Below are 59,756 nucleotides of genomic sequence, written 5' to 3' on the forward strand. Positions count from 1 at the left end.
CGGGCTGGGCTGGACAGGGCAGGACCGGGCGGTCCCCGCTCCGTGTCAGCGCGGCGGGGCTGCCCTGGGGCGACGGCGAGGGGCTCCGAGCCCCCGCGGCGGCGGCGAGGGGCTGTGGCGGTGCCTGAGGCAGCCCCGGCGCCGCTGCGCCTTTCGGTCACAGCGGGCAGCGATGTCGGGGGCTCCCCCCCAGCACCTGTTGTCGTGGGGCTGGTCACGGCCCGTCGCCGGCCGCTGGGTGTTAGCCCTGGAAGTAGACTGGRGCCGTGTCGTTTTAATACCCGGCGTGGCTGTAGTCCGGTTTTATGGAGCTGAATGCACTTAGCAAAAATCATTAAGACTTTCCAGTTGACTTGTGTGCTGTAGAGTAAGCTTTCCATAAAGCAGTAACACCAAAATTGTGTCGTTGCAATGGAAAAGATGTGAACTTTAAAACAATCCAAGGATATTCATGGTGAGAACAGCCGTAGCTAATGAAGAAAGGTATGGACAGCTCTAGCGTTTCATTCGCTTGTGTAAATAGATACCTCAGCGTACCCTGACAGCTGCTGTATTCTGCAGGCACAGGTAACCTCCAGAAACAGAATAGCGTTTTGAGAGAGGCTGAATAAAGCTGTTTACTCCAAGATTAAGCCATTCCAGATTTCTGCCTCCTGAYTTTTGTAGGATTAAATCAGGGGCCACAAACACTGCAGTAAAATAGTAGCTAGTGAAAGGGGAATCCACAGCAGTTAGAGATGAAGTTTTCAAGATGTTGCATGGTTTATTTGTTTAGTGTCAGGTTTGTGAGCAGATTTGGTTGTTAGCAGCAAGTGGAAGTGTGCTGTTCCAACACATTCAAGGCTATCAAGCAGACAACTCTTCAGGAACTGCATAAGACCCAGAATTTATAAAATTCCTGACCTGCTTTTATAGAAAACACATTTTCTCTTAGAGCTGAGCACCTTTTCAGAGGATTATGTTCCTGTTATGTCTTGAGATGTTGCAGCTTTGTATTTCAAACACTTTGAAAGGTGTGTAACTGCAAAATAAGATCAGTATCTTCTTCCAGAAGAAAGTGTAGCCTGGAGTTAGCTGAGCCAAAGAGGGATGTGTTGGGTAGAAAATGAAGTTATTTCACAGTAAGTCAGGAAGCCTGCAGTTAAGACTGATTGCTCTACAACCTGTCTTGTCCAGGTAGAGAGTGTGTGATGGTGGGGGGAGGGGGGCTTCTTTTTTTCTACCAGGATTATCATTCTATCTTTTCCATTGGGAGGAAGGGGAAAGAAGAGTTTTTAAACATCCTTATGGAAGGCTTAAATGACAGGGGATTCTAATTTAAGAGGGCAAATAAATCATATTGGATCTGAAGAAGGAAAAGGAAATAGTAAAAACTAGAATCTGTTTGAAAAAAATGAATTCATTCTGATTATTTTTGTCCCCAAGAAGCGAGGCTTTCATATCTGGACTTTTAAGCTTTCTATTTTGAGCACTTGCTTTAAGGAATTTGGGCACTTGAAGCTTTGGAGGAACTTATGCTGACCCAAACTACATTTCACTTGGTGCTTTGGAAGGGGCTCACAGTGAAGCAGGACTGTCATTGTGTTGTGTACCTGAAACTGGCTAAAGGAGTATCTGCGATAGTCATTAGAAGTTAATAGATGGAAATTTTTTTGGTTTACTTAACAGTGTATGGCAGGTGAACTTTCTTCTTGAAGGTCACTCTTCAAACAAATTTGTTTTAAAAAAAAAATTGTATGCCTTCATTTGGCAAAATGTTCAAATGCATCTCTGCATGACATAAGCTCATAATAGACTTAGAAATGTGTTACAACTTGCTAGATGGTAAAATAACACATTTTTGGCCTTTTATCTATATTGGTTGATCAAAATTTTAGGTGGGTTGTGAGTTATTTGACATTTGTTGTTTGCAAGCAGCAATGTCCAGAAACGTTTTTGGAGAAAAAAATTAAAGAAAGTGATAATATCCTGTCTTTGCAGTCAACTGGAAGTTGCTAATAATATAACAGACTAATCTTTTTCCCCAGCAGCAGGTAGCTATTGTGTGTGCAGGAGCTGACCAAAAGTATCCTAAAGAGATCTTACAAAAATAGTATACTAAATCTATTCAGCAGCTGTGTCTTGAAGCAAAAAACTTGGTTAAAACTTAAGTGTTCCTCTCCAAAGAAAGCTTTAGTAAAAGACAAAAGATTTATATGATCTGAAGACAAATTACTGTATGCTGTATCTCAGGCACTAACTGGCTTTTGTTATCTAACTGCATGGTTAAATCAGCATTGAAGACATGTTCAGTTTTCTTCCACAGCTGTTACTGTCACATAATCCAATTCAGACAGGCATTATACCATGTGTGATCACTGATCATAAGAATGTGGTAGGTAACCTTTTTCACTGCTGGGGTTTCTACTTCTGTTTATTTTGGTTGTTACTGGTAAAATGGCTATTAACCAGGATTACAGTCCAGCACAGTTATTGTATTTGGAGTTTTGACTGCTAATACTTATGTTTTTAATAGCTTAGATTTGGCATATGTCATAAACTAGCTTTGAGAAACTGATGCAACAAAACTCTCTATTGTATAGAATGAAAGCAATAAAAATACATTGAGGGGGGACAGACTATGGATAAGTGGGTAATAATATTCAGGTACACATTATTCCTCCCTGTCCCCTTCACCAGTTACTGTAGTGGTAATGTTTTCCTTTGTGGTTGTTCCTCTGTATTTATTCTGTTGGAGATCTCTCTCCTACCATATCAATCATCTTAGCTCAGCTGAAAGATGTATCTAGCCACTTGCTCAATGGAGTATGTGAACTTTCTGAACACGTTTTATTGCAAATACATAGATTTTCTTTTTTTTTTAATACCAAATTCAGTGAATCACTTTAAGAAGTCAATGTAGTAGTTTGAGTTTTTGTCCCCTGGTACTGCTCAGGTCTCTGTTTATATAGTGTTAGATATTTATCTGATCCTGGCCAGTATCTGAATGCTTTGTTCTGAATTTATCTGACTTCTTTTGAGATAGAATTTAAGTTTTTCATATTATTCCGGACAGGAATAACTTTTCTCAGCAACAGCTTTAGCATACAGAACAATCTCATTCAGGCCTATGTTTCTGTCATTACAGGCAACATCAGAGCTTCCTCATTTTGTGAAAGAGACCACCTACCTTAAAATTAGCTAGGAGTTGTTCTGCTGGTTCTTGAATACTTTTTGAGACTGCCATCCCCGTCATGGCTTATATTCTTGTTCTTATGTCCACCTCAAAGTATTGATGGCCAGTTCATATCCATTTGTTCTTGTGCTATTGTCCTTTCTCTTAAAGAGCTGTTCTTTCTCTCTCTGGTTTTGAGCTGCCTGACATTTAATCAGAAGCCATCAGATTCCCTTTCAGCTTTTGGCTTGTTCAGCTGAAGCAAAATTCTTCACATGCTCTCTAAAATAGGCTTTCCATTCTTCATATCTCATAGTTTTTATCACCATATATATCATATATAATTCATATTTCTTCAACATGKATGTCAAGAGCTGTACACAACACAACCTGATATAGCAGCACTAAAACTCTCCTATCACTACTGGAATGTTGACTGAAATATCTGAGGGTCCCACTTTTTTTGTATTGCCATGCTAGTGGCTCATAATCATCTTGTGATAGCTAATACAGGCAGGTCTTTCTTTGTCACCTCAACTAATGAGGCTCTGGCTTATTGTAGTTGTTCTTATTGTTCATCTCTAATGTACTTTGTACTGTTAAGCACCATCCTACTGATATCAGCAATGTCACAGCCACATAAAATTGGTTACTTCTCAGCTGCTTTGGCACTCTGTATGGCTCAGTCTGTGACCTGTTGTTACCTTCTGCTCCAGKGCCAGAAGTTTTTGACCCTCAATCAGAGGACAGAGTGGTCCACTAGAAATGTGGAGACCGATGCTGCCACTGACCTAGGCAGTGATTCTGGGCAAGTCTGTCCTCTCTTGTCTTTTGTCTTCAGTCACATGTTTGACTGCAAGTTCTTCAAGGTAAGGCATTTTTCTGATGTTGAATGGACAGTGATGAGCACAGCAATCTTATTTAGGACTCTAGGTACTCTCTGTAAAATAGTACACAAATAATACCATGTAGGAAAGGTTCAGAGTCATACATCTCCAGTCTGCATTGCTTCTCCCCCTAATGTGCAGGAAGCTCTATGTGACATTCTCCCTGAAAGGATCTGCCTGCCTGAAAGGATCTCCTCTTTCTATTCCCTTCTTTTGTATAAAATGCTGAACTCCTGACAGCAGTAGCTGAGCTGATGGCTGGTTCTTCATYATGATATTAAAAATGTCATCTTCATGGGAGGGAGCTGAACCTGGCTGAACTGGTTTTGCTCACAGACTTTGTGAGCCAGGAGGGCTCACAATGATCCAGCTCATCTTTTCTTGTGCTTAAAGCTCAGCTTTAACACAGTGCTTGTTGCAGAATTCAGAACAAATAAAAGACCTTGTCCGGGGCAGCTTCTATGTAAAGTTCAGCAATGTTCATTTTATTTGCTGTATTATGGAGCATTTTTCAGTTTGAAATGAAGTTTGTACTGAAATCCTGTGAGGCATTGTAAACCTTGTAAAGACATTTTCATGTACTTCATTTTGAAGTGAATTATTAAATAAAAAGTTACTGAGCAAACTTGTCTTCTGGTAGAAATGAACACCTTGTAAAAACTAATGAGATTCTGTTTCTTCTAAGCTTTAGGCATGCTAACTTTCCAGGATGTCAGTAGGACTATTCAGGTGAATTCAAGGGGGCTTTCTGGGACGTAAGCAGAACACACAGTTTTTAACTGGCATACTTTGCAAGTGATGCAAACAGGCATTTGTGCTGGTGCTATTCTGAACTGAAACAGGGATGAACAGAATGAAAAAGGGCTTTTGTTGTCTATGAATCCAGAGGCAGTCAGGGTGCTGATTTGTAACCCATGCAGGAGTCATGACTGTTTTGATGCATGTTTTCTTCTATCTGAAGATGGGCTGTATACAGTCCTGCAAACTGCATCACTGGGCATATGCCAAAGGCTGGGTGACCTTTGAACTACTTAATCCAATATCAAAGTCGTTCTACATGCCAGATGTCAAGAAACCATCCCTTCATTCAGGGTGTCTCTGCTACATGAGCTTTTGCATTCCCTCTGAACTCCTTTCTCTTGCCAATAGTTCTGCTTGTAAAGGCAACTCTAAGGTAACATCTTGTATCTTTGGAAGTGTGTGTATTTAAATAAAGTTGTTTATGCTAGTGATGCTTGTAGTAATTGAATAAGAGTGCAACTCTTACAGCTAAGCACAGAAGGAGATAGGCTGAGGCACTGCTGTCAAGCAATAAAGCAGTGTCATTAGTGTTTATCAGACTAAAAACATGTAAAAATTCTTGGCCTGTTGATTTTTCAGTATCAGACATGTTTGTTCCTATATATTGCCCTGTAAATACCCCAAATCATTTGCTAAGCTCTCATAGATAAGATACCATTTTCTGGGACAGAAAACTTTGGACTCTGTGAAGGGAGTGCATTTTAAATTGTGGTGTGGAGAAAGCAATAGGGACAAAGGATTTAAGGTAGAGAAGAGAATTTCATAAAGGAGATGAGCATGTAATATAGACAGGTAAAGTAACAGCAGAGGGAGAAGGAGCCCAGACTCACAGGACCCCCTGTGGCATAGAGTAGCCTCTAGAAGACTTCCACGGTTGTGGATTTCCATTGGGTTTATAACTTTAGCAACAAGCATTACAGGCCTGCAAACATTTGCAGCTGTTGATCTGCTCTGTAATTTTGAATTACTCAGACTTATGGGCAGATTGAATTAACGTTTGTATGGTCAGGGAGTCCTGTGCTACTGGAATACACAGGACTGCACTTGCATTTGCTATGTAATCAGTTTGCACATATGCAGTGGCTGTGAACCTTTATGTCACTGTAGCTTTTACTGGGCTGACAGATGGCCAGAAAGCTGCTTTTCGATGAAAACAGTATTTCGCTATCCAGAGCAATAGAGCTGGTAGGTATGGCATCATATAGCCAATCCTGATTCTTCATCTGATACGAACTGAAGTAGCCCCACTGAGGTCACTGATATTAAAACTGACTCATTCTAGCAGGGGATCTGGCTCTATTTTTCGCCATGTTTCTCATTAGAAGGATTTATGTCGATCAGTTAATTCATTGCAGGCTAAAGGTTCCTGTCTCCCCTATTTCTCCACCCAAATGCAACTTTGCATTCCCATTAAGGAACACTGAAYGCTCCAAGGATTGGTGAAATGAAAAAGCCTGACAGTGGATAAAATATGAGGGATATGTACAAAGGAGTATATGGAGCAGTGGATGAAAGTGTGTTTGCCTGCTGGAGCTAGTGTTTATCCTTCCTTATGCAGCTCAAGAGCTCGTGGGCAGCTGGTGGCTGTGAGCCAGCCTGGGGTGTGTCGCTATGGTTCTAGGTTGGATTGCTGTTTTGGCTGGAGAAAGAACAACAAGGGCCACTGTGAAGGTAACATTAACACTTTATGCTTGTCTCCTCTCCATGGCTGTGTACTCAGTACTAATAAAGTGATTTCATATGAGGCTGCCAAAAGTTATGGAAAGAAACCTCGTGAGGGAGTGAAATCTCTAACTCTGTGAGAGTGAAGAAAACATGTTTTAGAGACCATCTCCTTAAAAACAGTTTTGGATAAATAATGCCAAACAATAAAATACAGATTCATAAATTCTTAGATCCAGAAGGGAACATCTGTTCTAACTTCCTGCAGATCCCTGACCAAGAGATTAGAAATGGTCAGTGCCTATACTGTTACAGCTCTCAAACAAGTAAGTACTAACAGTGCAGTGTCTTCTAATGCTATATACAAAGCCCTGAAGTTTTTTTTATTAATTGGTATTCTTTATCTTCAGAAGTACACAGCCTCTGAGAACTAGTAGGTTTCAAACTCCTAAAAATATAAATTAAAAAAGTGATAACTTTACCTGACTTGAACTTGGATAGCCAGCCAGTGTTCTGGTCTGTGGATTGTTGGTTTAACGAAGAATCAACGATTCTTAAAAAATTTCTAATTCATTAAAGGTCTGTAGACTCCAAGGAGAGGTAATGTGGAATAGCTCTCTAACTGTATTTAGGCAAAGCACAAAAGTCATAATATATGGGCTTTAAGACTCTTTCTCAGCTGTTGCACCTGCTGTCCCAGTGAGTTTGGCACTGCATATCTAGTGAGTTTGAATACGGACTTGGTGTTACTAATGGCTGAAAATCAGCAGGCTGATGTCTAAAAGGGAAGGATGCCAAAAAGCCTCTGTTCTCTGTGTGGGTATATATAGCATGTCAGTTTAAAAAAAAGTGATGAATATGTTTATTAATAATCTTACATTGTTTAATGTTGCCCTGKTTTTTTTGTGCCAATGAATACATGGAGGTACAAGTGGCAAATACAACTTAGATGAGCCAGTGGAGTAAGCTGTCCTATTTTAAAGCAATAGGCTGCTTTCTTACTAGACTCCAGTTTGATAACTTTAAAATTCTTCTTTGGCAGATTTCTTTAAATAAACTATAATGTAATTTTGCATTGTAAATCCAGATGCAGTGGTGTTCTTTGCTTTAGAGTTAATACTCCATTGATATCACATTATGCCACTTTGCATTCAGAGACAAGGGTGGTATTTAACTATGCCCTAATTTACAGAGCTAGTGGATTAATACTTCTGAATGAATCTTTAAATGTAGGAAAGATGCTTGAATACAGCTGTATGAATTCTAACATACTATATAGTAAGTAACACTGTGCTTCTCCTATTTCCTGTACTTCAGACAATTTAGTTCTATGAGGTAGCTGGAGACACATCACACTACATGCTCTTTCACTTTTTTTTTTTTTTTGGAGCTAGTACTGGTTTAAATGCATGTTTACTTTACTTTAGCTGGAAAACCCTCATGTTGATAAATTGACTTCAAGAGATTGTTCATCTGAGTTATTAAAAATAAAGTCTTAAGCCTTGATAAAGGCAGCATTTAATTTCTGATTAATGATCCAGAGGGTTGAGAGCTAGAAAACTTTTACTCTTCAATGCATCCAAGCTACACACAGCTCCTTCAAGTCATGGTAAACCTGATGCAGATATACACATTGGGACATGTGGTAACAACAGTCGTCTGATCATTTGATGGATGTGCTCTGGATATTCCACCATGGGATGGACATGTTCCTCAGCTGTAAGTGGGAAGAGACAACAGTGGAAAACTGCTGATCTAATATGCTGTCCATGGCTGCAGGAGGAGGGTGCTATTGCCTCCTCCCAGTTCGAGGTGCCAAATATAGCAGGTCAAGCTGTTGACTAGCAGCTCCTCACATATGGCTTGCCCGAAATAGAAAAAAGACAACAGTGCCAGTGCTGTAAATGTGTTTTGGTAGCACTACAGAAAGGACTGTGAGGGGGAGAGCTAAAAAGGGCTCCTTTTCCAGGTCTCCACACACCTGGAAAAGCACACACTCATGTAATCTGCACTAGTGACACTTTTCTCCAGGAAGAAATAAACCACTGATTAGTAGCTACTGTGCCCAAGCTAGAGAGAGGGGTATGGAGGTTGTTGAACTTATGCAACAAGCTTTTAGTCAACAAAGTAGGGCAAAAGTTCTCCTCARATAGAGTATTTCTAACTTTTTTTCCTTTCTTTCTCCTTTCTCTGCCTGGTTCCTTCAGCTGTCTGTAGACATGGCTGCAAGTATGGCGAGTGCATGGGACCAAACAAGTGCCAATGCTTTCCTGGATTTACAGGGAAAACCTGTAATCAAGGTTGGTGCACAGGGTGAGACCACTCCAGAAGACAGATTGTTGATGTTCTGTCCCCTTATCTTGTGTGAAGGATTGTATTCTCTTTAAAAAAAAAAAAAAAAAAAAAAAGTGAAGCAAGAATTTCTTGTTTATGTAGAAGAGCTTAGCGTTTAAGGCACTTACCTAGGATGCTGAAGATGCAAGCTCTAGGCTTCCTTCAGTGCTCAGAAGTTTGAACCTACATCGTGTATCTCCTGCAGACTGGTGACAAGGGTAAACAACCTGTCTCATTTGTAGGCAGAAGATAAAGGTACAGAGAGATTATATAGAAAATTCTTTGAAGAGCTGTAATTTGAATCCAGAACCCATTTTATTTCCATAAATACCCTCTTTCYTCTCATAAAGGATTTCTAGACACAATTTCTCCGGTTGCCTGGGCCAATGCCATCTGTTTGCATACGCTGAATGACATTTTTGAGAATACAGACCTGGGAGTCTTCGGAATTGCATATTCAGAAACATTGAGTGTACCACTTTACCTACATAAACTTAGTTAGCCGTTGAAATTTTTCAGCTAAGACATATCAGTGACAGCTCAGCTTTTTTCTGATTCAATATATAAAACTTCTGTGTTGGATCAGATGAAAGGTGCAGGTTACTGTGCACAGAGAGAGGCCAAAGTACTTCAGTGCAGATGAGTGAACTGCAGGCACCATGGAGGAAGAATAAAATAACGTCCACATGAATGTGCAAGTCTTTTGTTGCTACCTTCCTTCACAGCTGCAGTCTTTGCTTGAAAATGTTAAATTGAGGTACTAAAAACACATTTTTTCAGAATTTGCTTAAAACCATCCCATTTATTATKTAACACCCTTGAAGCAACATGCTATGATGTTATCCTGTTAAATATTTTAGAAAACTCCTCCCATTTTTCTTTTACACTTTTGATGTTGCTTACAGGGAAATTCCTCAATACCCCTAGAGAGGAAGGTGAAACATCAGCCTTGGTTATGCCTGATAGATACATAGGTACCACTTCTAGCTTCAGCCTCTAAACCCACGAGTTTAACCTCAAAAATAACTTGGCAGCCTAAGAGTTACCTGAAGGTAACAAATAAGGACCCRACTTGTAGGACTTTCTTGTGCAGTTACTCCAGCTGTGTGGGATATGTCCTCTGTGCAAAGCAGATCAATTCTCTGCATGTGCAGATTCAAAGTCTGAGGCTTTATGGAACCACTGGGTAGACCTGCATTTGTGACCATGGCACAACTCATGGTCARTAGCTATAAAACTTTCCAAAATTATCAGATAAGCTGCTGTGGTGCTGACCAGCTTCAGAAGCATCAGCATCACTGTGCATGTAGTGTGTAGCGCAAGTATGCAGATCACTGGCTGAAACTCTCTTTGGACAGAGATAAAGCTGCTTTTTCTGAGATCCTTAAGTCTACCTCTATACCAGTAAGTGAAGCATGCCTGAGAACACTTCTGGGCACTAACTGCCTTGTATGAAGCAGCCAGCATCTATGCTATTAGCTAGTAAACTCTCTTAGCCTCCAAACCAGAGCACTAAATGCAAAGTGCCTGTTAGCTCCCTGGCTTGTTCTAACTTCTGAAGCATGGCCAGGAATTGTTTAGGAAACTGGTGGCTGGCATGGGCCAGAAATGTTCCGGAGCCATTCCAGCAGCATAGCCATATAGGTGCTCCTGTGCCAGCATCAAGGAATGCTCAGAGCCACTGTTTAATTTACCGGCAAGTGTAGCCTTGGTCTGTACTTAYAGCAAAATGTTCTGCTGTGCAAGCTCAACCTGAGCTAGCTAAAGTAACAGAGATAAGGGAACTGTATTAGTCTGCTACTCAGTCTGAGCTAATTAGTCTTGTCTCCATACATTCTTTTAGAGCTGTGTGTGCTATCTCTGCACTACTGTGCATTGTGCAATGTAGGTGTAGCTAGGCACTTTTGAAAATCTATGGCTAAAGTAGAATAACTTTTTTCCCTCTAGTTTCTTTCAGATATGAGGATCCTGGTTATTAAGTGGAGCCACAGTAGCACAAGAAGTCCAATGTGACTGCAAACTGATAGGGTCTGTTTGAAAAAGAACAACCTCTCTATAAATGACAGAATGCAACCCTCTTTTTTTATTTTTATTTTTTTCTTCCCCCTACCCTGGACTGAGCTGTAACAAATACTTCTACACACATACAACCACAAAGCTTATGCGCTGAATGGCCTGTTTTTAATCTGGCCATCAGGCTGCGTAGACATGAGAAGAGATGCTTCTCATTAGAACTGGAACTGTGTAAGCTCAGGGCTTGGAGAGTTGCATCTCTATTGAAATTATATTACTGGTCATGTGTGCCATTGGACACGTGGAATGGGCTGTGTACACTAGTGTATTTCTGTTAATAAGTTTTGTCTRTTTACTAATAAGGTTTCAGATATGAGAGGCAGAGGTGTCAGTTCACAGAAGTCACAAGCACAGACATTGTTCCCTTATGAAAGGATCAATACCGTTGTCAGCAGTGGTGCCTACACCACACAAATTGATTTTAGGATTCTGTTTTTCTCCCTGTGCAACATAACTATTGGGAATTTGAAATTAATATAGCTTCTTCYAAAGCCATTTAATTCCTGGATTTTGAGAAGGAGTTAAGATGCTTGGTAAAGTCCTTTTATTCCTGATATCACATGATTCTTATACACTGTTTTTTATCTCTGCTAGACATCCTTTCCCTTGTAACATTGGTGCCATTGTRTATCACAGAAAAAGTCTCTTTGGTTCACTTTACCTCAAGCTGGTTCATTGTTCTTACTCTCATATGCTTTAGCAGTTCTAGTACAGAGGTCGGCTGGACGACCAAAGTCTCCAACTAGAAACAGAGAAATCCAGAAAAATAGCTCCCAGAAAATATCGTAACCGCAATCCTCTCCCCACTACTCCTCCTCTTCCCAACAAACTAGCAGAGGTGGCCAGAGTTTGCATTAGTTTTTCAGGTGCAGCAGTTTGTGTATTTTAGTTTTTCTAGCACTCTCTCAGCCAGATGGTCTGCTAAATTCTCATCTTGCTGGCTGGCTGACTCATTTTCCATTCAAGCGATATTACTCTGGGGAATTTAAGGCATTAGGCAGGCAATATTATCAACCCATATGTATAAATATATATATATATACATGTATATATATGTGTGTGTATGTATGTATAAACCCAGTACTTATTTCATTTCAATGACTTCTGCAGATCTGAATGAATGTGGACTGAAACCACGTCCCTGTGAACACAGATGTATGAATACCCACGGCAGCTACAAGTGCTATTGTCTTAACGGGTACATGCTTATGCCAGATGGCAAATGTGCAAGTAAGTAACAAAGCTGATAGGACAGGCACACCAAAATCATCTAATTGCATTTGATCACAGCAGAGTTTCTTCTCTAGCTTATTTAAGGTATGCCTCAGCTCTCTGGTACTGTCAGTACCTGAGAGGGACTTTTCATTTGGCAGTATATACGGATAAAGTAAACTAGGTCATAGTTGTATTTTCAGTGTTCAGAGAGATTTTTGTCCTATGGAAATAAACTTTGGTGTTGGTTCAAATGAAGGGCAACTTGGTGCACGGTCCTGCCAGTACATCTGTTTAAGTAAGGGTGAATGAATCTTTACAAGCAAAGCACCAATATAGCCTACATTTTACTGTGCTGAAATTCATCCCATTACTCCTTGCTATATCCTTCTGTGCTTCCTGATTAGTTTAGTTTCTCTGAGTGCTGATATTCTTCCCACAGTTGCCATCAGCTTCTTGCACGCAATTGTCCACTCTACTGAGGCTTATCTAAACTGTATTTCTACCAATTTTCCTTGTCTTAAGCCAGCATGTGATGGAAAACATTGTTTTCGTAGCCAACCCAATTTTTCAGACCTGAGGAAGCTTCTTATCTTTCAATGACCATTTTGTTGGGGAAAAAATATYTTTTTTTCACTTACGCTATTTTACACAGACATTTTGGCTTTGAATTTTCTCAAAACCCTAGGCAATGCCGTGACTGTCCTTTCTGGAGCCTGCTGGACTGGAGCAGGTACATCAGTTGGTCAAGAGAGCTAGCTGGTCGCAGTAGTGGAACAGTCTGCTTGAGAGCTCTATACTAAACCTATAAACCCTGGTGCATCTGGTGCAGGGCAATCTTTCTCATGGATTTGACAGAGAATGATAAAACTCCAAAAGGGTTCACGCTCCAACCCTGAAAACATCCATTCACTAGACAGTGTCCATCTGGTGATTTTGCTTTCAGTCAAGGGATGCTCGGAAAAATACCCTGCCTTAGCAAAAGCTCACAGACCACAGGGTCTGCAGGTCTGGGGGAGGCAGAAAAGCCAGAGCTGCTGGTCTCTCTCTTACAGCTGAAGGCTGTAACGGTGGTGAATGGTGCCTGGGGCTTCAGGTCTCATAGGTTTCCCCTTCCCTGCAGCAGAGCTCAGGGGCTGTGGCTCTGTGTTATTCTGCATGGCAGGACTTTCCAGCAGGCAGCAGCTGTGGGGCCTCTGAGATCTCTGAGAAATAGGTATGTATGCCTTCCATTCCTTCCCAGATAACTTCTGTATCTGCTGACATCATGCACTGAGATGTTTTCAGTCATGCTGCTGTTTTACGGACAGTCAAACTTGGCAGAAGCCAGAATTATTGTCAAAAGAAACTATCCTATCTCACTTCCCTTTGATCCCAGCAATCTGTTCCTACTTTGTCCCATTCCTCCCTCACCACCCTGCTCTGAGCACAACTGCTTTCTGCAGCCATGCAGTAAAACCAAGCCAGAAAACTAGATCCAGACTGTAATTAACCATTTTTGCTTGCTTAGTTTTAAGCTAGTTTGAGTTCAGGATTGGTTTCCTAATTCAAGAAATGGCACAGTCAAGCCAAATGGTTGTTCCTGCACTMTGTCTTACTTGTGCCAGCTCAAAAAGCAAAGGATTGCATGAATTTTTCAGCAGCAGCAGTAGTGGCCAGTTTTGAGCATATAAGAAAAAATAGTCTAAGCAGCTGTGAGTGCTGAAGCCTGAGTTTTACTTTAGCATATTGAAACAATGTTGCCCAATTTAAATGCTGGTGGAACCCTGAGAAAAAAAAATTCAGGAAAAACAAGGTTTCCTGTAAAATGGAGGCTCTCATTCTTCACAGCTCTAGTTAAGGAGGCAAAACCTTTATGTTTGTACAGCTTGTGCTTCATTAACTTTACCCATCTATCACCTTCTGGTTCTGAAGAACTTTAATTTTCCTAAGCAGAAACTATGATTATGAAATGAAATAGTAAATTATTTACTCAAGTAGAAATTATTCTGGGTTAAGTCTCCTAAATTATCATCAAACAAGATGGGAGTCTAAGTCTGCACTCAGATAAAATACTGGTTTACTTAACTAACTGAAATTGTCATTGTTTTATTCAAACAAACATGTTGAGGAAAATGTTGCTCCTTTTGCCTCAAATCTTCTGATGTAAGTCTCCTTAACAAGATGGAGTCCACCTAGTTTAAGCAGTCAGTTGTTTAGTTTAAGCAGTTAATATGACTGTAACTATATATGCACCTGCACACACCATCTTGTCTATAACCCACATTATTACATATAATTCTGCAAATGGAGGTACTTCTGCCAATAGGCATGCATTTTAAAATAAAATTCATATCTTCTTTTAAGCAGCAAGCCAGTATTCAAGGTCTTGCAGTTTTTTTCTGTATCAAATTGGCAATTGTTTCAGGTTTTTCACTTGCAAAGAACCTATGTAAAGTTCTGTTTCCCTGAACGCAACCAGAGTGAAGTAGCAGGAAATAATTTCTTTGCCCGCACTTCCATCTCTTCAGGTAAACACTTCCAAACTCTTCTCCCTGGCATCATACTACTAATGCTTTCTGGTTATCTTTAGAGTTTTAGAAATGTGACTCTACATACTTATGACACTTCTGCTTTTCTAGCTTCACAGTTCTTTCAGACAAGGTCTAGACCCCCACATTTCTATTTGGAGGCTAGTCAAAGTCCTCTCCAATAATTCACACTCATAACCAATATATGGCAAACAAAACTTGTGTTCAGTCTGGTGGCTTTTTACTTATAAGTATCTGTTTCATAAAGGAGCTTCATCGCTTATTTCAGAGTAAAGGGCGATTTGTAAGTCAATCAGGCTAAATAATTTTCAAAATCAAATTCTATACTAGAACCATGTTAAATRTTAAACAATAAAAATATTTCTCTGCTGAATAAGTTTTCTGTCTGGCAAAACTGTAGCCTGTAAAAAAGGAAAATATAACAAGCCTGTCTCATCTACTTTGAGCACTTCTGTCTCTGGATCTGAAAGATAGTAGTAAGAAAACACAGAACTGGGAGCAGAAAAAAAAAAGGAAGAATAAAGGCAGATAAGGAAAGAACAAAGTGAAAGGGTGGGGAGGGAAGTTTGAGATCTATCTCATGGACTGCTGAATTGTTTTAATACATGTGTTAATGTATAAACAGCTTGATTAATGGATGTTGAGAATGATGAATGGAATTCTTTTTCTCTGATTAATTTTCTGCATTCATCCAGATCTAATTTAATAATAAAACTTGTACAATCGCAGTCTAGACTTTTCCTTTTTTCTTTTTTAATACTGTTTTCAGGCTCCAGGACATGTGCAATAGTAAATTGCCAATATGGATGTGAAGAAGTCAAAGGGGAGGTACAGTGTCTTTGTCCATCAGATGGTCTTCAGTTGGGACCAAACGGAAGAACATGCATTGGTATGATTAGAGAGTTCACTCTCCGCTGCTTTTCTGTAGGATGCCAAAAAACTTTTGAGTATGTGAAGAGGGTGATAAGTAATTAGCCATCATGCCATTAGCCTTACTGGCATGAATAATGCTTCTTGTTACTTGCAATGTGATGTTTGCATGCTATTTTTATAACCTGTTCTTATAACATTGGCCATTTAACTCTTTGGGCCAGTCCCATCCCCAACAAATAAGTGTTTTGACATGATTTGGAGTCATTAACAGATTCAGCTTCTCTGAGGCTGTTAGGTAAAATGCTTTGCCTGCAGGAGGCTGTCCTACTGAAATAATGTTGTTGTGGGACTTTGGGGTTGTGTGTTTGATTGGGAAGTGTTTTTCTTGTATTGTGATGAACCAAAACACTGACTTCCGGATTTCAATATAGAAGCCTCGATATTGCTTTGCCTAGAGATTTCCTGTGAGAAAGGAAGCATTACTTTGTAGCACTTGATGCTGTTCTGTGATATCGGTTTTACATTATCACATGACAGTACTGCAGCATTGTAATGCAGTGCTAAAATAGTACCTGTTTTAATATTGAAATTAACTTCTTTCAAAACCGAGTAGATGTGAAACAAACCCTCCAAAGTAGGGACCATTTGAAGAATTAGAGAACACGTGGTGATGCAGTGTGTGTCAGGGAGCAGCGAGAGCAGGGCTACTCCTCAAGGGGGGATGAGCCGGAGTGACCCCAGCGCAGGCTGGACTGTGCCCTCACTGATGGTGTGCTATCCCACAGCATCTGAACACAGCCACTGGATCAGGGCACGGGTAGCAGGGACTGGTGAGAGTCCCAGAGAAGGCGAGATGAAAAATCAGGTCCAGGGTCTATTCATGGAGACAAGGCTATGATGTACATGCAAGGGGTCTGTCCAGGAGATGGGATTGGAGACAAGCTACCCACAACATAGGTCTGAGGTCTATCTATAGGACAAGGACAGGAGACCGACACTCCTATGGCACAGGTCAGGCACAGACTGACAGCCCAGGGCTGAGCGGAAATGGGGGCCCATGGGTGGGGGGCCCCAAGGAGACGGGTCAGGGCAATTAAGGCACTCAGGGGGCCCTGACACTATGTAACAGAAACCCTTCCAAAGATGGAATATTTTGTTGCTACTCACCACAGACAAATCTGAAAGGCTCTGGAAGTGTTTCAGACCAGATACTCTTTGCTAAACTGTTTTGAATTCCACTCAGGCAAGCATAGAAGACTAAAAATTGCAGATGGAAAATGTTTTATTTCRCAGAGTTACCTAAAATACAGTGCAAAGAACTTTTTGCATCAGGTGTTACTTACTAAATGTCTTTAACAGCATACCTAATGATGTTGATGGTTTCATATACTTCTGCATTCTGTCACTGGTGCAAGTTCTCCAGATCAGAAAAGGCAACTTGGAGGTGATACCCTAGAGGCATAGAGGAGTATCAGTAGCTGCTCCATTTAAGATGCTGCTTACCAATACTTGTTGGTTGAATGAATTATACAGCTTAACAAATGTTCTACATGTTGAAAGGTTTAAACATGTCTCACAGAAAATGAATTTTAGCTGTAATAGCCAAAATGATATTATGCCTAACACTTCAGACAACAAATTAAATAAATACATCAACCAAGAGACACTGCTATCTAAAAGGACAGTTACATATGAGTTGTTCTCCATAATGCACAGCTGCAATAGCAAGTCATATATCAATTTCATATGGCCTGAGAGTGTTTTATCACTTTTAGGATCTATAGAGTAAACCCATATGRATACTTGGCTCAGCATCCAAACTATAAAGACTCTAACAAAAGAACATTCTTTCTTTCTTTCAAATGAAAAGAGTTCATAATGGGAAATGTCCTGCTCTAAGTAATCAGTAAGGCTTTCAGACTACTGCCAATCATAGGTAACACTTGTTTGAATTATTTAAGAGCTATTTGAAGGTGAACATTATGGAAGTATGTACTTAAATACAATAGATGAGTGCTTCTCTTAAATCTCTCCCTGAATTATTCAGGCAACTATTTTTATTCTCTTGTATTATGTTTATTTGTATTTACCTTGCCTGCTCAAATGGATTTGGAAGAATACTGATATAAATGATATAAGGTAAAACAGAAAAAAGGATTGTCCGGTGGTTGGAAATGTCAGACCCCTTCTTCCTGCATGACTTTTGGTAGGTCACTTTTTTTCTGTCACCAGTTCTCCACCTCTAAAATGGGAGGGATAGCAACTTTCTGCCATGATGATAGATGTTTAAAAGACTAAAATACTCTGAAGTATCAGTCACAGAAGCTATAAACATATAAACATTTGAAGTTCCCTGGCTATTAATCTTAGCTTAGTCCTCTGAAGAGGCTGTATTATTCCTGGGCCTGAAGAGCAGAGCAGCACACTGATGTGTGCACTTTCCCTGTTTTACATGTACATAGGCAAAAGAAAAAAATAAATCTAACAATTATGGATACAAATTTTTAATTAAACCTAAAGTTGTACTCTCTGAGAACACTGAGTCCTCAGCGTTCACTGCAGACATAAATATTATAAATTACCGACCTACATACCAGACCAGTGCACACAGTTCAGAGTGTTCACCACACATCTGTTAATACATGCCTTCACAATTAACTATGGCACACAATCTTCAGCTTATCCCTACAGAATACATTTTGAATCTCTGGTGATAACTAACACAATTGTTCAGCAACATTTATTGAAGAAATTTTTGGAGATACTGCTGGAAGGAGCTTGCAGATAAGATAGTAGCTTCATATACTCAGATTCCTACTCTCTCTGCAGCTCAGTGTTCAGTATGTTGTTTGTACTGGTGGGGTTTCTGCTCATTGTGCCTCTTGCACTGGCTATGAAGCTTGTACAACAAGCTTCTACAGGGTGATCTGATGCAGCAGACCTGTCCTCTAGCTTGTGACAAACCCTGATCCTGGCTAAGGCACTGGAAAATGAGAAATTGGAGAGGCCTGAGAATGAATTGTAGGTTAGGGAATAGAGACCCTTATCAAAAGCGTATAGGTTGAGCAGGAAGAAGGATTATGACTGAAGGCTTGTTTAAATATTCTTCTTTTATTGTCCACTTCCCTTCAATCGCCTAACCTCTGTAAAAGAATAGTAGAAAGGGTAAAAAGACTGACTGTGGTGTCCAATACTGCTTCACAATGATACTAAGTTATAAAGGGCAGCAGTTTCTCATAATGAATTATGTGCAAAGTCACTGCCATGTGGTAAAGGGGGGAAGGGCAGATGCCAAATGTCAAATTTAAAATAGTGACAGTGATATTGCAACAAAACAAAATTAATAATATTTAACTACTTAGCGTGGTTGTAGAAGAGTGTTCTTAGGCTCCTCCAATACCAAGCCTCCCTCCTATCTATCCAGAACATCTTTTCCTTTCATCTATCTCCCTGGGCAGAGCACTCACAGCTTAGAAACTTTCTTCTTGCTGTCTCTTGACTTAGCCTAGCACAGGAAAATGCAGAGATACAGTGGAAAGAGCTGTGGCTGTTCCCTGCTGCCCTTTGTTTCTGGTTTCTGGGACTTTTGCTTAAACTACACTCATGTTTCCTCTTTCAGGAAAATCATGGAATTTGAGTGGAATTTGCGTAGTTCCTCTGCTGTTCTGTGACCTTAGGACAAATCATTGTTCCCAGGGGAGAGGGCTCCCGCTGTCAGTTGCCCTAACTTTTACCATGCCAGGTCTCAAAATCTTCCATAAAGTTAGTTCACGTTCTGCTGCTTCATTCACATTACTGCATGCAAAGGCATCCCAAATTGTGACAATTATGGGGCTTTTTTTATTAAACAAGTGCTTTGTGATAGCAAAGACTAAAGCGTCCCTGTGCAAATTCCAGCTAGTTCTTCCTTTCCCAGTTTACCTTCTCATGGATCTGACCAGCATCTGTTCTCCTGCTCTAGATATTGATGAATGTTCCACTGGCAAAGCTCTCTGCTCTTACAACCGCAGATGCATCAACACGTTTGGAAGCTATTATTGCAAGTGTCAGCTTGGTTACGAACTGAAATATGTCAATGGCCATTACAACTGTGTAGGTAAGATTTAGCCCATGAATTTTTCTTCTTTAATTTATTTCTTTTTTCATTCTCACACCATACATCTTTCCTGTCATTGCCTTAAGCATTTTGGCCTAGTCTGGGGATACTAGCTCAGGAAATGGATAAAAGTTGTCACTAAGAATATTCTTTATGACTCTTTGAAATTTTCTCTGGATAGTCTCTGTGGCCTGATGAAAGACCTAATCATCAGCACTTGCAAATTAAACTGCTTTATTGTACCAAGTCATCTCTAGGCACTTTTTTCAAAAGCTGTACAATGGCTAACACCATGGAAAAAAGATGTACCCCTTACCAACAGTTGAAGGAAGTGCGAGTTTTGGTATGAGTTTACTTGAAGAGCAATTTTTTGTCCTCTTGATGTTCAACCTGTGATGGACAAGCAGTCCCACAGTCTTTTTTTTCCTTTTTGTATGTAGTTAATCAGCCATGTGAATCAAGTTGCTACATTACTGTAAAAACAGTTGTTTGGATGGACAGTACAGAGGCTCAAGAAAATAAAAAAACCTGTATGAAAATTACTTGTTCAGATTACTTAATTACTTTTCAGGTTTCTCTTGCACATCTAAGGTTCTCCCAAGCAAAAATAAATATAGGCGAAAAGTTATCTTAACGTGTCCAGATGGTAAAACAAATGTCAAAACATGCTTACTCCTGTTCCAACTCGTTAGCTAAATGGTGGAAGAGGAGCAAAGTATAAGTTAATCCAGCAGCCACTGAAAAGTATTGTTCAAGCAATCCACTACCTGAGGACCTGAAAGGGTTGGATCTACAAGTGTATACAAAAGAGAATTAATATTTTTTGCTTTATTTGTTTGGGGTGAGGAGTCAAGGTGAGAGGGAGCTTTTAAGGCAGGTTTTGGAGGCTGAAGTTTGACTTTCCTGTTGTATGTAAACCTGGGAATTTAAAAAAGAAAAAAATATATATGCTCTTTCATACCAAATGTGTGCATTGGGGGGAAAATGGAAATGTCTGAATAGTCAAGATTTTATCTGCAAACCTGAATCTCACTCTCAAACATGCCATTTCTTTGAGGAAGTCCTCCTTCTACTTGTCTCCTAGCTGACCTACATTATGCAGAAGACTTGTTTCTAAAAATGAAGCAATTTGGATAAAACACAAATGGTGCAAAAATTTGTGCAACAACTTAGCTCCCTCATGTGGGAGAAATCAGAAAAATCTTTGTGATGTAGCAAAATCAAATGCAAAAGGAGAATAAGATCAGTTACTTAATGTCTATTAATTTTGGTGCCAATATTTTCTAATGAGTTTTTCCTAATTATACTTTTTTCATACAGCATCATATGTATGTCTGGAATGTTAGAGGTAGAAGATCTCAAGATCTCGGCCTGCCCAGTATTACTTTCAATTACATTTTGTCTAGTGTGAGTGAAAGCGAGGGGCAGATATGATGACTAAGTAATTTTTTCATTGATATCACTCTTACTCTCTTGGTGCCTTTTGTATTTTGTTAATAGAACAGTTTTGTGCAACCTATAACCTGAATCTTGTTTTCATTCACAAGGTCAGTAAAATTAATTTTGTCTTTACTGGGATGCTCTACATTTTTCATGGATGCATATGCAGTTGTGCAACTGCAGCTGAAACTAAGCAGTCTCTTCTTGTGTGAATTCTTCTGCCCCAGATGGTCCCTGGTCTAACACCTGAGCTTACAATACCTGAAAACAGATAATAGGCACAGACAGGCTGTCATGAAGCTTAGGTTTTAATGCGGTTTTCACTAAAGCATTTATATCTTTCCCTAGATGTAAATGAATGTGTGGCAAATACACACAAGTGTAACATCCATGCAGAGTGCCTCAACACACAGGGATCCTTCAAATGCAAATGTAAACAGGGCTAYCGAGGAAGTGGACTTGATTGTTCTGGTGAGTACCACTGGATGCGGGGAACAGTATTATACTGCTTTTCTCCAATAACTGAGGGATAGATACAAGGAGAGTTTTCTAGGAAAGATCATGCTGAACAGCGCTGCAATACCAACCAAGGCAAACCTCTCCCTGAAATAATATATTTATTACATGAGTCATAGTTAATACAAGTATTTTTAGCTCAACTTCATTCTGCCTATGAGCCCCAGGTCTTACAATATCACTAGGAACCGCAAGTAGAACAGAGAAGAGAATTTGGCCTCAAGAAACAGAGAAATAGCTTTAAAAAGTCTACTGTGTATTTCCCTCAAACTTTAAAGCTAGCCTTTTGGAAGGTTGCTCAGTCCCTTCCAGAGGAGTTTCAGGCAAACTCAGTAAACTCAGTAAACTCAGTAAACAGTTTCAAGCAAACTCAAAAAAAGTGAGGGAAGGGAGGAAGGTGCAGTGACTTCTATGCTAAACTATTTTTACTTAAAATTTTGACTTTGTTTGAATCTGTCTACTGGCAGATTATATTAAAGACTTGCTATAATGATGTTGTTGCCAGTTTCTAACTGATAATGACCCTCCAGAAAGGAAGAAGGAAAAGGCTGCTCTTGTCTTTGTATTTAAAATGAACCTTTGTATTTGATTTCTTTATTAAACCTGGGAGAGATTTGTCTTACAACTTCATTAGAGATGTCTTCCTCAGAGGGACATCCAAGTAAGTACTTCTCAAATTTTCTGAATAAAAGATGTGAAAATATTTTAAAAGCTCAGATTTTTAGCAAGTGAAGTCTRCACAGTATATAACCCTTTTCCCTGGGTCTTATTCAAGTAATCCTTTTAAACTTTGTGATTAGATATGCAATTATTATTGTTCTTCATGGTCTCAAAATGTTCTGTGATTATCTATATTATTCATGTTCCTATTCCCATTGTAATAGTTGTTGAAACCTCCGATACTGAATCAATATTGACACTTCCTGTATTTGAAATAGCATTATATCTGTATGATAATTTATCAACCCTTATTCTCTCTGCATTTAATATTAAATATATTCACTCAGTATGGGCACTGGCTAGAAATCAATGATTCCAACTCCAAAGGCTTTTATACCTTTTGGATCTCAGGTTTGAGTTGTTCTACATCTTATGTTTGTATCTTACAAGAATGTACTCAACATCTAAAAATCATGTAGAATATTTGTTATTATCCCTACACATCATCTCTAATTGACATACTTTTCCATTAGGTAAAATTTGGGCCAGGTAAAACCACATGCTTCTATCAGGATCCTTGCCAGGTTCAAACCAAAACATCTGATTTCAGACAGATTTAGGTAGATCAGATAGATTCATTTTTTAGATTGAGCTTCACAGTGCTATGCTAAAACTGTGCATATATATGCTGTTTAACTATCCTATACTGATGAAACTCATAGAAAAATACATTGCACTCTTCCAGGCTTAAAAGTTTTATGTGTTTATTCTTCCATTCAAAGTATGGTATTTTTTGTTGCAATTTCTCTTCTGTATTGCCATGCATTTGGTGCAGCATTGAGACACAATTTTATAGGTGGCATAATTTCTTTGATTTATGCAAATGTAGCTTATCAAATATGGCCCAAAACTTGGGATAATCCAGTGAAACAAAGTGAGTGGCAGAGCCAGTGGAGAGTTTCCAATATGTTTTTATCATTTGAAATTAGTTTTAGTACCTATCACAATATAATTTGGGCATGTTACCATATTTTAAACACAAAGCCAAAACAACTCGGTACATAAGCAGGGCTAAAACTATATATTGGGRAAAAAAAAAAAACAAAAAAAACAGAGATTTATCCTAAGTTAAATTTTTAAGTTTCTGCTTCCAATAAAAATACTGACTTTTAATCAGAAGAACTAAACACATTAAAAAACTGTCTCATATTGATGGGTTTGATTTGGAAACAGATTGCCTCATCAGAGCTATTGAGAAGGTTTCTCATGCTCAGATTCAATGTTCAGTTTCCTTGCACATCCCTTGTGATGTATCACCGCAGTTTACTATGATGGAAGAGATGCAGTGTGGCTTGAGGCCTGCAGGAATATCAAAGCAAACCAACATGACACATCTTGATATGGTTCTGTTAAAATGAAATGGACCATTGCTGAAATGTTAACCAAAAACATCTCTGAGTAAAAGTGTCCGGGTTTGAGGGGGTTTTCTTTTTAATGAGAAGCTGAAAATTTCAAAGGAAAAATCTTTTTGACCAAGTCTATGTATAAAACATTCTTTCCTCAGGCAGAAACAGTTCAGCAGAAATACTTCCTTAAATATGAACAAGGGAAATGTTTTAGCTTGTGGAGATGCTATGGCACATTTTTCAATGTCTACCTTGTACAAAAATCTATGTTGGAGATAGGAACACCAGCAAGAAGATAGAAATCTTCTATTAAGTTTTTTCTCTCTCTCTCTGCATACTTTCTCATGTCATATTTCTAATTACTAAAGTCCATTAGCTCTTTAAAAGAGGAATAAGCTGTGCATTTATAAAATTAGTAGAAGACTAAATGGAGAAAAGATTTAATGCAAGCAAGGACAGAGAAATAATGCACAGTAATGAGAGAAATTAGAGCTATAGGCATAAAGTAAAAAAGCAAGGATCCAACTAAAAGGGTGAATATAGCAATATAGGGGAAGAAAATACAAAGTCAGTGGTAGGTAAAACCTGAAAAGCCGTGGTGCTAAAAAGAGACTGGTTTCTCCAGTGGCAATTCCCATACATGCACCTCCTTTCTTTGGGGAAGAGGAGGAGGTTCTTTTAACACAGCATATTTCAGTGGTTGATTTGTACTACMTCCCTAGAAAAAGTTGGATCAGTATAATCGATGGGGGCAGGACATAAGCTTTGCTGTCAGATAACATGTTTGTTCAAACGTTGACAGAAATACCAATCAGATGTCCCAGTAGACACTGAAATGCTAAGTGTTCTCCATGTCGTAAAGCAATTATGGAAAACTTTGGCTTTATTGAAGTCAGAGGACGTTTTTGTTATTGGCTTTAACAGGATGAGGACGCCATCCTGTCAATTTGGGTGTTGGAGGCTGTGGCTTGACAACATTTCCTTTGGTGTCGGTGGGTGCAACTCCTGCAGTCCATTCCCACTCCCAACAGATGTGCCTGGGGCAGTGCAGCAGATAAAAGCTTTTCAAATACACCCTCAGAACTATATATAATTATTCCCATGGATTGGGGTGAGGTTCCGTTAGCGTCTTGATAGCAATTGTCTAAAGAATATTACAAACGGGTTACTGCGGCAGCAGAATTAGCTTTTCGTAACAAATGAAAAAAAAAACTCGATAGTTTAATTTTCAGAGTATTATTACAAGAGGAACTAAGCACATTGTTTATGAGACTTCTGTGGCTAAATCTTCTCATACTGCCAAATAATTTAACAAGAGAGGTAATGTAAAATCTAGGTTTGTACAGAAAGTGGGGGAAGTTGTTTATTTTGTTTAATTTGTATATCAATATACTAACTTAGCAGAAAGCTGCTGAAACATCAGGCTGCAAACAGTGCTGCTGGTATGAATATGAGCTGGGGGTGTTCACGCACCCTTTTGCCATTCAACACTCAGATATGCATGACATACTGGAGAGTATTTCTGAACTGCCTCTAACACATTTCATTTGAGAACCTATAGAGGTGTAACCTTTCAAATGCTCCCTAAAAGGGTCCTAGCCATTTCCACAACTGGTCTATCTTGCTACAATCTGTTGCTTTTCTCAGGTTCATGTGTTTCCTGATTTCCTATTGTGCATTGAAAAAACACATTTCCTTCACTACATACCTCTATGCACACTCCAGCCTTCAAGAATAGGGTCCCACAGGTTTCCATAAGCAATTAAAATTCTATGGAGCAAAAATGAACCTCTTCTTAATTCACTTTTTTTTTGTAGGAAGTTAAAGTAACATGAAAAACTAGTACTAACTTAAAACTTACAACCTTCAGGTATCACTCTAAAGAATATTATGATAAGAGCTCAACAATGGTCCTTTCTTTTTGTTGCCCATCTGGAGACACAGATTATTCTTCATTATGATTTGCTGAATATCTAAATGGCAATACAAAGTCAGGCAATTCTTTTCGTCCCTCTTATATTACGTAGGTTTCTTTTTGCTCATAGATTAACCTCTAAAACCTGTATGTGGTTTTGCTGTCCTGTTAATTTGCCAATCCTGAGAAAAGTTTGGGTTGATATCATACAATTTCAAAGCTTAAAAAGCCATTCTGGTCATATCAGTGGTAATATTCTTATGCTTCAGTTCAATATGGAGTCAAATACTGCTTTTGTCCTTTAATGAATAACACTTAGGTTTTTGTCATCCCACTTTTCCTACTGTACATACTGCTGCTTGTTTTAGTCTTATATTAAGCACAGTCCATTGTGAGGGACTTGCCCTGATTTCTTTAAGCATCCTTCCCTAAATAAAATGGTAAGAACTTTAGAAATGCAACAAACAATGTATATATATTGCTAGATGATATTCCATAATGCTTAAAAGAGAATAATAGCCTGTCTCTAGAATCTGTACATTAAATTATTCAAACTCTTTGAATCTCTTATGACTCTCTGAAGTGGGCATCCTTTATTATGAAGTCTATAACTTTTTAGAATAATTTCTCAAACTGCGTCCTGCTGATTTCATCTTTACTCAGATCTACAGACTCCCATAACCATAGTAAATGCTTGTCTAGAGAAACATATGTATCCCTCTTTCCCTCTCTAACTTATATACAGAAGCTACAAATGTATTTTGTAAACCAGGCTCCTAGGTTTGTCTCTTATCAGTTTTTTAAATATATTGCTAGGTGTCAAGGTGGAAGCAATGCGGTGCCTGTTAGAGTGCAGAGTAAGCTATCTCCTATTGCAGTCCTCTTAAGTTTAGAACCCCAGCCAGCGCAAGCTGTGGTCGTATGGCACATGGGAGGAAAACAGAATACTGGCTGTCCCTCTTCTGTGTCATCCTCAGAGTATTCCCCTTTACACAATACAGCACAGAGATGAGGTTGGCATCTGTTCTCTATATACTTTTTTTGAACTCAACTTTAACAACTCAGGCATTAGACATCCTATACCAAGCCATTTTTGTGGTCTGGTAATCCTGCACTGAAACTGATGACAGGAAAGATTTTCTTTTAGTCCTTGGCCACCACTTGCCTTTGTTTATCCATCTTTTGCTATAGTTCTCCCTGAATCAAAGAATTAAAGTGCCTTTGATAGCTGAGACATTTTCATATGAGGGTTGTAAATACAAACTCTGTAAGAACAGGAGGCCTCAATCTACATGCTTCCAGATAGGTGTGTAAAGAAGGGCTGCAATGAAATGGACTTTATTTAATTTTCTAAAATTGTTTATGCAATCATATGGATGGATAAATGCATGAATGTTTGTGAGCAACACCTGTATGTACTGGGGGAAAGGGTCCTGAAAAATCACCATCTCAGTCGTAGCATCCCAGACTGTCAGAGAAGTTGAGCTACAGAACAGACTGAGTTCAAGGTGGTCTGTCCTACAGAGTGAACAATTCCTACTGCAATTTATRGATAAAAAGCCTTAAATTCACACCTCAGGCTACTCCAAAATTGGATCCAGATTAGAAGGATACTGGTGATATCTCCTAAAATTTGCCTGATGCCTCATCCCTCTTTGTCCTTGACAGAAAACTAACGTTCAGATTTTCATATTGCAGCAGCAAACTGAAGTCTGCAGGCAGATGCAGACTGTACACTTTCATCCACGTATTTTTGTCACTCCTGTCAGCTGATTTTCTACACTGCTTGGTTTTGCACATACAAGGAGATTGGTTTTCTGACACCAGAAAGGTTGTTATGTTGAGCTGTAAGAATTTTTTATTTCACTAGGAAGACTTTGAAGCAGAAACTAAAAGCAGATGTTCTGGTTTGCTAGGCGATCAGTCGTGGCTTGAAAACCTCCATAGCCTCTTTATTAAAAGCCTGGCATTTCATGTTACTGATTGTCAAGAAGAAATTTGTTTGGAATGAAGTTTTCTTATTAGTTTTTATTGCTGCATTTGAGTTTAGGCTCAGAGAACCACAGCAGCTAAATTATACAGTACATCCTTCATAATATCATCCAGAAGAAAGGCTTGCTTAGTGGAGTATTAGTGAAGAGTTTATTTGCAGGCATGTGGCAAGCTAGGCACAAGTTTTATCCAAAGGAAAAGAAAAAATCTTCAATTTTGATTTTATTATTATTATTATTATTATTAACACCCATTTACTTTATACCTGCAACTTCAACCTCAGAAAATCTGAATGCCCCAGTAAGCAAACCAAGAGAGTCTGGTTTTGTTCCTGGGATACTGAATAGAAAATGTAGTTGCATTTGTCTTAAATAAAATGTGACTAATTTACACTGATACGATTATGTTATCCAAGAGCAAATAAAATGCAGGGAACTTTCCCCTCTTCTTCTTGGATTACATTTCTATTTTATTAGCTGGTATTAACTGATTTCTTTTTCTTCTGCTCCTCCTTATTTATATGAAAAGAAACACACTGTATTGACTTGTCTGCCATAGCAGTCAAGAAATCCTGAGTTGATTTCAAAGCCTCATAGTCTTCTGCATAGACTCTCAACCCCAAGGACACTGTCTTCCTCAATAGCTCTGGTGTTATGGCAGATAGGGACTTTATTAACTCTAGTGGAAACTTTGTGATGGAAAGAGATCATCTTGTAAACCAGAACTGGTCACACGTGAAGTCTTCCCTAAAACTTGCATATTTGTCACACAAACACTGCCAGACCTTGTTTTGGGACAGTGGTATTCCTCAATTTTTGGTCAGATATAAGAAGAAGCAGCTGCAGTACCTCCATGGTTTCTTCTTTCAGTTTGCTTTGTACTATACACCCATTTTGAATGAGCTGATCAAAAGTAGGCCCAGGTTTAACCCTCAGTTATGACTTGGCCATAAGCAGAAACGGCCAGCGTTCTTTGTTGGATAATAGAGAAGTACATCTGAAAGGGACTAAATGATATCAGCTAGTCTATTTTTTTTTCTCTGAAGCATATCTAATCCAGCCTATTCATGACAGATGTTAATCTAACAGTTTTTAAAAACTTACAGTGATGTATTTCAAAGAGTCTAAGTGGCTTGCTCCTGTGTTTTACTATCCTATAACGACAAAATTTTTCATGATACCTAACAGAAGTCTCTCCTCATGTCATGTAAACTGATTATTTTCCTGTCTTCACGTAGAACAGCTGACCAGCATCCTTTCTCTAGACGCTCTTTGTGCTGTTACTGGGTACCCTAATTGGTGTAAAAGCAATTCTGGTGCCCTGTGTATGAAAAACGTTGCTCATTCCAGCCTCCCACCATAGTTTAATGATAGTGAAAAGAGAATAATGGAATTTAAAAGAAATAGAAGGCTTATGTCTTGGGCCTCAATATGTTGACAAGGAAAGCATGATGTGAAAATCAGGGCTGCTATGTAAATGTAAAAATGTCATCTAGGAATCTTACCAATGATGTTTTGAAGTTTTATGCTTGGATATAGAAGATATTTAGCTTCACTTTATTAAGGACCAAGGGTGAGGAAAAGCCCCAAATTTAATTTTATTTCTTTTGTTTTATAGATTTGAACAATCTTGGTTGACTTTTACACTCTTAAGTTTTTCTGTTCTGGCAGTTTCTGTGTTTCTGAGCAGGATCAAAAGTTGCAAGATACTAAAAAGCTGGTTATCCTTTTAGAATTTTGTAGCCAAGAGGAATCATAAAATACTAAAAATCTGACAAAATTCAGTGGCTTTCAGCGTGTGGTACAAGGAATGTTAGATCAGAGGAGTTTACAGAAGATAGTTAGGAAAAATGCTCACTGCTGACATTTGTTATGTGGGGAATCACACCTCTGTGGACAACTTCTAGTAGCCCACAGACTGAAAAAGGCTAAAAAACTTTTTCAAGCTCAAGTGTAAAATATAATTAATATAAAGGGCTGTCTGACCTGTGTTACACAGGAGGCCAGTTCAGGTTATTACAGAGGATTGCTTTTGCCTTTTTACTACAACACAAGGTTATATATACGACATAGCTAAGCGCATAGCTACTGCATGTAGATTCAGTTCTGTGCAGAGCTGAACTTACATCTAACAGTAGATAATTTGGTTGAATAGGTCTCTGGAGATTCTAAAGGACTGTATAGTGCTGTTTATAAATGTTATGATTACTGAATGATTCTTTAGATGAATATTTAAYATTTTCTTGTTGATTCTAGTTATCCCTGAGAAGTCAGTGAAGGAAATTCCAAGAATCCCTGGAGCAGTTAAGGACACAATTAAGAAACTTCTTGCGCATAAAAATAGCGTGAAAAAACATGAAGCAATCAAGAATGTGATCCCAGAACCAGCCRTGACACCAGCTTCTAAGACCCACTTGCAGTCATTTGACTATGAAGGTGGTATTTATCTTGGTGGGAGCTATGCTGAGGAAGAGACTGAAGTTACTAAAGAGGAGGAGACAGAGGAGACAGAAGAGGAGGAGAAGGAAGATTTTAAGAATCAGATTGACCACGAGCAAAGCCTTAGAGGAGATGTCTTTTGTAAGTTTCTTCATCACTTTTTATAGGGGTTTTATTGTAAATCTATATATACACACTAACAAAATAGTCACTAAACACTATAGCCATCTTATCAGAATTTTCTTGTAAAAAAGGAAAAGAAACTTAACATACCTACCACTGAGATTAAAGCTACAGAATCTGCCTTTTAGGGGCATCTGTCTGTAGTCATGTGAACAGAGATGGAGTATGCCGTCCTGACAGCTGCTCTGGAGGCTGTTCTTTCAGGGCAGTGTAGACATAGTATGTAGCTTTTCCCCATTTTCTTCACAGAAGCCCCAAGGAAACAGGCTGTTTTGCTGTTTTCTTAAGAGTAAGACAGAAATTAGTTTTGAGTCGTGAAAAGCATATTTATCATTCCTAATTAGTGCGTACTGTTCAGAGGAAAAACATAGACTTCGGTGTCCTTGCCTTTCAAATAATATTTTAATTATATTTTAATACATCTGGCTCAGTCAAACATTCTTCAAGGAGGTGGCTAAAACACAGATAATGTGAAAAATACACTCTGCTAATAGTTTATCCATGATACTTTCTCTTTCCCAAAGTATAGGAAAATAATAAAGACTATCCCATGGTGATAAAAATTATGCACCATGTTTCATAACAATATTAATGAATAAATGAATTTTAAATTAGCATTTGAATTGTTGCTGTTTGATTCAAAAAGACACATGMGCTTTTTTTTTTTTTTAAAGGAAAGGTCATTTTAAAGGCTGCCAGAACAAAAGGTCTGTTATATTGCTGCTGTAAGAAAGCCAAGAATAAATGTGGTTATTCACCTAAATACATTTGAGAATACAAGCTTCCTTGCCTATGGCACTCTTCTCCTAAAATTGCTTTCTTTTGATGTTCCGTGGTATTTGGCCATTTGGTATTTGTTTCAGTTCAGACTGTGGATATAGCCTAATATTGCTGCACAGAATTATGCTAGAGAGCTGATAGTCTGCAGTCAGGAGTTTGTTCACAAGCCTCCTCCCTTCATGCAAATATTAACAGCAGTAAGTGCCTGTGGCATATTACAGTTTTGCTGACAATATCAAACTGGGGAGAGTGATCTATACTCTAGAGGGCAGGTCTGCTATTAAGAAGGACCTGGACAGGCTGTAGAAATTGGCTGAGAGGAACCTCATGAAGTTCAACAAAAGCAACTGCAAAAGGATAGAAAAACCTCATGCAACAGTACTGGCTTGGGACAACTGGCTAGAAAGCAACTTTGCAGAAAAAGACACAGTGATCTTCTAGATAACAAGTTGAGCACGAGCCAACAGTGTGCTCTTGCAGACAGGAAGGCCAACCGCATCCTGGGCTGCATTAGCAGGATGGTGGCCAGCAGGTAAAGAGAACTGATTCTTCCCTTCTATTTGGCACTTGTGAAATCACATCTGGAGCATTGTGTCCAGTTTGGGCTCCCCATTACTAGAAAGACATTGACATACTGGTGTGAGTCCAGCAATGATTCACCAAGGTCAGGGGGCTGGAGCATGTGACATATGAGGAAAGGCTGAGATAACTGGTTTGTTCAGCCATAAGAGGAGAAAGCTAAGGGGAGATCTTAGAGCCGTCTTCAGCTTTCTAATGGGAAATTATAGAGAAGCTGCAGCCAGTCTCTTCTCAAAAGTACACAGAGATACGACAAGAAGCAATGGATACAAGTTGGAACAAAGGAAATTCTGATTAGATATAAGGAGAAAATAATTTTACTGTGAAGGTGGTCAAAAATTGGTACAGGTGTCCAGAGTGGTTGTGAAATATCCATCCTCAGAGATATTCAAAATTTGACCAAGCAGGGCTCTGTGCAACCTCCTGATTGGAAGGTCAGACTAGGTGATCTCCAGGTGTCCCTTCCAACCTACATGATTCTATAATTTGTTCTATGCTTTCAACCTGGCATTTCAAAATAGTTYAGAAGGTAGTGGTATCCAGTGTGCCTAGACCAGCATCCTGAAAGACACTTAGATGCCTCTCTGGTRCTGTAAACACACAAGCTCACGATTCGGGAATCAGTAACATTTCCAAAGTACCAAAACAGCTACCACCTAGGCATATGCAAAAATATGTTTCTGCCTGTCAGCTTTTAACCAGACCAAATGCTGAAAATACTCAGAACTGACTTGCTGCTTCAAGCCCGCCCTTGCACCAGAAGAAATGCCCGGGGTGGGATTAACAAAGCAAGTGAGGGAATGATAGATAGAGCTCTTTCTCTCACATTAGGACCTGATTAGACTCAGAGCCCTCCTCAGACTTTATGACTGTCCAAGGTAGGAGGCGATTGAATGCATAAAGACCAACACCAAACAGAGAACAGCAAGATACTCAGGAAAAAAAGAGAGAAAAACAAACAAACAAAAAACAGCTGAAGGAACTATGTTYGTGGTTCCATCTGAAAAATTAGGAAGTTCATCTGGCATGCAGGAGACCTTCATATTCAAAATCTGTACAGAGAGACTTCAGTCMACCTCACCTTCTCCAGTGAATGTCCTAACCTCAAGGCTATAGTCTAACAATCTCTGCTTTTTGTGCAAAGTTTCTACCTAATGGTGCTGGGASTCCAAAGTTGAGATTCCTGTGCACCAGAAGCCACTACCACTCTGGCCAGTCACACCATATTTATCACCTAAGCCAGTGCCTCTTTGCTCAGCCTTTCACTCCTGTCAAACTCAGGCAGCTTTCCATCCAGCTTCTAAGGATCTCTTCGTTAATCATTTACCTAAGAAAAAGTAGCAGGGGCAGGAGCTGAAGCGAAATTGTAGTTGAAGTTTCCATTGCATGGCAAGCTACCCTCAAGGTTTGGCTTTACCATGTTGATCCTGACAAATACATTTGGGAGTCTCAGACAAAAGTATTAGGAGGCTTGCCTTCGTTCTCTCACAAGAAACAATAAAATCCAGTTTTTCTGATGGCCATGCTTTACTATTAGAAAATTCTGTTTCACACACGTTTCCACTAAAATACTATCCTAAACACAAACACAACTCAGCCCGGTCATGTTAACTAATATAAAGCCGACCATAATTTTGCAGGAAGTATGGAGAAAGTAAACAGAAGGCAGTTGCAATATATGTGGTGACTTTTCTTAAGAGTATGTTCTTATGTATTCAAGCTTCTTCCTGAAGGCAAATTGATGGGGAGCATCTGCATGCAAAGACAGTGATATGAATTGACTTGCACTGGTAGTACCAAATATATTCAACTAAACATGGTTACACTGGGAAGGATTCAAAAAGATTGACTGATTAATTGTAAAACGCTAGTGGAACCTGAAGGAATATCTACCCTCAACAAGAGTGTGCTTTCCCATTGTTCTGATTTGTGTAAAGTCAAGACTTTTTTGTTCCAAACAGAGCTGCAAGAATATTGTTGGGCTAGTATTTTAGGGGCATAGTATAACTAAGTAGTATTAATAGTTACTAATAGCTAAGTAATTAAATATTAGTAACTAATACTATTAGTGTTATTCAATTAAAAAATAGATTTTTTCCCCCAAATTTGGTGCCATAAAGGTCTGTGGGTTTTTCTGCTTGCTCAATTGTTAGGCAAGGCAGCCTGTTGGAAAAAAAAATCATTCAAGTCAATTCTCCTAGCCCTTTCTGCCTTTCTGTGATGGATGTCTTGATGGACTGAGGAAAGTAGCTCAGACATCTAAACAGGCTTCTTCTGTAACCTGCTTGGAAAGTACCAGAAATAGTACACTCTGGGTATGATCACCATTTTTTTGGTTAAAAGGACAGAGGGCTCTGCTCTCTGTGCCTAGTGACATATGGGATACATGCTCCCCTGTACTGGGTTATGTGACCTGATGCAATTGCCAAAGATAGATCACGTACCCTTTCTGTTGAAATATTCTCTGCCRCACTATTTGGAATGGATTTGTTTCCAACATTTCAGTTTGAGTGAGGGTACGCAGGGAAAATCGTTTGTCCATATGGAAGTCCAGGTCAAAATAATATTTTTGTCATGATGTTTATGGAGATCCATTTTCAAGAACTTTCTCAGCCAAACCACACCATTTTAATACCATATGTCTGGGTAGGCAGAGACTATTTATGGTTACAGATCTATACAAAATTGCCTCCACACCTGAGAGCAGCAAATGTGACTATTATTTCTTTGAAAATATTAAAGCACTGTGTTTTATCTGTATTTTTGTCTATTTTCTCTTTGTTCCAGTCACAGTTGGCTGGAATTTTTTATTAATAATGTATGGGATTTATATACTGAACATTTCAGAGAGATTTTATTTTGCTAGGGGATACTGGCAGGAGATTGGTGTGCTTCTSTATACAGGGATACTACTAGGTAATAAAGCCCAAGATGGAATTTTATTGCGTATGTAAGCTTTGTATTATTTACGGCTTTCTGGTTTGATCCCTACTATGTATAAGACTTCAGGCATTGTGCCATTTTTCTTTCAGGATAGGTTGCCTATATTAATTTTATTTCCTTTTAAATTTCCATATGACATACTTGATCCTTGTTGTTATAATAAAATCCAGTCTTGATTCAAGCATTTTAATTTGCTTGAACTTCGGGCTTTAAAATCACTTTTATTTTTAATGTTATTGAATGATCCTTTCGCGTTTGTGAGTAGCTTAAATTTACAGCTGGTAGATTTACACAACCTTTTTTTTCTTCCACACATATACATATAGCTTAAGGATTTTATATGTCAACACAGGAGAAACTTTCTGAAAAGTATACTCTTATAATGCCAAAAATTAGCCAGATACTGCTATGGGCTTCATGGGAGAGACACCATACAATAGCAACCTTTAAGAAACTCCAGGAGTAAGATTCTAAATTTAGATAATATGTAGACATCCAAGATAGTCACTTAAGCTCCTTTTAGAGTCAATGGAGAGAAACAGACACTCRTGGTGATTTAGTCTGACCTATTTCAAATATATACTTGAGAATGAGATGAATCAAAATTTTCTCTTGATTAGAAAAGCTAGGCTGACTAGGGTGACTTTAGATACAGATGTCTACATTTGGTTAAATAAATTCCATGCCTAGTATAGTCAGTACACATTCATACTCTTGTTCTTCTTTGATTATAAAATCACAACTCATACTTGTACAATTCTGGGGTGGAAATCTTCTGTTGCAGCCTGAATTTGCTGCACATTGCACTAATCTGATCATTTCTCAGTTGCCATAAAGATATGAAGTGAGCTCTACTCCTTCCCAGTAAACACAGTGATTTGTAGAATGAATATATTTGGACTGGACAAGAAAGCAGAGATCATGGCAGGCACTGAGCATTGACTCAACTCTGCTCATACTTAGGCTAGAGAGAATCTTACCAATGAAGCTTCAGTGAAAGAAGTAAAGCCAATGCATAATGTTTTTGGAAAAAAAATCTTCTGTTTATAACTTGTAACCATGAACTTTTAATTATATAAACACCTAAAAAATAGATATTTAAGACTCATAATTAAAATACTGTAGTACGCCATTCTTGAACAGTACTCAAGGCAGCAAAATTCTTATGTATGCTTCAAGCGTTTTGAGGGGCTGCTTAGGCACATGCTCAAACGTCTTAATGGGCTGCAGTCTTATTTATTCTTCTAATTCTTACTTCTGCTTCAGGAGCAAGGCTCCAGTTTATTTTAGTGCAAGCAGGACTGAACATCTCCTGATTCTAAAATAACTGTAGGTATTATAGGTCTAACTTTTGCTCCTATTTAAATGTATATTTTTGATCATTATCTGCTTATATTTTTGCTGCAGGTTAAATCCCAGTTTGTATTCTATATAAGGGTTTCCTCACTATACAAAATACACAGACAGAGGCCAAAGTTCGTTTGTAGTTACAATGGAAAAACAGTAGTACCGTACATTATGGACAAATTTTGAAGTGATATTCTAGTCAGATTCATACTTATATATGTACATGTATAAATAAAGATCAGGATGTTTGCCTACGTAATGTGTCAAGCAGCACTCAAGATGTAACCTGTCTAAAATAACATTTTAAAAATCATGGGAGATAGATAGCTCTTATAGGTGAAGAGTAACTTTTTCATTTGAGCCTAAGCATCAGTGAAAGTTARTTCAGCATTTGCTTGTGAAACAGATGTGCCAGTTTAAGAAATTTCTACCCTGGATTGTTCATTACAGGTCTTCAGCCAGCCATTTCTACATCTTTGGTTTAGACACAGTAACACGCCTCTTCAGTCTGAATGCAAATTAAAAGAGGTTATCTTAAACTGTGTCCCTTGCTGGTTGAAATGAACTTGTTACAGTTTGCAGTAAACAAAGGTAGGAACATTAGTTACCATGCATGAGGCATGGGGGCAATCATGAACAGAGGGAAGGTCTTAACTTCGTAATTGCAAATGTACTCTTTGATATCTACTAAATGCCTAGAGATCCACTTTTCAGGGAATCAGATGACTAAAAAACCGTTAAAATCCAAGAAAATGGCACTTTCGAAAGTGACTCTTAATTTCGAAACAACATAAATGCTTTGGAGAAACTTAGCCAAGATACCACAGGAAGACCTGACTATGCTTGTCAGTCAACAAATACAAATCTTTAGTTGCAGGGAATGAAACTTTTTGAGTATCCATCTACATACACTTAAGCCATTTCATCTTTGAAAGTCCATTCAGAATGTTATTTCCTCCTCTGCTACTGTTTATTCATCAGTGATTCCTTTACAAAACCACCTAAGTTCCTTTATATAATCTGTCTGAATATTCCCATTGCATCTGTCTTCCAGGAAGAGGGGTTAATTATGAAAATAGACAGGCCACACTTTTCAGAGATCCTAGTTAGTATCCTAAAGTTGATGCACTATTTTATGGCTTTGTAAGAAATATAAAGGGAGCAGTGGAGAAATACTGTAGGAAAAAAAATTATATGGGGATTGGAATTATTAAGATAGGCCAAGTGTCAAAATACAGGACCTTCGTGACAACTTTACTACTCAGTTTTTTAAAAAATACAACACAAAGGTCTGTGATGTGGGCTGTACAAGTTTTTGCCTTCAGCGCAGGATTTTAGTTGTGCACAGTAAAGAGCACAAGCACCTATATACAAAATAATGAGAATAAAACAAAACACTGAAAAGCTGCTAACTCCATGAGAATTGTCCATTCTATATACTGAAGAAGACAAGGATGGGTGCACCAAAGTGCTTGATTATGTAAGCAATGACTCCACCTATCCTATGCTCAAGCTAGAAGTGAATGGATATTGCACAACCTGACTTCTGTCATTTTCCAGCTTTTCAATGCTTGACTTTTAGTGTAAACAAAGTTGCTCTAACATTTTTTTTTGGGGGGGGGGGGTAAATTGCCAACAACGACTAAATTTCATATTCTGTACTTTCTGTATCAGTTTATGGAACTTATGTTGCGATTAAAATACTACAGGAATGTAATCTAGCTGACCACGTTAATTACAGAACTCCTTCATTTGGTAGCACCAAGAACGATAAGGAGGCTTTGGTTTCCTGGTTTATTTGGCAATATTAAAGGTAGATAGCTTCCCTTATGGATTCTAGGCTGTTAATTCTGAGCAAGAGAAGTCTCTCAGTTAATCAGGATCTTTGCTCTTAATCTTATTTTTTCTGATAATGCATGACCAACACATGAGCAAATAATGCTCAAATAGTCCACAACTGTAGATGAAAGGCTCATAAAAGAAGTCAGACAGCTGGCAACTGTAATTCTTTCAGAAGAGGATGTGGCAGCAGAGATGGACGGTATTCCTTTCATTTTGACATAGTGATATACTATATATGCAACTCTTGACTGCTTTATATATATAGGAAGCTAGTCCTCATTTTACTACCTTTTATATTCTGCTTGATTTTTTACTGCTGGAATGCTTTTTAGGGAAAACTCTTTAAAATATAAACAGCACTCACTCTGTTTTTCTGGGTTTCTTAGGAGCTTTAATCATCAGAGAGTAGTGTCAGGAAGGCAGTAAGTACCATCTTTGTGAGAGTTCCTCCATGCTGCAGTTTTAGACACTTTAAAATTGTATGTGTTAGAATTACTAACAGTGAGTTACTTTTCACAGACTTTGTGTGTTATTTTTACATTTAGACCAGCTAAACTGCCTAGGCAGTTTTTACAGCTGGCTAAAAAATAGGCTTGTGCATTGTCCAGGGAACTGCAAAATCAAACAGCCATAACAAGAAACAAAAAGAAAAATATGCCACATTCCCTATAACTAGTTCCCTTAAATATATGGCTGCTTATATTCTGCTATATATCTGTTTTTCTACTATGGCTGCCTCAGCAAGCGGTCACCGTGATGCTGCAGATGATTTACGAGAGATATAGTCTCACTAACAGGAAAAAAAAAGAGATTAAAACTTTAAGGATAGCACATGCATTACTGCAGACAAATAGAAAATTACTTTCAAGCTATAAACCAAACCATATTTTTCAGAAAAAATGTCATTTCCATAAGTATAAAATGCAGTATAAGTCATTTTATATACAGTAGTTTGCAAAGCAAAGAGGTGAAACTTTAAGTGCATATAAAGGAAAATCCATCAAGTGTTTTCGGTAAGCTCATTTAGTGCCACAGTTAGTTGCCTGTGCTTTTGCACTGTTTCTGAAGAGCRTGCCATAAAGCACTGCTCCACAGAGCTATTCTGTTGAGCTTCTGGTTGTTGGTTTGGGAGTTTGTTTTTTTTTACTTTGTGTCTTTCAATATTACAACTTAGTCCAAGCATTTCCAGATGCAGTTCTGAAGACTTATTGCTTTTGTCATCTCATTGCCCCATGTCTGACTAACAAACCTGCTTCACAAACAGAGTGAACTAGTGTCTGCCTGCACTTCTAGGAGGCCCTGCTGTGCATTGGACAGAAGGATGTGCTTGAAGTGAACTAGCTCTTTTGCTGTATCACTTAGTGTCAGCCTGTCACCTTTCCTTACTTAGCTACCTAAAGTTCCCCTGACTCAGCGAACAGTTAGGAGATGGCTCTCAAACCTCATCTATTTTATTATGTGCCACTCTCCCTGGARGCCTATCATTTTTCAAGTGGATTTCTGAACTCCTTTTAACTGCATATTCAGTTTCTAAATCCACTTCATGGTACTCTTGTAGGCATGTTTATACTAGGAGAATGTCTTCATCCTTCCTTTCAGTACTACTTTCTCATTTTCTGAAACTATTGCAAAGAGATGTTTCCATGATTGCAGTTGTCTTCAGTAGTTTCAGAGTTGTTTTATGAGTTCAACTATTTCTTACAAGTTTCTCAGGATAGTTTCAAACAGATAGAGCTGGCTGACGCTGTTCTATTTTGCAGACAGTTGCTCTCCTTAGTGCAGATCCTGATATATAATACAAATAACAACTTGGACCTAACATGGCTCAGAGAGATTCTCATCCTGATAACAGGGGCACTACTCAGATATGTGTCACAGGTAACAGCACTGAATTTCTTGCAGATGCAAGAACCTAATAGAGTAACAATTCTGACTGTTCTTGGGAGCAGAATGTCRCCAATTTACTTATGCCCAGCTACTCACAGACATTCAGAGATACAAATMCTATGGAAATTGGTAGAAGTTAGTTACCTAAGTACTTCTGAAGATATGGGCCTTATTTCTCTCTGCCACTAATTCCTGTTCATAAGATAAAGCCATCTTATATCAGGAGAGTGTCATGATGACATCAACATTTAAGAATGTGTGGCACTAGATACAAAGGGTTTTGTATATAACTGGAGATTATATAATAGCTAGTGCTGCTGATACATAGATGGGTGGATATTGGCAGTACAGAAAGAATGGATAGAATCTGGTGTGCATAAACTGGGACTTTGTGAGCTTTTGTTGGTGAGAATATGTTTTTATGGATTATGAGACCAGGTCTCTTCAGGAAGGTGTGCATTTCTGCAAGCATCATTGGATAGCTGAAGAGCTGACAAGAGGAAGCCTGATTCCTGCCTAGTACTTAGGAGGGGGTGAACTTTGGATTCTGGTTATGTCCAATGATGGTCCAATCTAAAATGTAGGCACATTCCAAGAAGTGGGCCTTCTTGAAAACCTTTATTTTTATCCCAGACAGATGGGAGTCCATTTACATCTGCTGTCATTACTCTTTCTCCTCTAGGATGCTGGTGTCCCCATTCAGAGGCAAGAGTTCTTTATAAAAGAGACAGTAGCTGACTGTCTTCAGAAGACCAGCAGGTGTTTAGGTTCAGAGTGAATATGAATTCTGGCACTTGGTCCAATTTATTAGTCCTAGGCAGTCCATTGAGAAAGATGTGCACCTGGTCTGACTAAAGTGGGTAGTAGACTCTGTAAGAAGTTGACATGCCAAATTCAGTCAAGGCAGGCAACACCTACCTGTGCTGCACTAGACTGCCTTCTCAGTGTTTCTGAGATACTCGTTCTCTCTTCATTGATTATAAAGAACTTAGGCTCTTTAGGAGGATAGGATTGAGGCACTTAAAATGTATGTATATTTGCATCTGAATTGGATGCCCAGATTGGATACACCGGTCTCACCCAATGCATGCATTTTTGAACTCRTGAAGAGCATAACATTGACCTTTTTGCTGCAGACAATACAATCTATTCTGTAGGGAAGAAACGATTCTCACATAATTGCAGTTATCTAAATCATGCTTGTATTAGAGACAACATGGAGCTTTTTATCTCTCTTTTACATACTTCTGTACCTCTAAAGCTTACAGTTTCTCATAACACACTGGTGACATCTTCCAGTAGGTGGAGAACCTGAGTATAATGCCTGACACTGAAAACAAAAACAGATAAGGATACAAAGTTTTCCTCTTTTTTTTTTTTCTGTGCATGACAGTTCTTCACTTGAAGCATTTGTAGCACACAGCTACACCTGCATGTATATCTCTCAAGTGAATTCAAGTGTRATTCAATAACTCGGTAAATAAATCATTCCGGCAGCTGTTGTCTTGCATTAAATTGCTCTACTCTTTCCAGAACTTTTCATATTTTAATAGCTTTCTTCATTTTGACAAGAGTTTTCACAGCCTGAGCCTCTTTCACTAAATACAGGGCCAAGTATAYGGTATGACAGTGAACTTAACACCTAATCTCTCATCTTGTTTCTAAGTGTGTATATATAGACATATATTAATATGGAGAGAGATATATTAATCCTTGCCTTAAGTAAGAATATTATCCAGGTGGTTTAAGCAATGGTCTGGGTGAGGGGAACGCTGCAAGGGCAACATGAGAAGACAAGCTCCTAGCAATCCATCAGAAAGTTTTTAACATTGCCGGAGTCTCCTTTTTCTGCTCAGCACCTCTGTGCCTTCAGGGCCTCTTTGTTGGTGTGTGTGTTCTATGGTGTACACACAGAACAATTTTTGACAATTTTGCAGGAAAAGAAAGGGTAAGAAGATGGCATAGTCTTTATGGTACTAGGAGGCTCTGGGCTGCAGTGGGTTGTAAGCACATTCTTAAAATTGAGTACATGCTTATGACTAAGAACATGCCGGAGAATTTCAGTGAAAAGCCCTCGCTAAGAGGAACTCACTGAAACAAACTGCTCTCTGAACGAATGTGCATGCATGTGAAAGTAATGAGTTTTAAAATATTTGGCCTTTGCAACTTCTAATAGCATGAATGATAAAATGCTGAGTAGGGAAAAGTAATTTCCATTTTCATAGCTCCTATCATCTGGCATTTGAGGAAGCTTGAGTTTTTCTTAGTCATGCTGACCATGTGGCACGGCTCAAAAGTCTATCAGGTTTTCCACTAACACCTTTTGTAAGCAGTAATTCAAAGGATCCCCTCGCCCCTGCAAAACAGGGCATTTAAGCTTTTCTTCATATGTATGTTTGTATGTATCATATGCATATGTATTTGCAAAGAACAGAATCCTCTGCCAGTAAAAGCGGGTTTTTTGATCATCTCATATGTGATTAGGTAGTTACACAGGCTCCACACAGAGAAGTTGAGGCTATTTTTTTAGTGAGTAACACTAAATCTCTATTTATCACTTCAAATAGTGCAAAAGAAGGAGCTTAATCACAGAACTTTAAAAATACTGAGGTCCCAAGCTGACAGTCAACTGAATATATGGGTTTCCTATAAGAAATATATACAACATATATACAAGAAGAATATATATAAGAAATATATACAGGTTTCCTACAAGATTCCTATACCTTTGTAGCTCGTTAAACAGAAGAGGTTTTGCCTTGGTCTCTCAGGCTGCTGCTGAAAAATATCACTTCTTGAGTAACTACTTCGTATTAGCCAATATCTTAGAGAATGCAGCTAACATGGACTATACTTCTGTACCGGCTCTTCCAGTTTGGTATAAGGCAAGTCAACCTGTTTTTACAAAAGAAATTGTTCACAGCTTATCACCAGCTCAGACTATCAAGACATCAGGCTGTGCTTATGTACTGCTGCAAGGAGGGCAAGGAGGAGTCAGGGCAATCACTACACCTTTCCATTCCAGCAGACAGCAGAGCTAATCAGGTTTACAGGAGAACATGTGCCTTAGGAGACTGGTAAGGCTTCAGAAAAAAACATTTCCCAGAACTTCTATTACAGCATCACAGATACCACTGATGTGAACACAGACCTCTGCACTGAAGGGCCTCTGATCCCCCAAAGTTTACGGCTTTTATAAAGTCTCTGACATGATCCATTTTTTTGTGGTGGCTGTTCACAAAGTGCTGTCAAGCCACTGTGTTATTATCTTTGCATAGAGTTCATATGCTTCAATCATTAGTTGAAATTTTGTAGCAAGAAAGCAGATCACCATGCCAAAGAAAGATCATATTCAAAGTTTTCTGACCTTGTGGATCTCACAACTCCATTGCCTGCAGATTAAAATACAYACTGATGTGGAAAATAGTAATTTTAACAGAGTTTTAAAGTTCAGAGTTAGTATCTAACTGGAGGTAGAGATGTGAGTTTGGTGGTGGAAAACACATAYATTGTGTTGTTTAAATAATGATGGCAACTGGTACAGAGGAATAAAGTTCCATTTTCTGCTCCTGTTATGATTTGGCACTTCACTAGTTTTTTTCTTAGTTCCCAAGGTTAAAGAAGCAGCTGTCTTTGGTCCTCTTCTGGCACAGAAGAAAGTTCCACTATCAACACCAGAGCAAGAAGGTAGATTATTTTTATTCTCTACAGTCTACATTTATTTTATTTGTGTCTTCATGGCAATCTTTACTAGCTAAGCTTCAGAACAAGTTTTAAAGTCTTTAATATAAAACAAAAGTTTTCTTAGCAGTTTGGACACAGTATCTGGCCCAAACCATTCTGGCAGTTCCAGTGTATGAATCTAATATTGTGTCCTCTTAAAAATATCTTTTAACTGTTTATAAGCCATGTACAGAAAGTTCCCCCACCCAGAAACTTGACTTGCAATTAAATTTCACTTGATTTATTTCAGAGTCATGAAAAACAAAGTCATTTTGGTCATCTATAAAATGAAAGCATGTTAGAAGAGTGTTGCATATACGCAGCCATAGCCAAACATCCTTCACTTATTTTCTCTTGGCTTTTCTCCTGGTCCTCTATCAGATGTCAGTAGAAGTTTCCTCTGAATAAGACTAAATAAATATTTATCCTAAATCTTAAATATTAATTAAATTCCTGTGAATTCATGATATTCCACAATTCATTAGTATGTTCTGTGGATATCAGAGTAAGATGATATTTTCTTCTCTTTGTCACATTAAAAAATTGTAAAATCRGTCAGAGGACCATATGAGGTCCAAGACCAGCCAATTTATGTACAAAACTTAAATTTCTGCCATGCCCTAGGACACTATTTCACACATTTTTAAACAGAAAGCTTCACTAGCTGCTGGGAACTATAACAGATTGTAGTGTAGTTCTGGTCAAAGCAGATCATACATGCAAATCAAAGGACACTGTCACCCTCTCTCATAGTAGTAGAGTTATGTGATGCAACAACTTGATTTTAAGTTGTGCAGCCTTTCTGAGGTAGGTGAAGTGAGCAGGAAGCTAAAAATATGCTGTAAGACACAATCATGAAGCTGATTGTATGGACCTGATTATGAGAGCCATTTAGAAAGCAGAATTCAAGAGGTGGAAACAAGAGATTGCATTGAGCTAATGTATTTACAGAGCAGCAGCATTCTCCTGTGAATTTACCAGCTAATGAGCAGTGGCTGAAATGTTGGGATTAACTGTAATTGGGGTTCTTTTTAGGACAAGGTGGGTTTCACCCAAAAATGATCCATAAATACTTACACATCTTAAAAAATCAAAATAGACAAACATGCTGGCTAACAGTAAGTGTGAAATACTGTGTTTTTTTCCCATCCAGAGAGCTGTAGTCTTGGAAACAAAGTGTTTATACCGTAACGCTCTCTAAATGCCATATACTGCACTTTTCTGTCTCATGATAAAATATATTAAAAGAACAATATGACTGTGTCTTTCTAATGAAATTCAGATGGCTGATATATTATTCTTAATCTGCCCTATTGTGCACAGTGATTATTTCTTAACATATAATGCTTTTGATCTGCAGAGTTACAAAGGTTGTGGTGCACTCTGGATGACAAGTTTTTTGCAGTGTGCTCTAAAGGTCAATTGATTTGGGCTGTTCCCCATTTGATGTTGTATGAGTATTGAGTGCTGAAGCAAAGGATTCCTCTCATGGGAGGCCTGCCTCTCCCTTTAAATGGAAAGAACTGGAGCTTGAGCATCTCAGCTGTTTACAGCTACAGCAGTATAACACATGGAGAGAGGAAGACTCTAGACTTGGCACATCCCAAACCATTTATGGTGTTAGAGTTCCAGAACTGACACCTCAAACTACACCTGGCAGGTATTCAGTGTACAAAACAAAATATAAAATCATACACAGGCAAAAGACTGGCAGTAAAAAGGCACAATAGATTTTGCTGAGTTAAGGAAATAATTACTTCATCAATTCTAATGTGCTTTTTTGAAATTTAATCTAGGTCAATACTATGTGAACTCAGATTCTGGATACTTTTAGAATGACCTACACATTCATAACTAGATGAATAAAAGCCAATCATTTTTATCAATACTTACATAATGCTGCTCTTATCTCTGTGTTTCCATTGTCAATTTTTTTCCAGTTGACTGCAGCTTCAGTCGGGGGGTCTGCGACTGGAAACAAGATACTGATGATGACTTTGACTGGAATCTTGCTGATCGAGATAGTGGTATTTAAATATCTGTCTTCTAGCTATGGTTTAATTTGATGGCTCAGCACCTCCAAAAAGAGGTGGAGGGAGGGAAGAATGGAAACAGCAATTAGGTTTCCTATCAATGGGTTAGCTTTAGAAAAGCAATAATCATAGAAGGAGAAAGAGAAGATGGGGTGGAGATTGTTTCTTTGAARTATCCTTGGCAATTGCTACTCGGCAGTATATTTCAGCACAAATGAATCAAAAGATGAGAAAAAGGATTAGAAAAAAATGGTAAGAATTGCAAGATATAAAACAACAGAAACCATATTAGAGTTACATGTGAAGCCTCTCAAAGACTGGTAGAGCATTTAACAACATATCTGTCATCTTTAGATGGATGTGGCAATGTAGTAGTCATTCACATGGTTTAGACGTAGCACTGTGATAACTGATCAGAAATGTCAAACTCTGCAAGTTAAAGTAGTTAAGTCATTACTTAGAATGAGCCAAGGGAGGGCCCTATTCAAGAGCCACCAACACCCGACTGCTACAATGGCAGGCCTGATGAAACCTGACAAAATGTGCCATGAGTGCAACATGTGAGTACTGTGCTGGTGTTTTTAAAAAGGTGTGGCTGAAGAAATTTGCTTCAACGGATGTATCTTCCGTTGTGACATGGGAAATGTTGCGGAAAGTGCTGCAGTAGGGACCAGTGGATCCTGCAGACCACTTGCTCCTGTTCTTATGTACATATTGTCTATCTGTTCCCTCACAGTCTTTTCATCCCAGTCTTTCTTCACTAATCCTTCCTCTCCTGCTCTATATATTTCCTTTCCCCCAAGACCCTTCTCTATCCCATCACTTCCAGGAAGACCTTACCGAGGCCTTACGCCATTCCCCCAAACTTAGATTTGCTGACTATGACTTTATGTATTGGCCCAGATGTTTTATCCCATTGCTCTACTGTGTGTCTTTCTCATCTGATTGGACTTGCAGGATTTAGGGAATAAACTACCAGCTCCTTCATGAGCTTGTCATCACTATGGAGGGCACTGGAGAGAGACTTGAGCTAACACTACTGAGCTAGCTCAGGTATTTGAAATAGTCTGACCACAAAGGCACAGCAGCATGTTTCAGGCTGTTGTATTTGAAAAATTGAGATGATTTTGCCTTTGAAAGATACAGAAAATTAGGAAGCATGACTGTAATTGCCAATGAAATATGAACTCATCTCCTCTGTAAACCGATCTGACTTCCAACAGTGCAAGCTCATTCCTTGTAAAGTATACTCCCTGCTGCTTTTCTCCAGTCTGATTTTAAATTATTCAAGTAACACAGCTTCCCCTTGTTTTCTTAGCAAAATTGTATTCAATCTGCTAATATATAACACAAGTCCATTAAAGGCGCCTTTTCCTTTTTTTTTGTTACAAGGTGATGGTTACTACATGGCAGTTCCAGCCTTTGTGGGGCACAAGAAGGATATGGGCCGTCTAAAACTTCTCCTTACTGACCTCAAACCAAAGAGCAGCTACTGCTTGATTTTCAGTTATCGGCTTGCTGGTGAGAGAGTGGGGAAACTTCGAGTGTTCCTGGCCAGCAGAAAAACTGCTCCTGTCTGGGAGCAAAGCAAGGGAAAAGATGAAAGGTGGAGAACTGGAAAAATAGAAATATTTCAGGGAGCTGAAACAACCAACAGTGTAAGTATATGACAATTTATAAGCCAACTACCCTAACCAACAGAACCACACAACAACACAACGCAACAACAGCTTAATTTCCTAATACTTAGTGTTACTGACATTTATATACTGACAAATACTGACAATTGAAAGTCTCATCTGAAATGAGAAACGGCAACACAATTTTAAGGAGGCAGAAAAGTTATCTGGTTGAATTTTCAGAAYTGAATTACCCCAGTTGGCCAGGACACTGATGCTAGTAATCCTATCATTTTGTAAAAACTGCACCAGATCATAAATTAACACAATCAGTCAATCAAAATCTCTGCTTAATATCTCATGGAACAAAAGGCATAAATCTGTGCCGGAAAGGATGAAAATGATACCTGTTTCATGCAACAGAGCACTCTCAAACTACGCAAAACCAGACCATTAGAGAAAAAGAGACATCATTTATAATAAAGGATGGTCAATCAACCTAGACGGAGCATGAAATGCTAACCAACAGGGAACACTATAAACTCTTATATCTGAAAACTGCCTCAATCAGGGCTCAATCAGCAAGTTTCTCCTTGAAATTCTAGGGCCTGGTTTTCATTTATGTGAATGTATGTTTTTACTGCTGTGTAAAAGGTTCTACTGTGAGTATAAATGAAATGCAAGCCCTTTTTAAGGTTCTTTGCACTGCTAAAATGATGTACAAGAGCCCTTACATAAACAAGAATCAGAGTGTAAACTAAAAGCCCAGGCATCCTAGTCATAAAAATGAATGTAAKGTATATACAGGATCCAAAAACTAAGCCTCAAAATAGATGAAAAATGGACAGCTGCAATGTCTCCAAGGAAAGGAGTGCACAAACATCACATTCTGTGATATAGCTATATAATAAGATTTCACTCAATTTGCATTTTCTTTGTACAATGACAATAAGTAATCCTATTAAAGGAATCCATTTGGTAGAGTAAATCTGTGTAGAGGATTATCAGTTTAGTTCAAGTATTACAAGGAAATTATAAAAACTGCAAGGATTTAAGTCATTAAGTCTTTCCTGCATTGTGATACAACATTCCTCAGATGTAGCATTATAGCTAATTAACATTAAGAGTTGCTAAATGGTTGGATAAACTACATTTTCACTGATAATACACCTCTTTTCTTATGACAGATTACTTTTGAATCAGAACGTGGGAAGGGCAAAACTGGAGAAATTGGAGTGGACAATGTTATACTAGCTTCTGGTTTATGCCCCGAAGATACCTGATAACGGAGATTTCAGTATGTTGATTTTAATCCTATTTTAATATTTGCCTTATTATTCGTGCATTTTTTGTCATTCTCTAGATAAAAAGCAAAAAAACCCAAACCCAAAACAAAAACAAAAACAGTGCCTTGAACTTAATGAAGCAATGCAAACAGAAAAACTGACATGTGCAAGATGCAGAATACTCCTATTGGTACACCTTTTAATAAGAATTATTCTAGTACATGCTTTGCATGTAGCACTACTGTATTTTATCATTCAAGGTCAGGGTTTATAAAATATTGAAATACTTTTCTAGCCTTTCTACAATTGGTAGGCTTTTATTCCTTGAAGTTCTTCTCAAGACTATTCTTAAGTCTTCTATTTCATTTCTTCTGCTTCACAAGAATATAAAGCAATATTTAAGACGTTGTTACCACATCAGGTGATGTAACTTGAACTTCCTACTTAGTGTGTAGATATTAAATCTATTCAACAAGTAAGAAGAAAGAGAGGAGGTTTTCTTCCTCCTCAGTGGAGGTAAGCAAATTCTAAGTGGAGTTATGTCTTTAGATGTATTTTCATTGTTAATAAAGTCTGTAAAATATCTGTTTGTTATCCATGTCTTTGAGTCACACAAATCACTGTTCAGAAATGATCCCTGTATATTTTTATAAGGATTTATGTAGGCCTTCTTTACTTCACAGAAGTGTGAACCAACAGTTTTCATTTTCCAGGGTACAGCATAGCTTATTGACCACACAATCAGGCTTATTCTTATGCAATTGAAAAAAAATCTTTGCTGCAAGTCCCTTCATGTCCCTTTAAACTTAAAAAGAAGTGATGGAGAATATCCACCATCCCCAGGTACCAGGAGGTGGACAGAATGTTCTCACAGAAAGTAGGAGCTGACACCTTCCCCCTTCACCCGCATGCATGAGCACAAACACACATACACACATCTGTACAAATGCACATGTACACACACACACACATTTGAGGAGGGCCTAGAATCCAGGTTCCACCTTTTCTGAACAGAAGTCAATGACTATGCCATGGCGCAAAAGACCACCTTCTCCTCTCTTGTGTTTTTTTCTGAAAATACCTAACAGTCCTAACAGTCTGAATCCCAAGCAGACAGAGATGTCCATGGAGAAGCTCTAATTCAGGCAATGTTCAGTTATACGTGAGTGCATAGGTAATCCTCTTGGTTAGCTCTGTATGTCCCCTTCTGGATTGACTGCTCATCATTTATTATTAGTGATGCCTTTTATTTCATTTGTTGTATGAAAAAGGGGACRCCTGAAACAATTGAATAAACTTTTGGAGACCTACACTGAAGAACCCTGAAGAATTTAGCCTATACAAACCCAAGTTTTTTAACAAAAAGCAAATAACTCCAAAAGTCCAAAAGACCTTAAATTGCACCTATGAAATAAGTCAGGGATGTTTGAGACATTTCTTGTTAAAACGCAATCTTTTTGCACTTGTAACACAGCTGAGGAAATGGTAAACAAGACTGGAAATATCTGGAAGGTTTTCAATAGCAATGTAATCTGCATGTGTTTGCTTTTTGTTAGAACTCATATGTTTTATGGAACAGGTGCTTTGAGAACTGCACATAGATTTCAGCTTTGACACATGAATTTCTTTGCTGGTGTCTTTGGAGGTGCTGAAGAAATTACAGAATAAGAACTTGAGAGAAACAAATTCTCCTTAATCTCAAGGAAAAAAAAAGAGAGAGAGTTTCAAAGTGWGGAGAAACTTCTCTCAGGAATGGATTGGATGCCCACTATGATCTTAAACTCCTTGAAGAACCTGATCAGAATGAGGTACAAAAGTAGGATTGAGTCATAGAAGTATTTTGTTTCCTCACTTTTTCTAGAGAGGTCTTAGTGTCTGAGGTTGAATGGTTCCATCCTTACTGAAGACTGAGAAAACAAAAGAACAATGCTATTGAAATAAAATTTTGTGTGTCTAGCTTCAAACAGCAATAATTTACATGTACACAGTGCCTCCAAAGCTTAAGAATCCTACATTTCTTTATAAACTTTATGCAGCACTGATTTGAACACTACCATGCAAAAAGATATATTTGAACTATACACCTAGAACAGACCTGGACTACTTGAAAGAAATGCAGCTAGGCATTTCTTATATGTGCAGTCATTTGGCATATAAAAATGATTTCATCCCCTATATTTATCATAGGTTAAATACTGCCTGCATAAGGTGTAGCATCTAGAGACTACTTGCCCAGTACAGAAAGGACAAAGAGCAAATACAATGTTCATGATCTAATATGGAACCACATATGCCAATATTTAAATATTTTTTGTTGGTTTGATCATGACTGTGGCAGTTACTTCACTAGTAGTATTCCACCTGAAAGACAAGATAAAAAGCAAATAGTATGTATTTCATGGCATGAGCATGAAAATACTTTGCATTTATCAGCAAAGATTGCAATAGCTTCTGTAATGCTTTCTGTAGTAGATGCATAAATTGTTTCCAATTTGTTCACAATGGATTGTCAGATATAACATGACATGCATCACAGAGATCATAGAAATAATTCTAGCATAAGATCTGAAGAGCAAAACTGAAACATTTTTTTGTTGCAAACAAATTTGACGATAGCTTCTGCAGAAGCAACAAAATTACTCATATTATGTATAGATATTCATACAAAGCACATTTGTGCGTCAGCAAATTAACTAGTATTGTCTGCAACATTCACGCAAAAGACGCAACTGCTCAGGACAAAGCTATGTGTTTCTCTTTCAGCTGAAAATAATTAAAGGGCATATTATGCCCACAGCCATTAATGCCTCGAAATGGTCCTGACAGTTTTCCATTACTGCGCTACTGAAATCCATTACCTACTTGATTATTTAAGACAGCAGTGAAACTGCATTGGGAGTATTTCAAAATGTAAAAAGTATACTACAGTCAAGTGATTTGAACTTTGATAACATCCTTTGCTGCTCTTAAGCCTGATAAACTTTGGAGACAGTACTCCGCCTACAAGTTAATGGAAAAAGAGAACTTTAAGCTGATTATCCAACACTACATTACATCCTTCAAAATGTGCTCTACAGATGTGACCATTTTAGCTTGAAGGTTGTACAACAAAAGTTTTCAATCACTTTTCTTCAACTACCAAAAGAATTAAAGGAGACATTTCGTTTTGTCAGCCTGGAATACATGGAAATGCTGAGGCATGTTCCCACAAGATAGTTATCTTAGAGCCTGCAATTGAAATGATCTTAAAACATTTTCCAGCTATGAGATGTTATTTTTATATATTAAGTAAGGATTCCCCACTGCAGTTCTTAAGGATCATAAGATGAAGATAAGGGAGAAATGCTTTCAGTGACTGATTACTACTCATATTTACTTCATAACATGCTATAAAGCTTTTAGGATACAGTCAGAAACCTGCATGTACTGAAATCTATGATAATATATTCATTAAAAGTAAGTAACAAGAAAGAGTTGGTGACAAATTATTTCGTCGTGTGTACTGTTATGTAAAAGCTCATCATGTCAAAACGAATTGAAAAGAATTCCTATTTTTGATAATTACCTCTCAAGTACCTGCCTTTCAGTTGAATTTCAACAGACAAAATTACATTAATACAATTCATCCAGTCTCCCTGAGCCACCCGCACCAAAGCACACTCCCAAATTTTCAGTAAGTGAACATTATTGAATCTTTGACAAAACACTGGCTGTGAATTTTTTATCTGAGGAATATTTAGTCCTGAGTGACTCAGTAAAGCATAAGTGTATGTTTTAGAAGTTTGCTTTTCTGTTTTGGTTTCCCTTTTCAGGAAATAACCTAATACTCTGTCTTAAAATCCTTGTTCGCTCAATTTCTTAACATTTATGTAATGCATTATACCAATTTCTATTTCAAATGCAGCCCTGAGAACTCCTTGGACAGAGTTTAGAAATCATTTGAATAGTGATCCTTTTAAATCCTCAGAATAATGCTAACTTTAATCCCATATTTATTAATTAATTTTAAAATGAAAGTAAAATATTATTGATTTATATTGATATTATTAATGAAAATAAATAAAAAATATATAAATATAAAAATATAAAAAATATTTCAAAGCTAAATACCATCTAAAATAGTAAAATGTATGATAAACAAGTAGTGTATTTGATGCCATTAGAAATACAGATTTGAGTTAAAGAAAATGGCATCTCCCTAAACTGTCCTTAAAATACAGTTTCATTCCTTATCCCTCATATGCTTGTCTCTTTACTTCTATGCAAAGATCATGCTCCTCCAATCACCTGTATGGTGTGCAGAAGCGCTGAATATCTTCACACATATGCATGGTCATGGCCCAACTCTGAGCACTCTCTTAAATGATTCCCAGGCACAATTTGGGAGTGAGAATGTTCCAGGAACAACTCCCAGGATGCATTTTGCATGCAGCAGCCCCATTTTTAGTAGCACAAATGGAGGAGGTGTTTAGGAGACACATTTAATTTGCTGGTATAGGTTTTCTATACAGACAATAGCAAAGTTGGCAGCTCACTGGCAGCTCTTTCCAGAGCTGACTGCCCTACTTTTTGCTTTCTGCCGGCTGTATGGGAAATATCTGTGCTTAACTTTGTTATCCCAAATCTGTTCGCTGAGCTGGACACCTTTGGGATGAAAGGCAGTAAATATGACTTAAGTGGTTAAAGCTGGCAGTCAGAATCTGGCCCTTGATTTCAGGCTGATGGTGTTACCAAACGGCTCCAGACAAGAAAGAGTCTCAAGGCGGGGGGGGGAATGGGGGAACTGTTACCAGCTTGGACAAGAAGGAGTCTCAACAGGAGCCTCAGACAAACATACCCAAGGACGCAGGTGCAGCTGGGACTGATACATCCTGAGAAAGTACAGATAAACCAGCAGAAGCCAGTGGGAACCAAGATTAGGACCAAGACAGCTTTTCTCAAACAAGAAAGCAGGCCAAGTTGAGACCATGTATGGAAAAGTAGAGCAAAGTTCATGGCAAGACACTGAGTGACACCTCTTCTGACACCACTAGGGACCACCAGAGACCACCAGAGACCCCCACAGAAGACCCCCCAGAGACTCAGACAGCATGCATAATGATTATGTAAATGTAGTAGTTAGTTCTAGGAAATAGAATGAATATGTACAATAATTCCTGAAAATTTAATGCATATGTATATGATAGAGCAATATAAACTTTAGATGATGCGTCACACGGTGTGCACGTTAGGTGGAGCTATCCCCCGTGTACCCGGTGCCGTAATAGAGTGCCTGCTTCTTAATGCTACATTGGTGTTAAGGAGTTTTGGTCCCGATTTTGGTGACAATTGCAGTTTAACAGTAAATTACAGTATTTTGATTCACTGTAGTTTATTGGTTTCRTTGCTATACTTGATAGTTTAATATATGGTATTTGGAGGTATCACATCAGAGGTTAACTTCTTGTCTGAAAAAAATGAATCAATTTACAATTATTTTATACCATAAAAGACAGAAGTCATAGGCATGATAAAATGGTAGAAAATAATGATAAAAGCCTTTGAGAAATATATGCCATAAAGTGATCAGGGACAATATACTTCTAAATAAAAAAAGCAATCCTCTCAAGCACTATTCTTATTCTAAACCAAGTAACATTCAGAGCAGATTAAAAAGTGCTAGAGCAGATCTTGGAGTAACAAAATACTCAAGAAAGCCAAACATGCCTTTACAGTGAATTACTCATTAACATCACCTTCTTGGCCAGGATATAAACACATATGGCAGTCCTAATTTCCATTGTCTTCTCTGAAACTGCCTCAATGGTAAAAGAAACAGTAACTTTTCACAGAGGCTAGGGACTGCTTGTAGAATCACCCAACCAAGGTAACAAATTTTGCAGCTGATACAACATTATGCAAGATAGTCAAACCTAAAGCTGACTGCAAAGGATCTTGTGATACTGAATTACTGAACAAGAAAATGGGATGGGAAAATACATTGTGGGTGATTGCAAAGTAATGAAACAGGAATAAATAATCATCATTACATCTGTGTACTCAGGGGCTCTAAATTAGCTATTACCTCTAAAGAAAATGATATGAGATTAACTGCAGATACCTTTGAAATGTTCCCTGGCACTGAAAAAGGCAAAAAGCACATGAAGCACATAAATGTTCCATCTCCATACTGTGTTACCATGTATCTTTCCTGTATTTCCCATATTGACGTTGCTRTCCACCATGTCCTATAGTGCTAAAAACAGGACCACTTTGCAGTTGACTTCTTACTTGCTGGTTCCTTCAGTCCATGTGCTTATCAGTGGTCATCACAATTTGGGAACCTTCTTCTTTAATGTCCAGTTACTATTTCAAGAACATTGTGTATGTGAACAACCCCTGAACAAACACAGCTTTAAGAACCTCACGACAAATTGATATTTGACTAACCAACACCAGATTGGTTAGTTGTGGACGTATAGCAGAAAAAGAACAGGCAGAAAGAGATAGCAGTCCATCTTCATGCTGGTACAGGTTCTCTTAAGTAAGTACTTTGCACAGCTGGGCAAGTTACTCAGATAGCTCCCTAACAGTACACTTTCTCTGGCAGAATTTCTTCACAGATCCTGCTGGTAATTAAATTTCAGGTCTTCCTAGCAGTATGATACCTCCACCATGTAGTGGTACTCCTGCCCTGGAAGAGCCAGGATACATATGGTAAACAGCTCTCATTAATTCTCCCCAGTTCACTTTACGTGCACCATCTTCATTCTCTAGGTTCAGCACCTTTCAGTGTTGCAGAATATCCACAAAGACCTCAGAACTGCCTTCTATTAATTGGCCCTCAAATAGGAGGCAGCTCATCTAAGGTATCCTTGATTTTCATTGCTTGTAGAAACACACAGAAGAGATGACTACCCAGAGTTAGTTAGCAGATCTTCATGTGACAGCTAAAATAACACCTGCTTCTGAAACTGTAAAGAAGTTAGTTGTCCCATAATGTATTACAAATAAATTCACAGAAAGACGCTAGGAAATCTAAATTCAGAATGTAGTACCAAAATAGTAATGCAGTCCAGGGAAGGCATACCAACCTTGAGCTGGCACAGCCACAAGTCAGGAGGTGAACATACGCTTCAGTGCAGCCTTCTATGCGTTCTTAGGTTCTGTGCTTCCTTGCATGTGCAATGGGAGTCAGACTCTAACACATACACTCTAAATACTTTAGATGGTGTCCAGATGCAGAACCAAGCTTGGGAGGGAACAGCCAGGGCTACTGCTTCGAGTAATGGTGGACCTTAGTCAGCTGAACTGTGGARTAATGCAAGCCATTCAATGCACTGGTGAGAAGGGTGAGCCTCATATCTTGGCCTCTGCTCACAGCCCACATGAGTCTAATACCACCTCTGCCCATATAATAGTTTCTGAAGTGGTAATTAGAGATTTTTATATATTCATGCTGCAGTGTTCTTCCCAAGCAACCGGAGGCTGGTTACAGTCCTCCTGAAGCAGGATGGAATGACAGACCTTTGCTTCAGGGGCTGTGTAAGGTCTGACAGGAAGGAAGTGTGTCACTGGACATCTGCCAAACTTTTTGAAAGTCTAATTTAGGGACCTGCAGGTTAATTAAAGAAATTGATCTCATCTGTGACATTACTCTCAGGAACCACACTTTGATAAAGCTTTTAGTCTTGGATCTAGGATTTTGATATGGACCCATTATTTATGGTACACTTTGAACTGGAATTCACAAGGATTAAAAGAGTAGTAACATCAGTAATACTTTATAATAATCCTTATAATTTTGTTAATTTAATCCTCTTTCTTTTGGTGGCTTTTGATCAACCTTCTGGTAATGATAAGCTGAAGATATGCTTCTTCTTTTCACAATGTAAGGAAAATGTCAGTCAATAAATTTATATTTTTGTTAGCAACCAGTCTCAGCAAGACTAAAACCAGAATTCACTGCACGTGCACTCAGGCTAATCAAATATGAAACTCACTCATGATTGCCACAGGGAAGGTGTTAGTTAAGTGAGTTCACACCTRGGTCAGACAGTTCTTTGTTCTTTGCTGTAAGGGAAGGAATAACCTGAGGGTAACTTTGAGCACAATCTACACCTGAATCAGCCTATTGCCCTCACACCTCCCAGCTAAGAACCTCTCCAATGTGTGAGAGAGCAACACTGCCAGAGGACAAGCCTGGTATGTCAGGTCACATCATGAGAGAGAGGCCATGGCAATGCACTGAAGTGTCACACTGAATGTGTCACTTGTGGGGCTTGGTAATGTGACCCATGATGTGACCCAACACAGCTGGCCAGCAGATCAAAGAATTGGGCRGTCTGCTACCTCCAGTGTATCAAGATGTGAAAGAGGAGAGGTTTTGGCTTTGTGGTGCACAAAGACATGAAGACATTACCCCTCACTGTAAAGGACTAGGAGGTAGATGGCAGTTGTACGAGTGTCCCACTCAGTGTCCAAGAATAAGCTGGAGTGAGTTTAATCCACAGTAGTCAAGGCACATGGAAATGAATAGCATGAACAGCCATAATTAGGGCAGGTGAGCAGTATTACTGTCAAGCTCATCTACCACCTGATTATGAAAGTTTTATCTGATCACACATAAACAACAGCAGTTCAAAGTTAGCCTAAGGAAATTCAGGACCTGATCCTCCTCCCTCTCAAAACTGGATCAGATCCTAAAAGTATAAAAATGATTGAAATGAATAGGCATCCAAGACTTCTTTGTGTGAATGAACATGCCTTAAATGCTGTCTATGTGGTGGGAGGTACTCTCACAAAATGAAATCTGTCAGAGTATGAAAGTATGGCCCAAACCTTGGATTTTCACAGTATATAAATATGAAATTTGTGTAGGCTTCTGTTCCACTTATCATTCAGGATGAAGGCAGAGATGACTGTCTGATACAATTTGATCCCCGTTTCATTTCGTTATAATGATTCAGTCACTAGTGCTTGCACTATGTCATTTTTTCCTAACTTGCTAGTGGGAAGGTAGTGTGCCTTTTCATGAACTGAATCATACATCTGGATGACAGATAGATTTTGTTTCTTCTGGGAACTGTAAAAACAATATAAATTTAAGACCTTTTTTGACAAAATAAAACCTTCAAATTGAGGGGTACTGAATCAGAAACCTCTTTAGAAAGAACTAAGGCACTGGACCGTAAAACAAATGCCACAGTGTGCACCTCTCTTTCTGTGGGCCACTTTTTATTTCTTTCATAATTTGCTGGATCTGAGTGCCTCTCTCAAGATGCTTCTATCAACAATTTTGCTGCCCATCTTACATCTGATGGGCAGTTAACAAGCATGAAAAATACAGGTGGCCCCATTGTGCTCCTCTGGGATGAAGAACAGAGAGGGAAAATCAGAAAAGCCTGTGGAAAATACTATATTTAAAGGGACTGTTAACAAGACAAGCAGATTGCAAGTGCTCTGCAGTAGTGAGAAGGGAAGCTCTACAGCTTGTGCTACTTCAGAAACTGATCCTACAGAACTATCTGCGTCTTGCAGGATGGGGCTATCTGGTAAAGATTACTACCACAATGGGCAAGGCTCCTTAGAAAGCATGCCCCTTGCCCCCTAAAAAACCCTGATCTGTGACTGTAAATCACTTTTCAAACATCATGATGCATTTTGTCAAATACTTTGCTCCATTAATATGATAGCCAGCTGTAGTCTTCCAGGCAAGATTYGGGGACTATTTATGCATATGATTCAATATAACAGATGCTGCAATTATGCAGGGATAGTATGTGAATAGGCAAAAAAAAAAAGAATATTCAGAACCACACATTTCTGGATTAAATCTAAGAAGCATACCATCTTCTCCCATTATATAGTTACCTCTCTCAAATCTGCACAAATGGGCCGCGCTGCTACGTTTATGACAACAAGGCTAAAATATTTATCTGGAGCCCCACGGCTTGCCTCAGTGTTCAGCAAAGTAGAGGGCTGTGATTTCATGTGAGTGTGGCACTGGCAATCAAGTTTACAACAGAAACTCAATCATTAAAGTAGGGATCACTACCAGAAAGTGAAGGGGTTGCAAGGCCAGAAGAAGAATCAGAAGTAGGCCTGTCAGCAGAAAAAATATTGAGAATGGATGACCTGTACATACATCTAAATATACACAAAATCAGGCTCTTATCTCAAAACAGATGTCCAAACAAATTAGTGTTCTATGCAAAATAGCAGCCTGTATGATATCATTTCCTCCAATCCATTCCCACAAGCTAGTCTCAAAAGGTTGACATAGAAGATGGGTGCTGCAGCGTGTCCTTAGAAGCTATAAAACTGAAGAATACCAGAAACCAAAGAAACATTATCACCCTGATAATGTCAATATTTTCATTACATATATCCTCAATGTGTTCACAAAACAAACTCCCACATGCCATCACATGAAGCTTTAGCTCCAATGAATGGGCCTTGCAGTGTCTAAACTTGATGTGGCAAAAACATACATTGTAGTAACAAAGCAACAAGCAATCCCTATTTTAGAGGCAGCTACATAGGGGGGAAGGGAAGCTTTTGTTTGCTTTAGCTGCAAAGCAGTCTTTCAAATTAAAAAGGAAATATCCAGGAAAAGGTTAAATTGCTCCTCTGCCTAGCTCTCTGGCCCGAATGGCTGCTGTATAGGTCTTCCAGAGGCCTCATCCCAGGGCTTGGTCAGGATTCCTTCTCAGTCTCTTCCTGAACAATACCTCTCCTCTATGGCTGTATTATCTGGACGCATACAAATGTCATGCCTCTCTGCCATTGTTCTGGATTATTATCTCAGCTATCTAACACCATTCATGCTTTGTTCAATATTTTCTTTCCACAATGGCTTAATAATAATTAAAAAGAGGTGCAAACTGAGCTGTTGCACAATTAAACCTTTTGGTTTTCCAAGCCAAAAATGTGTCCTTCACCCTGTGATACATAAATCATGTTGTTAAAAAAATAACATGTAAGCAAAAAATATTTTTGATGAAAATGTTCTTTGTGAATTTTGCAAATTGCAAAGTTCTCAGGATTAGACAGCACATCACTGCCTTATACTGCAAATTCCCATATTTCCACAGAAACTCTGTTTTCAACTCATCTTTACTCTTTATTAACGTACAAGGAATAGCTATCCCGTGGCTAGGATGGATTTTGTTGCATGGATCTGCCAAGAGGAAAGTGATTATAAGGGGGTTCTTTTGTTCACTAGCATAACAGCACAGTGTAATTGTTTGCTATATTAAGGATTTGCAGTGTATATTGAGACTTTTATCATTAATGAAATTGTACAAACAGAATCCAGTCGGGGATTCCAAAGTGCTAGATGTSATTGTACTCATTTATACAGCATCATTCATCTTAATATTTTAGTTTGGATCAGGAATGTGCTTTTGAAGAGTCCCACTTGTTTCAGCCTACTGTGCCTTGGTTCACATTGAAGAGTGGTTTCAGAGCATGTAAATTAGATTCTTTCATGCAACTAAAATGGAGAATGTGTTTCAGGAGTACATCTAGCACTACAGCCACTGATGAGCATTTTCCACCAGG

General features: G+C 38.5%; 1 protein-coding gene and 1 non-coding gene across 2 annotated transcripts; one reads left to right on the forward strand and one right to left on the reverse strand.

The window, feature by feature from the left end:
• Nucleotides 1-2,106: 2,106 nt before the first annotated feature.
• Nucleotides 2,107-2,220, reverse strand: LOC112964614. Its single transcript, XR_003253020.1, has one exon. It is a non-coding gene; the product is annotated as a U5 spliceosomal RNA (small nuclear RNA).
• A 113-nt stretch (nucleotides 2,221-2,333) lies between these two features.
• EGFL6 (EGF like domain multiple 6) lies at nucleotides 2,334-48,209 on the forward strand. The gene is made up of 12 exons (XM_026062921.1): nucleotides 2,334-2,374; nucleotides 6,401-6,513; nucleotides 8,712-8,804; nucleotides 12,022-12,141; nucleotides 15,424-15,543; nucleotides 19,489-19,623; nucleotides 21,412-21,534; nucleotides 29,808-30,131; nucleotides 43,158-43,238; nucleotides 45,215-45,301; nucleotides 46,700-46,965; nucleotides 48,114-48,209. The coding sequence occupies exons 1-12, from the start codon at nucleotides 2,370-2,372 to the stop codon at nucleotides 48,207-48,209; spliced, it is 1,563 nt and encodes a 520-aa protein (XP_025918706.1). The 5' UTR covers nucleotides 2,334-2,369.
• The last annotated feature ends 11,547 nt before the right edge of the window (nucleotides 48,210-59,756 follow it).

This window comes from Apteryx rowi, unplaced genomic scaffold (assembly GCF_003343035.1).
Source record: "Apteryx rowi isolate R43461 unplaced genomic scaffold, aptRow1 scaffold_196, whole genome shotgun sequence".
Lineage (NCBI taxonomy): Eukaryota > Metazoa > Chordata > Aves > Apterygiformes > Apterygidae > Apteryx > Apteryx rowi.